We start from the raw sequence: 72089 nt of genomic DNA, 5'->3' as shown, positions 1-72089 counted from the left end.
CCAGGGGATTTCAAGGAGCCCAAGAATAGGAAGCCCAAGGTGGTTGGGATTCAGGAACCACTAAAAATAGCCCTTAAAAACTTTCTGGACAGTCTCTGAGTCTGCCTCTACGTTTCAGATTCATTCTTTCCCATTCTTTTCTCTCCATCTCTGTCTCTTTCTCTTCCTCCCTCCTTTCTTTTATGTCTGTCTCTGCCTATACCAGTTTTTTGATCTCCGGACAGGTTTCTTCCACTTCTCTGGTCGTGCAATGGGAACTAAAAATTTGAGCCTGAGAGTTCTGGAACTTTACATTAGTGATTCCCAAAGTGTGGTTCCTGGACTAACAGCATTAACCTCACCTGGGAACTCATTAAACCAAACAATTTGCCATAGAGTTGATTTCGACTCATGATAACACCATGTATGTCAGAGTAGAACTATGCCCCATAGGGGTTTCAGTGACTGATTTTTCAGAAATAGAATGCCAGGCCTTTCTTCTGAGGCACATCTGAGCTGATTCAAACCTCTAACCTTTCAGTTAGCAGCTGAGTGCATTAACCTGTTAACTGTTTACACCACCTAGGGACTCCAGGAAGTCAATAGAAATGCAAACATCTCAGTTCCCACTGTAAACCTACTGAATTAGAAACTCTGGTCTAGGTTCCAGCAATCTGAGTTTCAAGATGCCCTCCAGATGATTCTAATGCACACTACGTTTGAGTAGTCAGGGAGGTTAATGAGGCCCAGGGCCTAGCTGTTCAGGAGCAGCCTGTGCAACCGAGTCTCCCTACTTTCCCAGTGACTGGCCTGACCTGGCATCATAGTTTAGGGTATCAACAGTCACACTGCCGCATCTTCTGTCACTCTGTGTCCTTTTTCCTGGAGTAGCTCACATCCAATTTGTCATCCTGCTTTAGGTGCTGGGGGTTGAGTTAGTGGTTCTCAAAGTGGGGTTCATGGGCCCTTATAAATCACTGAGACCATTTCAGGGTTCCACAGGTCAAAACTATGTTCATTATAATTCTAATGTTTTGTCCTTTTTACTGTATTGATATTTGCACTGGTGGTGCAAAACCAATGACAGGTAAAACCGCTGCCTTGGCACAAATCAGGGCAATGGTACCAGAAGTAGTAGTAGTGACTATTATACACTGCCATGTACTCACAGTTAAAAAAAAAAAAAAACCCAGTTTCATTTAAGAGTGTCTTTGATAAAGTAGTAGAAATTATTAATTTTATAACCTTTCAACCTTTGAGTACATGTCTTTTTAATGTTCTGGGTGACAAAATGGGCAGCGTATGTAAAGTACTTCTGCTCTATATCAGAGTACCTCAGCTCTCTTGAAGAAAAGTACTCGTGCAATTATTTGAGTTGTGAGATGAATTAGCCACTTTTTTCATGGAAAACCTTTTTCACTGGAAAGAATGACTGATAGACAGGCTATGGTGTTTGGCAGACAGTTCCTCAAAAATGAAGTAAGTAAGCCTGTCACCTCAAGGAAAACAACTGACGGTATTTGTTGCCAATGATGATATTTGATCTTTCAAGTGAAAATTATAATTTTAGAAAACTTGTATCTAACACCATGAGTTTGACAGCTTCCCAGTACTCACAGATTTTTTTTTTTGATGAGAACAATGGTAAAGTTAACCAGTGTGATTTTTTGATATTATATAATAAATTGTGTCAACATGTGGAATATATGCATAACTCAATAAAGCAATATTTTCAAAATGATCAATTCATGATTTTATGAAATCATGCATGGTAAGTGATCCATTCAAAGTACAAGACAGACCAATAAATTTTAGTACAAAAGCAAAATGAAATTTTCGTTGATATAGTTTCAAGCTCCAATTACAACTGACCTTTAAGAAACTACCACTTGTTGAGTTTTAGTGTAATATAAAAAATATTCATAATTACTTGGAAAGGCTATTAAAATACTCTTGCCTTTCCAAAAAAGTATCTTTGTGATGCTACATTTTCTTCATATACTTCAACCAAAACAACATAGCAAACAAATTGAGTGGCAAAGCAGACATGAGATTCCATGTGTCTTCTATTAAGCCAGACACTAAAGAGATTTTCACCAATGTAAGACAATGCCTATCCTTTTCGCTATTTTTTTTTAAATACAGCTATCTTTCATCAAAATTTTATTATTCTTTTTTTTAAAGAATTAAAGGATAAATATCTAAAATGTTCTCAATTTTAATTTCTAATGTAATAAATATTGAGAGATATAACTAACCACATAAAAGTTTCTTGGTGTCCTCAATAATTTTCAAGATTATAAAGGAGTCCCAAGACCAAAAATTTTGAGAACCACTGAGTTAGGGTATAGCTCAGCTATTGTAGCTAAGAGACATGTACAGAAAAAGGGACACATAAAGTAGCTCAAACAACATAGACATTTCTCTCTCTCTCAAGTAACAGATCAGGGATCAATGCTGGGGGCAAGAGGTGGGGATCCAAGGCAGGTGGGTGGTTCTGCTCCAGGGGTCATCCAGGGACCCATGTTCTTTCTGTGTGGTTGCTCCGACATTTCCTAGGACGGGGTTCTTAATGTGGAACCTGTGGGTAGAATCAGGAGACCTATGAACTTGGACAGGAAAACTTCTAACAGAAATGTAGTATTTCCTTCAACTACAGGCAACGAACCATAGTAGTGTTAGTAGGACTAGTTATTTTCTCACCAATAGAAGTTACAAGTTTTTTATATCACATTATACTTATTATAGATGTTTTAGAACAGAGAAAAGGACATTAATGGGAAAATTGGCAAAAATATAAAAAGATCTTTAGCTTAATAGGTAGTATTGTAAAGTTAATTTCTTGATTTTGGTAATTCTGTGATTACGAAAGATATTAACATTAGGGAAAACTGGATAAAGCGTATATGGAAAATATCTGTACTATTTCTGCAATTTTTCTGTAAGTCTAAAATTATTCCAAAATAAAAAGTAAAAAAAAAAAAAAAAGACTGTTATTTGCAGATATAGGGCTGCCCTAGGTGGGGGCACCTTGCTAAGGTTTTTACTACCCAGTGAGGAGCCATGGTGGCACAACAGTTAAGCACTCAGTTCAAATCCACCCAGTGGCTGCTAGGGAGAAAGACCCAGTAATCTGCTCCCATAAAGATTACAACCTTAAAACCCAAAGGTACAGCTCTACTCTGTCACATGGGGTCGCTATGAGTCAAAATCAACTAGACGGCACCTAACAACAACAACAAGGGTTAAAAATTAATGTATCTCAATAGCAAAAAGATGGAAACATCCTAGGTGCCCATCAGTGGATGAATGGATAAACAAATTATGATATATTCACACAATGGAATACAATGCAATGATGAACCTGCGAAACAACATGAATGAATCTGGAAGGCATTATGCTGAGTGAAATTAGTCAGTTGCAAAAGGGCAACTATTGTATGAGACCACTATTAGAAGAAATAAAAAAAAAAAAGGTTTAAACACAGAAGAAAACATTCTCTGATGGTTACAAGGGTGGGAAGGGAGGGAGAGATAGTAGACAAGAATTATCTTAGGTGAAGGGAAGGACGACACACAATACAGGGGAAGTCAGCACAGCTGGACTAAACCAAAAGCTAAGAAGTTCCCTGAATACAACCAAATGATTTCAGTAACAGAGTAGCAGGGATGGGGGTCTGGGGACCATGGTTTCAGAGGATAACAAGGTCTATTGGCATATCAAAATTTGTTAAGAAAATGTTCTGCAACCCAGTTTGGTGAGTGGTGTCTGGGGTCTTAAAATCTAGTGAATGGCCACCTACGATGCATCAATTGCTTCCAGTCCACCTGGAGCAAAGGAGAATGAAGAACACTAAAGCCACAAGGAAAATACCAGCCCAAGAGACAGAAAGGGCCAAATAAACCAGAGACTCCATCCACCTGAAAGCAGAAGAACTAGATGATGCCCGGCTACCACCAATGACTGCCCTGACAGGGAACACAACAGAGTCTCTGATGGAGCAGGAGAAAAGTGGGGTCCAGAACTCAAATTCTAGTAAAAACACTAGACTTAATGATCTGGCTGAGACTGGAGGAACCCCAGGAGGCATGGCCCCCGGACTCTCTGTTAACCCAGAACTAAAGCCATTCCCGAAGCCAACTCTTCAGACAAAGGTTATATAAGACATCAAACCAAACCAAACCCAGTGTCGTCGAGTCGATTCCAACTCATATAAGACATAAAAGGATACTAGTGAATAGTGTGCTTCTTAGTTCAAGTAGATATATGATACTAAATAGGCAGCTCTTGTCCAGAGGTGAGATGAGACAGCAGAGAGGGGCAGAAGCTGGTTGGATAGACAAGGGATATCAGGGATGGAAAGGAGGAGTGTGCTGTCACATTATAGGGAGAGTGACTAGGGTCACATAACAATGTGTGTATAAATTTTTGTATGAGAAACTAACTTGAGCTGTAAACTTTCACTTAAAGCACACACACACACACACACACTCACAAAATTAGTGTATCTCTTCCCCACCCAAAGCTGGAAAAAAAAAAAAAAAAACTCCAGCCAGGGAGTCTCCAGCTTCTGGGCCAAAACTTGACTGAAGTTTATGACTCAGCAAGGGCTCAGTGGAGCATAATGGTTAGAAGGACAGGCCTTGGCATCACAGGGATCTGGGTTTCAACTTGGCCACTCCTCTTAAAATTGTGTGCCTTTCATAAGGGATTTAAGCTCTCTGAAATTCGATTTTCTCATTTTTAAAATGGGAGAATATAAATAGTCCTCTTACAGAATTGTTGGGAATATTTAAAATATGTATCTGAAGCATGGAACCCTGGTGGTGCAGTGGTAAAGAACTTGGCTGTTAACCAAAAGGTCAGCAGTTCGAATTCACCAGCGACTCCTTGGAAACCGTATGGGGCAGTTCTACTCTGTCCTATAGGGTCACTATGAGTAGGAACTGACTTGATGGCAACGGGTTTGGTTCTGGTTTAACTGAAGCATAACAAATACTCGATAAAAACTATGATTATTACACTATAAAGAGAAGCATGAGGAGAATCTTGTTACCATTTAAGCTTAAGTAAAGCATCCACATAAGTATTTATAAAGTGCTGCAAAAACACCACATACGCTCCAAGTCAAGTTACCATTAATGATGGCAAGGTCATTGTAGTGCTACCGGCTTTAACTAAACTTACAGCACTGTTGGGGAATCTAATTTAATTCAGACACACACTAATTTGGATTACATTTTTTTTTTCTAATTTAATTCCTCATGCCTTATTTTTTCACATAGCTGTTAGTGTATAAATTATTAATTTAGTCACTTTGATTATATTTTTTTCTGGCATTGCTCATCAGTGCTAACATATTTAAATATTGGTCTCAGTGGTTGCTGAAAGCAAAGTGATACAGGAGGGAAACACCCCAATGACCAAATCTAATAAAAATGTTGCTTTGTTTCAATTGTTTCATGATATGAAGTTGGACTTTTTTAGTCTGGTCTCTTCTGCCTGATGGTTTTATTACTATTATTTTTTCAGATGGCAGAATTTCAGAGGGCTTCTAATTTCAGATGGCAACCCTTGCCAGAGGTTGGCAATTTCCTTGTTCTTCCAAAGCTCTTGCTATGTTCATCTAGACCACTGTACTCAATGGGTGTTCCTTGGTTTGGTGCCAGTCTACAAACCGTTACTGGCCTGTGGTGAAAATTGAGAGTAAGCATTCAGAAACTTTGATAGCAATTAGGAATAGTTTTACGTTTATTTAAAAAAATTAGAAAAAAACTTGTATTTTGTATTCTTTGCTTTTCATTTTATTTTTCTAGTCATTTATCATCATTTTATTTCACAAAAGTGTCAGTCTGTGACAAATTGGGAAAAGAAACCAACAAAAAAATAAATCCGCAAAACTGGTCCTTCCTACAGATACAGAAGCACGGATCTAAATCATAAGGCGTATTTGGCAAAAGATTACCTCAGGAATCTTAGGCTGGGTTCTCTAGAGAAGCAAAAACCAGTAAGGTGTATATGTATATACGTATATACATATACAGAGAGATTTATCTCAAAGAAATGGCTCACATGGTTGTAGAGGCTGGCAAGTCCCAAGTCCAGGGATCAGATGTCAGGACACAGGTTTCGCCTGACTCACATAGTTGGAGGGGCTGTTGAACTCAAGATTGGCAGGTAAGGTGGCAGGCAGCTGACTCAAAGGCTGCAGAGGCTGATGAATTCCAAGATTGGCAGGCAAGCTACTAGCTCAAGTCCCAAGAACAGGAGGTCAGATGATGACAAGCTGGATGTGGGATCCAGAGTGAGAGCCTTCCTTGCTGGAACATCCATTTATATACTGGAGGCAGGCCACACCACCAAGGAAACTCCCTTTCAACTCATTGACTGCTCATTGCAGATCTCATCATGGAGTTGATTACATCATTACATAACTGCCAAATTATATCATTATATAACTGCCAAACCACCTCATAACTGCAAAACAACTAAGAATCATGGCCCAGTCAAGTTGACACACAACTTTATCACATCAGGTAATGTGTAATTGAAAGTAATCAATAAAAAAGGTAAATACAATTTGAGCTGTTACTCTCTGGAAACATCTTTTACAGATTAGGAGCATTTGCCTGTATGAAATTTTCTGTTGCTTGTAAACTCTCCTAAGGGTGGGGTGAGGGGTGGTTCTCTGTCCAAGGTCTTTGTCATAGCATGTTTGTTAAGGTGGTATTATGGTAACTACCACAGTTGTCTCCTTACTGGTTTCCTGTTAACATTCTTGCCCAAGATTTATCCTCCATACTGTTGCCAGAATGTCAATCTTAGTAAAATGCAATATTTTAGCATGTTACTCTGATGCTTAACTGCCTTCAGGGATTCCCACCACCCACAGGATAATGTTCAAACTCTCCAGCCTCCTACCTCTGTTCTCCATGACATGGCCCTGGTTCATTTCTCTAGCCCATGCAGTTTAGAAAAATTTCCCTCCTTGTCCACCTATCTTTGAAGAGTCTGCTTAAGTGTCACCTTATCTATGAAGTCTTTTTTGACATCCTCCCACCCCACCAGGTAGAATTGAACCCTCCTTCTTTCATGCTGCCTCCGCCATGTTTCTGAAGCTACGTGAAGCTTTTTTCGTGACATTTGGAAATGAAATTAAGCAAAAGCCAAATTTTGCTATTCAGTCCTCAAATTGAAAGAATTAATTGTTGGGTAATTTTTTTTTTGACTACTTGCTCAAAATGGACCCTTGCAAAATGGACACTGAATTCCGATGAAATTCTGGAGGAAACTGGAGTGGTGGCTGGGACAGTTCTCCAACCACAAGCTCTACTAAGCAATTCCAGGGGTGGGTGGAGTTGGCATGTTTTCCTGTTGCAACTGCTTCCTGACCCAGGACTCTTGTTGAGGAAGGCAGAGTTAACCATTTGGGTAACTAGATTACAATTTAGATTTGGCTGCTTACTGAATAGTATCCTAACGGTCCAGATAAACACCTAGTAGGTGAGGACTAGTATTTACTTTTATAACGCAGCATTTTGATTAATTAATCTTAGTACACTCTCCTTTCAGCTAACTGGTTTAAGAAGCTGTGCGTGAAGTTTCATGTGATTCAATTAAACGCAATGTCATGGCTCTGAAGAGGTAAAGGCCTATCTAACCTCTTTATTCTGTGGCAGTAATTAAGCATTTTGTTAAATGTGGTCTGATGTATGTAAAGAATAGCCCCCACTGTAGGCAACATTACAATTTTAGCAAACCATTATCTGTTCAAAATTCAATCAATGGATATGTTCATTACAATAACTTGCTTTTCTGTTATTGTGTATGTCAGGATATAATTTATTAAGTTTAAAATACGTTTGGGTTGAATTAGCTTTATATTGCCACTCAGATCACAGAGTTTTACACTTGTATCTTAGATGGATATTAGCAACCATCCAGACCAGTGCCTTGCTTTTTTTTTTTTTAAATGAAGGATCTGAGCCCCAGAGAGGCAAAAGAGGTTGTCTAAAGTCCGAAAGCTATTTAATGGCTGAGACTAGCTGAAAACCGTATTTTATGAATGTCTGAATTCTTATCAGAATAAACATCAGGATACATGGCTTGACGAAGACAATTTTCTGGTTTGTGAATTTATTAATAAGAAAAGTCAGAGGTGTTGTATTTTGTAACACATTGAGCAAAAGGCCTTCACTGATCAAAAGAAAATGAGATGGAGTCTTTCCTGGTTCAATTTAGTTTATCTGATTTCCATAAAAGGAGAACGTGATCTTCTGGTGATGTCAGGACTGGTCCACTTGTCTCTTCGGCCTTTGTTGTAACTTCCCTGGGTCTGTTCGACTGCCTTTTACCAGTGACAGCTCTTTTCTGCCAGCACCTTAGTCTGACATGGTCCAAGTTATGTTGCCAAAATACCACCCTGTTTGAGTGTTCACCCTTGTATCAAGGAGGAAGAGGTGGGAGGCAAGAATCTATGGTAGAAAAATCAAGCTCCTCTTCAAAACTTTTGTGCCCCCTTTCCAGTATATGGGATCATTACTGGAAAATGGCCATGTAGCCATGAACTGTACTTCCCAGGCCCTCTGCCTCCTATGCTCATTGCTTTGCATCTAGGTGTGGCCATATGGCTTCTTCTCACCAATGAAACGTGAGTGGGGGTGATACATTTATTTTCAGGCCAAGGCTTTTTGCTCCCTTTTCCTTTCTGCTGGAAACCCTGCTAACAGTGGTTAAGAGTTACATCTGCTAACCAAAATGTTGGCAGTTTGAATCCACCAGGTGCTCCTTGGAAACTGTACGGGGCAGTTCTACTCAGTCCTGTAGAGTCACTATGAGTCGGAATCGACTTGATGACAATGCGTTTGGTTTGGTTTTGGATTCCTTTCTGCTGGAGTCCCTGGGTGGTACAAATAATGAGCGTATTTGGCTACTAATGGACAGACTGGAGGTTTTAGTCCACCCAGAGGTACCTCAGAAGAAAGGCTTGGTGATCTACTTAAAAAAAAAATTAGCCACTGAAACCTTTATGGAGCGCAGTTCTACTCTGACCCACGGGGGTCGCCATGAGTCAGAATCAACTCTATGGCAACTGGATTGGTTCCTTTCTGCTAGCTGGGTGCCCTGGGGAATAGCAGAGCTAAAGATGGAAGGAATCCGAGTCCCTGAAGTGCCACATGGAAAAGATGTACTTGCTGACCAGGAATGACTTCCGCAGACTCTTAGATTACCAAAAGATGACTTCGATTATGTTTGAGTCTTTACACATTTTGGGTTCGTTACAGCAACCAGTGTTCCCTTAAGTGATAGAGAGTATCTGGCTCTCAAGAACTTTGTTTCTACTTCGAAGGTAGGCTTTCACCTAAAAGTTAGTAACATGTACTTTTACAAAATATTTAATTTAATTTAGTACTCTTAATGTTCAAAGAGGTTCCCAAGAGACTAATAAGGCAAAATGGATTGAGACACTTGATGAAGTATCTAATAAACAAATTACTTACTTGTCTAAATTTTGCTGATATCATGCTGCTCACTTCCAAATAAACTCACTTTTAATTTTAATATCCTTCTTTAGAGGTGAAGGATGGTGTTCTTTGGCTGTAGACTGTAATTTCATACGTTATGTTCATTTTACATTTCAATTCATTTGTTTTGCCTCTTTCCAAAAGAGTTCCCAAAGACTTATTAAAAAAAAAAAATGACTTAGCAACAAGATTAATAAAATAGAAAAACAGGACATAGAAAAGGCACAAGAAAAATAGGCTAACTGTAACTGTTTCCTTTCACACATGATTGCCGTGACTGAGTTTCCACCTTGAGTCCTAGCTTCTTGGCAGGCTGGGTGAGAGGGAAGCATGATAAATCAGCCATCAGAAAGAAGGAAGTGTTCTCATTCCCCAGAGGAAGTACAGCTTTGTCTAGAACCAAAGTCTCAAAGAAACAGCCTCAGTATTTTCATCTCAGGGGAGTAGGCGCTACTGGGAGTGAAATCACAATGGGTTTTTTTTTTTTAATTTCCAACTTAGTTTTGTGATGGTATCTAACAGGCATAACAACAGTTTTGTAAAATGTATTCTTGATCTTGAAAAGGGAGGGAGCTGTGAGGTTAAGTCACTAGGGAAAGTCTTTTGTTTATTTTAATTTTCCACATATCTTAAACTTTTGGAGCTGGGAACTTAGGTATGGCTTGCAGATGAGGATCTTTAATACGCCCACTTATAAAAAATAAATGCCTTTGGCTCAGGAATGGATAAACTCTGGACTGAATCACTGGTTTGCTTCTAAAAGCACTTTGAACAAGATATGTCATTAGTCAAGGTGAGTTGATATTTAAAGATGATCATTTAATCTTCTTTGGGAGAGAATTTGGTTTTTTCAATGTGTGGACTTAAGAATTCTCATAGATTGGGGATCTTTAGTTTGGGATTTCTAAGGAGGCAGCGCTATATTGTAGCGTAAACCTGTTGCCGTCAAGTTGATTCCGACTTACAGCGACCCTATAGGACAGGGTAGAACTGCCCCATAGGGTTTCCAAAGAGCGACGGGTGGATTCAAACTGTCAACCTTTTGGTTAGCAGCTGAGTTCTTTACCACTGCGCCTCGAGGGCTCCTATATTGCAGCATAAGCCACCATAATTAGACATTTTCAGGTACAGGTCTTTCTTAATGTGGATTTCATGGACTCAAGAATATTGTAGACTATAATAGTCTCATTAGCCATTACTTTTTGGATGAGAAGACTAAACGTGCACATTGGGTGTATGACAGACCAATGGCCCCACAGATGGTGAAAAGAGAGCTGAAACAAGAACCCTGGTCTCCTGATGCTTAGCTTGTTTCTACTACTTAATAAATGCCTCTTTTAAGTACTAGTTCAGTGGCATTAGATTTGATGCAATAAACATGTATTAAACGTTGGTAATAGAAAGGACCACCCCATGATATTTCTGATTAAAAAAATTATTAAAAAAATATTTTTCTATTTTTTTAATAGAAAGGACCACCCCCATGATATTTCTGATTGTCTTAGAAATTTTGCTTATTTCTTTTTTTTTTAATTTTTGCTTTTTTCTGTACTACCTTAAACCCTGGTTGCTTTCATCAAAAACAGGTAGGCAATTCAAGAGAGATCAAAGTGAAAATATTGAAATAAAATCAAGAATTGAAATATTAATCTGTAGTAGAATGATGGTATGGTCCAGATGGGTGATACTCTCTACTCTCCAAAGATTTCAAAGCACTTAACATTCCCTTCACTCATTAAGCCACATGCTGAATCAGACATTGGATGTTATAACTTTATTTGTATTATTTATTTAGTACCATCAGTGTTGGTTCTCAGTGGAAATGACTGCTCCAAAAGGATGAAATCTTCCTTCAATGTTCTAAAAGGTCAAGTGCCATTCAACCAATACTTTTCTCCCAAAGATAATCAATGATAGCATAGAAAAATATTAGCAAGTCATCCACAAAAATCTTCCAGAATGAACAAACTATATACATAATTTCCACAAAGTCTTTGTAAGTTTATATTATTTTGATCTGGTATGTCCTGCCTTATGCAATTATAGGACTTAATGAAGAAGAGAAATGAAGATGACTTACTCTTTCATATCACTTAAAATTTAGAATTTCTTCCTCTGGAAAGTTACCCCTTGTATTGTGAATTCTTTCTTGCTTTCTAAATACTGGCATGCTCTACTTTTAGAAAAGTGAATGGTGACTTACTTTGGCCATTGACTTTCAAAATATGTTTATGATGTGATGATGCAATTTACATAGCTTTTTTTTTTTTGCCTTTTAAGAATATTGATGTAAGCAAGAGTCTCTCTTTTGATATCAAAGTGGTTACTTGTTTTCTTGAACTTTATTTCTCTTGATAGAAAGTTCACCAGACGAGGTTAATTAAAACAATTAATCCATTAGAACACAGAGTAGTAAGTGGGTTGTCTTTTGGCCCTGCCTAGCTTTCAGTAGGAGCCCTGGTGGCACAGTGGTTAAGAGCTATGGAGGGCTATGGCTGCTAACCAAAAGTTCGACAGTTTCGAATCTACCAGCAGCTCCTTGGAAACTCTGGGGGGCAGCTCTGCCCTGTCCTGTAGGGTTGCTATGAGTCAGAATCGATTCGACAGCAACAGGTTTTTAATTTTCAATATGAGTGATTAACTGTTGATTATAGCCCTGTCTATACAGTGCAGGAAGCCCTGGTGGTGTAGTGGTTAAGTGCTATGGCTGCTAACCAAAAGGTTGGCAGTTCGAATCCACCAGGCACTCCTTGGAAACTTTATGGGGCAGTTCTACTCTGTTCTATAGGGCTGCTATGAGTCTGAATCGACTCAGCAGCAATGATTATACAATGCAAGGAATTTTTAATATTCAAAATTAAACTTTTAACCATTTCTAAAATGACAGAGGCAAATGACATGTATACCATTTTGATAACAAGACTACACTGGCAAAAACCATAGCGAACTCTTTAGGTGCGTAAGGCAGGCAGGGAAACCCTGGTGGCATAGTGGTTAAGAGCTATGCTAACCAAAAGGGTGGCATTTCAAATCCACCAGGCACTCCTTGGAAACCATATGGGGCAGTTCTACCTGTCAGAATTGACTCGACGGCAACCGGTTTGGTTTTTGGTTTTTAAGGCAGGCAGGCTCATGCCAAGTTCTTGATCTCTTGCTTTAAATTCGCAAGTCTCTTCACTTTGGGTGCGCTACCTTATGTTCTTCCAGCTTAAAAGCAGAACACTTGTATGTTCATGAAAGCAGACTGTAGATGCCTGGGCAAAGGATTTCAGACTCATTTCTTTATTATGCAAATTACAGAGGCTCGTGCTAGGGGTGAGGCGGTTAATGACTATTAACTGGTGATGATAACAGGTTCCAGCCTCTTCTATCATTTATTCACTTAGTGAGGGAGAAAAGAGAAAGACAGGGGTCATTGAAAAGATAACAGGATTTATGATTTGGGCTTATTTCACAGGTAGTATTTATAAAACAGAAAAAAGCAGATAAAAATAAAGAAGATAATAAAAAATCACCCAAGAAGTGTTTCGTCTAAAGAAAACACTATTAACGTTTTGCTCTATAGCCTTTTAACACTATTAACGTATGCTTTATGCGTATATGACTTAATTTTCTTTCAAAAATTGTATCACACTATATACACCATTTTAAATGTGTTTTTTATTCATTTAGCCTCATGACTTTCTCCACGTCAGGAAATATACTTCTAAAATAATACTGGCATTGTGCTCCATCACTCACCAGTGTACCGTCATTTATTTAACAAAACCTTCATTTTTTTGTCATTTAGGTTGTTTCAAATTTTTTTGACTACAGTAAAAAATGCTGTGATGAGTGTCTTTGTATGTGTATCCTTGTCCAATTAATTCTTAAGATAAATTGCTGGAAGTTGCTCCCTCAAAGGGTAGACAACTCTTTAATGTTTTGGGTATATACTGAAAACTTCTGTGTAGAATTTGTACCAATTCATACACCCATAAAAACCATAGGACGTGTGAATTCCCTTTCCCTCCAAATCTTGAAAGTAGTGTTATTTCTTCTAATCTTTGCCAACTTGATAGAAAATACAGATTTCCTTTTTAATTGTTGTTCTTTGGTTACTAAAGATTGAATAAGCTAAACATTGTCTTCACACTCTTACTTATCTTTTACATTTCTTCTTGTTTTTAGTTGCTCATTTATATCAATTTCTTATTCTATGGATGTGTTTGTCTTTTTCTTGGTGATTTTAAAACAAAGTACCCTTTGGTAATGAGAAGAGGAGCCAGATTTCATGGGTGTGGTGGTTTTAAAATAAGTCCGCAAATTCTTTGTTACTCCTTCCTTCAAACAAACAAACAAACAAAAACATTATTGTCCAGTTGATTCCGAAGCATAGCGACCCTACAGGACAGAGTAGAACTGCCCCATAGAGTTTCCAAGGAGCGCCTGGTGCATTCAAACTGCCAACTTTTTGGTTAGCAGACATAACTCTTAACCACTACGCCATCAGGGTTTTCTTCCTTCAAAAGGTGGAGTCTAATTTCCTTCCTCTTGACTGTGGAGTAAACTTAGTGATCTGCTTCAGATAAGTAGGATATTGTGGAAGGGATGGCTTTTGTTGTCCTACAGCAGGCCATAAAAAACTTTGAAGCTTCTCTTTTTCTCTGATCTCTTGCTTTGGAGAAGCTAGATGCCATGCCAAGAGGACACTAAAGTAGCTCTATGAAGAAGTCCATGTAACGAGGAAATGAGGCCTCCTGCCACCAGCAGTTATGAACTGAACGTTCTAGTCAACAGCTACATGAGTCAGCTTGGAAGTGAATCCTTCTGCCCCTTAAGCCTTCAGATGACTTGTAGCCACTGCTGACATCTTGGTTGTAACATCATGAGAGACCCTGAGGAAGAACCGTCTAGCTAAGCTGACCCTCAAACTCGATTCCTGACTCAGAAACTAGCATATGTGTAATATTTATAACAGTGCCTGATGTGTGGTAGTCCAAATGTTTTGCTATTATGTAACAAACACCCAAATACCTTACCCAATTTATGAAATAAAATGTTACTAATAGAATTGAAGGTCCATTTATATCCCTTCCCAAATGCACATACCAAATACACGTATTTAACCATTCAAGCACTTGGAACTTATTTTAGTCATAGAGTGAGATAAGGATCTAATATATATATTTTTCCAAATGGATAACTAATTTTTCTCAACACAATTTGATTATCTATCCTTTTCCCATTGATTGAAGACAACTATTTTAACGTACTAAATGTTCATATGAAGTTTGTTTTGTTTTGATGGTTTCTATTCAGCTTCTTTTACATGCTGCTTTAATTATTTTAGCTTCATGATACTTACAGCACAAATTCCCTGTCCTTATTGTGGTAGACAGCCTCTAAAATGGCATCCTATGAAACCTGCTTCCTAAACCTTGTGTAATCTCCTCCCCTTGAATATGGGCTGGATTCAATGATCTTCTCTGAATAAATAAAATATGGTAAAGATGATGGCATGTCACTTCTGAGGTTAGGTTACAAGAAGACCGTGGCTTCTGTCTTGGGCTCTCTTTCTCATTCTCTTGCTTGCTATGGAGAAAGCCAGCTGCCATGTTGTGATCGTCCCTATGGAGAGGTCCATGTAGCAAGGCACTGAGAGAGGACCTCCAGACAACAGTCACTGAGGAACCGAGGTCCTCAGTCCAAAAGCTAAAGCAGAATTGAATCCGATGAACATGTATGTGAGACTGGAAATGAATTCCCCACAGTTGAGTCTTTAGATGAGATCAGAGGCTCAGCTAATACTTAGATGACAGCCTTATGAGAAAACTTGAGCCAGAGGCACCCAGCTACACCACTCTTGGATTCTCGACCCACCAAAAAACCCCAAACCCATTGCTGTCGAGTTGATTCCAACTTATAGGGGCCTAATCGAACAAAATAGAACTGGCCCATAGGGTTTCCAAGGAGTGACTGGTAGATTCAAACAGCCGACCTTTTGGTTAGCAACCAAACGCTTACCCTCTGCTCCGCCAGGGATCCTCTTGACCCACAGAAACTGTGAAACAATAGAAGTTTCTTGGGGTAAACTGCTAAATTTTGAGATAATTTGTTATGCAGTAATAGATAACTAATAAAAATATTATTTTTTAAATGTTTTGGATTGTCTTCCCCCGTTTACCCTTTGCAAGAACACGTTGTTGTTGTTAGGTGCCATCAAGTCAATTCCAATCCATAGCGACCCTATGTACCACAGAACAAAACACTGCCTGGTCCTGCAACAACCTTACAATCATTGTTATGCTTGAGCCCATCATTGTAGCCACTGTGTCAATCCATCCCATTGAGGGTCTTCCTCTTTTCCACTGATGCTGTACTTTACCAAGCATGATGTTCTTCTCCAGAGACTGATCCCTCCTGACAACAAGTCCAAAGTTGCAAGAACATGACGTTGTATTATTCCAAAATATTTTTTAGAGAATTGTAGTTGGCATTGCATGTATTTCTAAATCATTTTGGGGGCAATTGGTACCTCCATGAGTTTTCTGATATAAGAACATTATATTCTATTCAAATTGGGTAAGATTTCTTTCATGTGCCTCAAAATTTTAGAGTTTTTGTTATGCATATTTCTTACTAGGTTTCTCCTTAGCTATTTATACTTTTCGTTGGTATTGTAAATAGTAATAATTTCTACTTGATTATTGTTTGTATGTAGGGAATTATTTGATTTTTGTACATTTAGTCAGTAATCTATCACTTGATTGAATTCTGTTATTTGTTCTAATTGTTTTTCAGTTGTATCTCTTGGGTTTTCTACATAGGCAATGATCCACTATTCTTCTTAAAACAAACTTAAAGATACTGAGCAGAGAGGCAAAGGTTTGCATGTGTGTGTGCATGGGTAAACAACATGTGCATTGAGATGATATGTGATGTGGAGTCAAGGGTTAGAAAGAAAGAAAAAGTCATCTAGTGCTGCTGTGACAGAAATACCACAAGTGGGTGGCTTTAACAAAGAGAATTTGTTTTCTCACAGTCTAGTAGGCTACAAGTCCAAATTCAGGGCATCAGCTCCAGGGGATGGCTTTCTTTCTCTGTTGGCTCTGGAGGAAGATTCCTTGTTATTAATCTTTCCCGAGTAGAGGACCTTCTCAGGTGCAGGGACCCCAGGTCCAAAGGATGTGCCCTGCTCCCGGTGCTCTTTTCTTGGTGGTATGAGGTCCCCAACCCTCTGCTTGCTTCCCTTTCCTTTTTATCTCTTCAGAGAGAAAAGGTGGTGGAGGCCACACCCGGGGGAAACTCCCTTTACATTGGATCAGGAATGTGACCAACGTGTTCTTGCAAAGGATAAATGGAGGAAGATAATCCAAAACATTTTAAAAATAATATTTTTATTAGTTTTCTATTACTGCATAACAAATTATCTCAAAATTTAGCGGTTTACCACAAGAAACTTCTATTATTTCACAGTTTCTGTGGGTCAAACCTACCCTAATCCTCTTTAACATAAAATTACAATCACAAAATGGAGGACAACCACACAATACTGGAAATTATGGCCTAGCCAAATTGATACACATATTTTTTGGGGGGACATAATTCAATCCATGACACTATGTTTTATTTATTTATTTATTTCTCTCTTTGTATCATTTAGGATAGCCTTCAGGATGTAGAACTAGTTCTGTGGGCAGTAACTGAATTTATGAACGGCTTGCTGCCTCTAGTGTGGTTCTCTCAAAAAGAAAAGAAAAGAAAAGAAATAGCCCTCTGCCCTTATTCCATTCCAACTCATAGGACAGAGAAGAAGTACCCCGTAGGATCTCCAAGATCTTTACAAGAGCAGACTGCCACATCTTTCTCCTGTGGAGTGGCTTGTGAGTTCAGTTAGCATCCAAGCGCTTTAACCACTGTGCCATGAGGGCTCAGTCTTGTCTTAATGTCCATCTCTAAGCAAGCTCATTGTGAGGTCTCGCTATGTCCTGAACTGAGCCCATGTTGGATATGACATCTGCTAAGTCCTCAGCACTCCACTAATATGACCTAAATCAGTATGTTACTTACCACCAAAGATCTGATGATCTATTGGAGGAGACAATATGAGTTCATATACAACCATTACAGAATAGAATAATGCTAAGTTGTATGTTACTTTCCTGGGCCCACATGAGGCTGGGATAAACTAGACAAATGTACCTCGTATTTAAACAGTGCTTGTGTAGAGGTTCTGGGCCTACAGTGAACCTGGCAGGGTATGTACCAAGGTGGTGCTGGAGAGGAAATCAGGATCCTGCATGGAGGTGATTATTGGATGCCCAGCCCAGAAGACAAAGAGAGGCATGAAACCAAACAACAAATCTCAAAACAAGATTACAGTAAGTCACAGCAGGAACTTGTTGGGACAAATGTCTTAGAACCAAAGTGGCGGTCACATAGGAATTTAGATCTACCTGATGCCTGGTGGGAGCCCTGGTGGTACAGTGGTTAAGAGCTCAGGCTGCTAACCAATAGTCGGCAGTTTGAATTCACCAGCCACTCCTTGGAAACCCTGCGGGGCAGGTCTACTCTGTCCTGTAGGGTCACTATGAGTTGGAATTGACTTGATGGCAATGGGTGGTTTTGGTGCCTGGTATATGCCTGGGAGGTGAGAGTGGCTGTAGAATGCTTGAGCTGGCTGAACTGACTGCAAGGGAGAGTGTTACTCAGAGGAGACAAGCAGAGGTCATGGATCCTATAAGCCAAGGTAGGGAGCTAGATTTTTTTTTTCCCAGATTCCACAGAAGGCGATGGAGGGTTTTCATCTTGAGTGATGCAGATTAACTTACATTTTTAAGAAGGCCTTTCCTTTATCATGTGGTAATAGAGTTGGGATGGGGGACAAGAGTGAAATTTAAGAGTAGGAACTTGGTTGTACAACAGTTAAGAGCTTGTCTGCTAACCAACAGGTTGGTGTTTCGAACTCATCCAGCAGCTCCTTGGAAGAAACACCTAATAATCTGTTCCTGGAAAGATCACAGCCTAGAAAATCCTGTGGGGCAAGTCTACTCTGTCACTTGGGGTCGCTATTAGTCAAAATTGACTTGTTGGCATCCAACAACGAAAACAAGTAAGAGAATAGAGTCCTTGGTGGTACATATGGTTAATGTGCTCAGCTCATAACAGGAAGGTTGGTGGTTAGAGTTCACTCAGAGTGCCTCGGAAGAAAGGCCTGGTGATCTATTTATGAAATTTCAGCTATTGGAAACTCTAGGGAGCAGTCCTACTCTGACCCACATGCACACGCAGGGTCATTATGAGTCAGAATTGACTTGACAGCAAATTGGTTCGTAGGAGAAGATTGCAGTGAGCAGGAGAGAGGTGGTTCTGGGCTGGAGTAGGGTGGTGGTGGTTGAGGTGGAGAGTGGATTCATTGGAAACGCAGCTGGAAACAGCGCAGACAAGAAAAACTCTGCTTCCAGGACTTTGAGTTTCCTTATCCTGACTCAACTAGACTTCTTTGTCATTCAGGTGAGGATGAAAGACCCCAGGATGGAGATCAGGACATTAGGGCTATTTGGATGAATGGGCCACCTGGGTGGAATTTTGTGGATGTGTTAACGGAAGTCCTAGCATTAAGAAGAGGAGGGTAGTTTATGACTCTGTGAATAAAGTTCTCAGTGTGAATAAGTTTTTTTTTTAACCTTGAAAGTTTAGTTATTTATTGTAATCTAAAATAAACTTATCATAATGAAAATAGCTATTTCTGATATTTCCAAGATAACCTCATGCCAAAACTTAAGGTGGACTTTGTATTACTCATTTTATATGCTTAGGAAACATGACAGGAAAATGTCTTTTAGTTAAACGCATAGCCATATTTAGAAATTTAGAAGTTTTGTGACCTTTTTTAAAAATTATTTTTCATCTTAATTTTTCCTTTTAATTCTAATATATTCTGTAGAAAAACTATTACTGCTTTCCTGCCTGTAGTTTAGCCTCTTATAAATCTGGTTAAATTAATATGAAGTTAATGGCTATATTTTAGAGTAACCTCTTGGAATGTAATAGTTTTATTGGAACAAAAGTATGTTTTGCCAAAATCATGTAGAACTAATGAAAAATTAATTGCTTTATAAAACGTGGGCCTCTACCTAAAACTATGTAATAATTTCTGTACATCTTTTAATCCTCTTGCAAACAGTCCGCAGGAAATAAAATCTAAGTTTACCAGTTCAAATTCCCTAAGACCCTCAGAGTCATTTTTTTTTCCCGTGATCCAACTTTTAACTTTTTCACAACTTTAATCTTAAAACAACAGATTTCTAATTAAATTCAGCAATGTTATTCCCCTTAAGGGAAGTTAGAAACACCAAATATAACTTAGACTTGGGGTCTCTGAGCGAGCACTTTTCCTTTCTTTACAGTTCATGTTGGCATTTTTACATGTCTTCCTCTAATAAAATATAACGATTTTCATCTTTTAAGTTGATGCCCAGGTCTGTGCCTTTTACTTATTGCTTACTGTGTTTCAGTAAGCAAAATAAATTACTTAATCCTGTGTCTTATTTGGCTCATATTAAGGAATAGACACAGAAAGAAAAATCACTTTATACCTCTGAATTGCTCACACTTTCATAATTTTTTTTATATATAATTTTGCCTCGCCTTTGAACACTTTTTTTTTTTTTTTTTGAACACTACTGTGATGCCGTATCAATGCCAATCACACACTAGAGCCACATTTGGAGATTTTTAAAGGCTTTGCTGCTTTTTGATAGGGATATGATCAAAAAAAAAAACCCAAACTGTCCTTCATCGTCAGCGTCCTCCATGATTCTACTATTTTAATCCTAATTCATCGTCGTGTATAACTATTTAGCAGAACGATTATTAACCTCCAGCTCCTTTTCAAAATGAGATCCCATAGGGTTATTTTTATCCCTCATTTCATGCTCAGCAGCCCTTCCTGTCTTCATTGAGTCGGAGACGCTTTCTTAACACCCTGAAAGAGAAAAGGGAAAGTTACCCAACTTGATTTGTTTATTAAGCTCTTTTACGTCAAAGGGAAAGAGTCCAAATTTCAAAACAGGTTTGGAGAATGTGATATGTGTGTTATCGAGAAGCACGTTCCTCCACAGACTTCTCCCCTCGAAAATGTTTTTTTTTTCATAGAGAATGGACCTTGTTTCTTAGGTTAATTGCTGGAATATGATGAGGTTTGGTTGCATTTTTAGTCATTTCCGGATTCTATTCCAGGACATTTGGGATAGAGCCCAAGAGCTTAGCATGTTTTCCCTTTTTCATGGTAAAATTGTGCAAATATGCATTAGAGTGTGAAAACAAACAGTCTAATACATTTTTGCAAAGCTCTTTATGTTTACTGTTTATTGCAGATACCAGATCCTAATTAAAATGCGCTAACAAAAGCCAAGATACAAAGAACAAAGATATAACGAAACTTTATCTTTATAAAATATTTGTGATTAATCCTGGGGGATGTATGGCCTCACAGCACTGCAGTGGAATTCTAAGAGGCTTCCTCAACCACACTAGGAAGACAATGCCGTTCAGTATTTTCAGGTAGTGAAAGACAGACAAACCATGTTGTGGTTATTTTGGAGTGCCGTACAATTTTTTAGAGAGGTTCTAATAATTCTTTGATTCAAGATCTTGAGTTTTTTTTCACTATATGTTTGATATAAATAGCAACCAATTTCAAAGAAGTAAACAAAAAAAGACAATTAGAAGCCCATTTTAGGGGAGAGAGGGACTTAGCTTCTGTGTTTTTCAGTTGGCATTTTTTATATGAGCGTGAGAGAAATGATTTTTTGTTATTTGTGCGTTTAGGAGAATTAGAATGAGAAATGAAAAGATGAAGGGCAATGTAGATTTATGGAAAGGATAGGGGATTTGGAGTCACACCAAACAGAATTTGAACTCTGGCACAGTTACTTACTAGCTCTGTCATCTGAGGCCGGTAATTTAACTTCTCAGAGTCTCAGTTTCTTCATCTCTAAAATAGGAATAATAACAGTGATATTACAGAATTGCTATGAATTAGCAATTGTCTTAGTCAACTAGTGCTACTGTAACAGAAATACCACAAGTGGATGGCTTTAACAAAGAGAAATTTATTTTCTCACAGTCTAGTAGAAGTCCAAATTCAGGGTGTCAGCTCCAGGGGAAGGCTTTCTCTCTCTGTTGACTCTAGAGGAAGGTCCTTGTCATCAGCCTTCCCCTGGACTAGTAGCTTCTCTGCGCAGGAACCCCAGGTCCAAAGGATGCGCTCTGCTCCTGGCACTGCATTTTTGGTGGTATAAGGTTCCCCATTCTCTGCTTGCTTCTCTTTCCTTTTATCTCTTATAGATAAAAGGTGGTGCAGACCACATCCCAGGGAAACTCCTTTAACTTTGGATCAGGGATGTGACCTGAGCAAGGGTGTTACATCCCACTCTAATTCTCTTTAGCCACAGGCAGAGATTATGATGTATAAGACATATGAAAATCACAAAATGGGGGACAACCACACAGTACTGGGAATAATGGCCTAACCAAGTTGACACATATTTTTGGGGAGCACAATTCAATCCATGAAAGCAATTAAACAAGATAAGCTAGGTAACACACCCATCTCATTATTGGCAAATACTTTCATTTCTTCAAAAGGAGGTGCCTGCCACAGCCTGTGCAGAAGTTGAAAGAAAGAGGAAGAGAACCTTAGCATATGAGGAACCGGAAATGTCACTTTAACTCTGTCCCATTTAGTTTGCATTAAAAATTTTCTCTTGAACAGCCTTTTTTCTATCCACATATTGTAGAAGGGAAGATTACAGAGGAAGGATGTGAATAAATGGGTAATATGTGTTTTTAAAGATTACAAAAACTTGTGAAAATCCTTAATGTACAGCAAAACCAAAAACAACAACAAAAACCCAAACCCATTGCCGTCAAGTTGATTCTGACTCATAGCGGCCCTATAGGACAGAGTAGAACTGTCCCGTAGTGTTTCCAAGGAGCAGCTGGTGGATTTGAACTGCCAACCTTTTTTGGTTAGCAGCTAAACTCTTTACCACTACACCACCAGGTCCTTAAAGTGTGGTCCCGGACCAGAGGCATCAGCATCACCTGGGAACCTGTTAGAAACGCAAAACCTTGAGCCTTACCTCTCAGACTACTGAATCAGTAGCTCTGGGAATGGCAGCCAGTAATCCATGTTTAGAAAATCTCTAGGTGATTGTGATGCAGATTAAATTTGAGAATCAGTGATGGATTGATTTTTTTGCCTTCCTTTCTCTGTAATAAAAACAAAAAACCAAAACACACCAGTTGCTTTTGAGTTGATACTGACTCATGGCAACCCCAAGTGTGTCAGAGTAGAACTGTGCTCCATAGAATTTTCAATGGCTGGTTTTTCAGAAGTAGATTACTGGGCCTTTCTTCTGAAGTGTTTCCAGGCGGACTCAAACCTCCAACTTATCAGTTAGCAGCTGAGCGCTTAACTGTTTGTACCACCTGGAGACTCTTCATTTACAATAGAAACCTAAAAATGCACAAGTCCCAACACCTACAAAAGTTGTCCTTGTAAGAAGAATGAAGAAAACTAAAGATACAAGGGAAAGATTAGTCCAAAGGACTAATGGACCACAACTACCACGGCCTCCACCAGACTGAGTCCAGTACAACTAGATGGTGCCCGGCTACCATCACTGACTGCTCTGACAGGGATAACAATAGAGGGTCCCAGACACAACTGGAGAAAAATGTAGAACAAAATTCTAACTCAAAAAGAAAGGCCAGACTTGGTGGCCTGACAGAGACCGGAGAAACCCAGAGAGTACGGCCCCCAGACATTCTTATAGCTCAGTAATGAAGTCATTCCTAAGGTTCACCCTTCAGCCAAAGATTAGACAGGCCCATAAAACAAAATGAGACTGAAGGGGCACAACAACCCAAGGGCAAAGACTAGAAAGCAGGGAGGGACAGGAAAGCTGGTAATAGGGAACCTAAGTTTGAGAAGGGAGAGTGTTGACATGTCGTGGGGTGGTTAACCAATGCCATAAAATAATGTGTGTACTAACACAGTGGCTACAACAATGAGCTCAAGCATAACAACAATTGTAAGGATGGTGTAGGACCAGGCAGTGTTTCATTCTGTTGTGCATAGGGTCGCTATGAGTTGGAACTGACTCGATGGCACCTAACAACAACAACAAGGACACTAACTGTTTAATGAGAAGCTAGTTTGTTCTGTAAACTATCATCTAAAGTACATACCAAAGAGATCTGGGGAGATAGTATATCTTTCTGTGTAAGAACACGGGGTAAAGGCTCAGATTATTATTATTTTTTAAATTTCAGTGCATTACTTATTAGCTGTGTATTCTTGGCAAGATTCTTACCCTCTCTGGGCCTCAGTTTCCTCTACTGCAGAATGGGGATGTTGGTAATAGTATTCACCTCATAGGATTTTGTTAGAATGTAACACACTTAGGACAGCACCTGGCAAATAGAAAGCTCTGAGGAAATATGAGTTATAATGTTATTATCTGGTGAATATAAAGGACATGACAAAGTGTAGGAAATCAACAAACCAGTCAGCACAGGAAGTGTAGAATCTCAAACTGTGGTCATACTTATTTCTTTATTCATTATTTTTTCAGCAAAGATTGGTTGTCAGCTTAGTATCAGCCACACATTGTGCAAGGTAGTGGAGATATAATGGAGAACAAGAACAACCTGATCCTTGCCTATATGACCTAAGAGGGAGCAAGAGAGACATTAAAACAGTAATTTTACCGAAAACTAATTAACCACAATTGTGATGAGTGCTGTGTAGGAATAGTATAGCATGCTATGAGAGTGTTTAACTGGCAAACTTGACTCAGCATGTAGTGGGAGGTGGTGGAAGGTCAATGAGGCTTCCCTTAGAAAATCTGAAACTGAGACCTGAAGGATGAGTGGGAATCTACCAGGTAAAGAAAAAGTGAGGAGAAGCATTTCAGGGACAGGGAGGAGAATGTGTAAGGACCCTGAGGCAGGAAAGCCTCAGTACTTTGGAGAAGCTAAAAGAAATCAAATGTGGTAATTGTTTGGGAGCAAGTCAAGACTGAACTTTAGTTCACTGGTAATGCATAGCCATTGAAAATTTAAGCAAGGAAGTGACTTTTTTTTTTCTTTCTTTCTAGAGGCAAAGGTTGAGAAATGGAGTGAAGGCACCAGAGGGGCTCAGAGGAGACCAGATAGCTGTAGCTGTAGACCAGGATGGTGACAAAGTGTAGACAGGATGGTGGCTTGGATTATGGTAGTAGAGGAGTTGGAGAAAGGCTGGTGGAACTGAGGAATCATGGACTTCGTTAGAGATGGGGTAGAAGACAGGACCCCTGGGGCCATTTCTTTCAGTAAGGAGCCCCTAGAAGGAACAGGTTTGGGGGAATACTATAAGTTCCATTGAGTAGGAGTGACCTGTGGAGCCTTAAATGAATACATCAAGTGGGCAGTTGGTTCTATGAATCTGGACATCATAGGGCCGGAGACTTCTCCAATAAAGGGAATGGTTGGTATGTATATACAGTCGCATTGATGGGAATGGATAAAATCATCTAGGCAGAGTTTAGACAAAAGGGCCTATGCCAAGCCCTGAAAACTTCAGCATTTACAAGTCAGGTAGGGTAAGAAAGCAGGCTTTAAAGAAGGAATGACCAGAGAGGTGGAAGACCAGGGAGGAAAAGAGAGAGAGAGCTTCAAGATGGAGGAGGGGTCAACTTGATTAAGTATAATAGGAACTGAAAAGTACCCAATAGATTGAGCTACAGAAAGATCTTTTGTAACTTTAGTGAGATCAGTTTTTTTTCTAAAAGTGGTTTGTGGAGTGAATGGAAGATGAGGAAATGGAAATCATGAGATTAGACAATTTTTGTGCAGGAACAAACAGAAATAAGAGAATAGTTTCAGGGTGATGTGGAGTCTAAGGAGGATGGTTATTTATAGAAGAAAAAGTTGAACATGTTTTGAAAATGACAGGCAGAAAATCAGGGGAGAGGAAGAAGTTGAAGCTACACATAGGGGGACGTGTGGATAGTGGAAGTTCTTGATGAGGTAGCAGGGGTGCTCCTCTATCAGTACAGGTAGCTCCTCCATCGTAACAGGAGGTCAGGGTGATGGGGTGGGTGCAGACGCTGGGGGGTTTGTAGATTTGGTGGTGGGAAGTTGAGATGGTTTCTGTCTGGTGGCTTCTATTTTCTCTGCGAAGGAGTAGGCAAGACCATCTGTTGAGTGTGATAGAGGACGAGAGAAGGTTAGAGATTTGAGGAAAGCGAAGACTATTTGAAACAGTCGTTGAGAGTGGAAGAGGGAGGCAATCAGAGAAATGAACCATAATTGTGCAGAGTTGAGATCTCAGATGAAATTGGTGACCATGAGTTTATAATGGTATATACATTTGTGAACCTCTGTTCTCACAAAGCTGATAAACTAGTTGGGACACAGACCCATAAAGGGTTATTTATAACAGTGTGGTCAGTGAAGTATAGGGTACTCTGGAAGTTGTAGGAGGAAGGCTTATAACTAGGGGCCTAAAGATTAGCAGGTGTTAGCCAGGTGAAGAGGTGGGGGAAGAGTGTATCAGCAGACAGAACAAATGTGCATAGGCTAAGGGGTGTGGGAAACATAGCTGCTTTGGGAAGCTGAAGGACATTCACAGCTGGAGCTGAGCGTGTGAAGGTTTGGAGGATACAGGTGGGAGGGAGTGGTTAGAAAAGAAGCAGGAGAGGAGAGGGTGAGCAGCTCAAGTATGTCCCAAGCCAGATGTTCTTCAGGTATGGTCCTCAGATCAACAGGGATCACAGCATAAGCATTACCTGGGAACTTGTCAGAAATACAGATTTCTGGAGATGGGGCCCAGTGACTTGTGTTTTAACGAGCCCTGCCAGTGATGCTGATGCATGCTAAAGCTTGAGAACAGTATTTTAAGCAGTGAGAAGCCATTGCTTAAAGTGCTTTTTTAGCAGAGGACGACATGATCAGAGGCAAATTTATAAAGATCTCTGTCCATGATGTGGAGAATGGAGGGTCCTGTTTGTGGCTCTCAACCAAGGATCTCTGTAGGGTTAATTCTTCATCTGGGTTCTGGACTTCAAGGCCAGGTCTTCCTGCCAATGTCTCCATGGTGACCAGAACCACCTGTCCCCTCAGAAGCTCCCTGATGAGGGCACCTCTCCAGCAGCTCTCTGCTGCCCCCATCTGTCCACAGGCCATACTCACGGATCCACGGCACATGCTTCCCAGACCTTGAAGGTCTGGTTTCAGCATCCTCCTGACTCCTGAGCACTCGGCTTTGTCAGAGTGAGCTAGTATAATGTTAACATGTTATATGGATTAGATATAATCATTTAATACTCTTGGAACAAATGATTCTAGAGCCCAGGAAGAATACCAATCAAGTAGTTACCTTGAGATATTTTTCGGACAAGGCTTGCTGATTTTGCAATGAGCCTGTACTTTATATTAACCCCTTGCATCTCTAGGAAGTATGTTTTTAAATATAGCATGCTATATCCCTCTTGAGAAAGTTCTTTCAGGGCCAAACTGCACCGTGTGTCTGAAACAGAGAACCTACTTGAAGGCATTTTCAAAGACTAGTGTTGTTGTGTGCCACTGAGTCAATTCTGACTCATAGTGACCTTATAGGACATAGTAGAACTGCAGCATAGGGTTTCCTAGGCTGTAATCTTTATGGAAGCAGATTGCCCGGTCTTTTCTCCTGCAGGATAGCTGATGGGTTCAAACCACTGACCTTCAGTTAGTAGCTGAGCACTTATCCATTGCCCCACCAGGGCTTCTTAAAGACAGCGTGTGTGTGCAGGTGTTAGGTGCCATCGAGTCACTTTTTAACTCAAAGTGATCTAATGTAAGGATGCAATATTTGAAGACTCTGGTGTGCAATAAGATGATCCCATCAGATGACACCATTCATCCCTCTCTTTACAATTAAACACTTCTGGTGGATTAGTCTGCACATCGTTTCATTTGGAGACGTAGAGAAGGATGACTTGCCCATAGGCACATACTGTATTGGCACGGCTGTTGAAAAGCAATGGAATCATCTTGGGGAGGATAATGTAGGTTACCTGCCATCTAACAACAACCATGCAAAATCGTGTGATGTCTCCTAAGCACATGTGAGCCCATCTCTCCTAATTGTAATGTCCAAAAGATGGGATTCCATGAGCTTTGGAATCAGCCAGGTGGGGCTGGAATATCGGTCCCACCATTTACTGGTTATATGACTTTTGGAAAGGATTCCTGATGGCACTGTGGCTAAAAGTGTTCTTCTGTTAACCAGAAGGTCAGTGGTTCAAACCTACCAGCCTCTCTGGAGAAGAAAGATGTGGCAATTTACTTCCATAAAGATTACAGCCTTGAAAACTCTATGGGGCAGTTCTACTCTGTCCTATAGGGTTGCTATGAGTTGGAATGTACTTGACGGCAATCATGGGATGAATTTTGGCAAATTACTTACGCTTTTGGATCCTCCATTTTCTCTTCTATAAAATGCATTGTTGTGAAGATTAAATAGGATAACAATGTAAACCATCTAGAGTACTTAGTACTGTATGTGATCAGTGATTGTTAGCTGTTGTTCTCTGTTAGAATATGAATGAAACATTTGCATTCCTGTATTTCCCTGATTACTTACCACTTCAATCTATCAGAAATGTTCCCACTTTACTCAAGCTTTTATTTCATTCTTAGATTATCACCTTGTATAACATTTATATCACAGAGTATTTAGGCCATCATCACATTTATTATGTGCATAACCCTACCCACACACATGCGTATATTCATGGCCATTCTTAAATCCTTCTCTTGAGTGTCAAAGATTCATGATGGTATTAGAATCTTCCCCCACCCCATCTTTTTTTAAACTTCAAGAGGACTCTTTCACTACATCATAAATCAAGGCAAGAAATAGTGTCTGAGAAATCTTAAGAATTTCATGCTTATGAATGTAAATTTCAATTTTTTTTTTTTTTAATAATGATGAGTCACTGAAGGCAAGACAGTAAGAGATAGAATCCTGGGAGGGCTGATAGGACAGTTCTAGAACCTACAATGAGTGTGATAAAAATGAAAGGTAGATCGATTCTACTCTCCCAATTTAAACTAGACATCTCAGTTTGGACCTTTAATCTTTACTTGTTTTACACCTTCAATTAATAAAAATGCCTTGATAACATATTATGTATTTTTTAGGACTGCAAACTCCAGAGCTCTATGATAAGTGTCATAGCAGAGGTTCAGTGAACAAGGAGTGGTTCAAGAGCTGGGAGGAGCGAGAGACTATTTGAGCCTAGAGTGTTCAAACTAGGTTAACACAAAGATTACTTAACCAGTAATGTCCAGGGCACCATGTCATAATTTTTAAGGCTTTAGGAGAGAGATAGGACTTGAACTGAGTCATGAAATTTGGAGATAATTCTGACAGGTGGAGAGAAGGAGGAGGAGTCTCTAGGTAGGGCGAACAGCATAAACAAAGAACATGGAGAGGGGGTAAACTGGCTGTGCTCTAGGGACAATTGCATTGTTGGAAAGGTACACTGGATTAAACTAGGTATGGCCTTGAATGACAGAAGAGGAATTGGGAGCCAGTGAGCCCTTTTGAATAGGAAAATGGTAAGGTGAAATATGATATCTTAGAAATATCAGTTCATTTTCTAGGCATCAGCTGCCAGAGCAGAAACAGAGAGGGTAGGAAAGTTCATTAGGGACCTTTTCCAGAGTTCAGGCATGAGTGGCAAAGACTGTGTACAAATTAACATAGTGGTGGGAGAATAGAGAGGAGATGGGCAGAAAGAATCTCCAAGGCCTGGTGAAGGCCTGGACAAGGGGTGAGATAAGGGAGTGGTAGAGATGCTGTGGTAGGTTTCTAATCGTGGTAGGTAGCTTCCAAGATGGCATTCAATGATGCTTATCTTCTGGTAATCATGCCTTTGTGTAATTCCCTCCCGAGTGTGGGCTGGATGTACAGACTTGCTCCTAACCAATATAATATGGCAAAAATGATAGGTTGTTACTTCTGAAATTAAATTACAAAAAGACGGACTCTAGCTTGCCCTCCTTTCCTCTATCACTTGCTCATTCTGGGAAGGATTCTCTAGTAGCTTACTCATGTGGTTGTTGGCAGAGTTCAGTTCCTCGTGAATTGTTGAGCTGAGGTCTCAGTTTCTCACAAGCAGTTGGCTGAAGGCCTCCCTTGGTTCTTTGCCATGTGGGCTTCTCCACAGAGTATCCCAAAATATGGCAGCTTGCTACATCAGAGCGAGCAAGTGAGAGGGCAAGAGAGAGTATCAGCAGGAGAAAGAGAGAGTGCCAGCAAGACATAAGTCACAGTCTTTTGCAGCCTTATTATTGAAGTGAGATCCCATCACTTTTGCCGTATTCAATTTATTAGAATATGCTGGAGTTCATTAGTCGCTAAATTCAAACTATATTCAAGGGGAGATTGTACAAAAGCATTAATACCAGGAGATGAGGATTATTGGGAGCTGTGTCAGAAGCTGCCTACCACAGCTACAGTCATCCATTGTAATTTTTGTTGCCTTCCCAAAGGGTTTTAGGCTTCTAGGGGGTTGGTGCTTTGTACACAGTAAGTCCTTAGTACAAATTTATTGAACACATGAGATGATATTTATAAAGACAGTTAAAGGTCTCCAAACTCTAATTTTAGACTTAGATGTTAAGGCGTTGATGGTCTCTTAATTGGTGAACAGTGTATTGGGGGAAATAGTCAATCCTGCTGACAAAATTCTGATCCCAAGTACAAAATCTAGTTCATTTCATTGGATGTAAGAGTTCACGGGTGACCTCTACAGTTGTGCCATGTAAAAAGTGTCTGGCTGAGGGGAGGAGTGGGTGCTTAAATCCAGCCCATATCCCACTCACCAAGCTGTGTTCCCTGGCATGGGGCTGCATCAGTACAGAGGGGAGGGTGCCTCCTTGAAATTTATTGACCCAGATGAGACATAAAAAACCCTGTTCTGTTGTACATAGGGTTGCTATGAGTTGGAACCAACTTGAAGGCACCTAACAACAACAACAACAACAAAGGGGACAGTTCTTTTATAAGTAGCACAAAGGCCCATCTGTGGTCCCCTAAGGTAGTGTCAGCCCTCACCTCCTGCGTCCCATTTGCTTTCACCTGTTCTTGAACTATATCCTCTCAGATGGGCTTGACGGAGTAAAGGGGGCCCTGTCCCAGGTTGTACCTGCCTTCCTCTGCAGCTCCTGGGAGGATTAAATTCTTTGTCAGGAGGCCTTTGAGAGCCCAAGAGGGAAGGTGCTATACAAATGCAGACAAATTCCATCATCCCTATTAAACTGCCAAGAAAATTCTACGCACACGCACACAGCGATACCACCCTCTCCCTGAGTGCTGGGTCTGACCTGACAATAGCAAACAAACAGTAAGCTGTGATCTATTTTTAATTCCAAATGAAAATCCACCCCAAATAGAGGCGAGAAGGAGAAAAAGCAGCTCCGCAACAACGTGTGCTTTGGCTGAGGACCCAAGGAAGCCTTGCTTCTGTTACCCTCAGCCCATCTCCCTCCCCAACTCGACTCGTGGTTATTCCTGAAAGCTCAGCTCACACCACTGGAATGGTTGTGTATCCAGGATAAGGATGTTGACAATAGGGTTTAAGCTGCATAAATAACTGCAAATTGCTGTTCAGCCTCAGCAACTGTCAGCGAAAAAATGAGGAAGGAGATGATATATGGAGCATAAGTTGTGGGGAGAGGGGCCGAGATGTAAGTAACGTGGAATCTGGCAACCAGCTCTGGGTGTAAAAGACACTGACAAGGTGATCACAGGCCACCCACAATTGTTAAGCAGCTATAAGAAGTTATTTTGACAGGACATGTGGCACACTTCAAATAGAGGAATCAAACCCCCAAATGATTAGTAATGTGTTACAGAAAAGTTCTGGCTTAAAGAATGAGCTATTATAATAAATGAGGGATAGTGCATATGTAGGCTCCAAATACAGTGTTCACTTTGTAATTTTTATTCAGTTCTGTTGGTGGTGATGTGGGCTGGGCTTAGCGACTGGCTTCTAAAGAATAGAATGTGACAAGTGATAGTATGTGACTTTCAAGATTAAGTGATTAAAGGCATTGAGCTTGTTTTTGGACTCCTTACTCTGGGGGAAAACAGCTGTCATATCCCAGGGACACTCAACCAGCCCTAAGGGGAGGTCCATGTGGTGAGATACTGAGGCCTCCTACCGACAACCACAACCTGTCAGGCAGGTGACTGACCCACCTTGTAAGCAGATCCTCTAGCCCCAGTTAAGCCTTCAGATGACTCCAGGCCTAGATAACAGCAACCTCTTGAGAGGCCACGATCCAGAACCACCCACCTAAGCTACTCCTGGATTTCTGACCCAAAGACACTGTGAGATAATAAAAGTTTGTTGTGTTAAGCTGCTAAGTCTAGGGGTAATTTGTTTGCAACAATAGGTAACTAAAACAATATGCCTATTGTTTGTGGTTTATCACAAGGTAAAAAGTGTTGTGATGGTTGTTGTTATTTCTGATTGCATTAGGTGAATTCCTTAGACATCTTGAAGCAGGACAAAATGTCGGGATCTGGCCTAATATGAACATTGCAACCCACATTTACAAGGCTCTGCATTTGAGTATAAGGCACCCTTACTGTTAATAAAAAAGTGATACTTGTGTAGCTGCGGCAGAGTACCTGGAAGGACAGGATTCAGAATATTAGACTATGAGGTCCTTGAGGGCAGGGACTATTTGTTTTGTTCACCCCTGTATACTCCAGAACCGAGCACATTGTCTAGTACATTAACAACAACAACAAAAAAATGCTATTGAGTTGATGCTGACTCATAGTGACCCTACAGGACAGAGTAGAAATGCCCCATGGGTTTCCAAGGAAAAGGTCGTGGATTCGAACTGCTGACCTTTTGGTTAGCAGCCGAGCTCTTAACCACTGCTCCACCAGGGCTCTTAACATACTAGGAGCTTAAATAAATGTTTATTGAATGAATAAATTCCTGGGTCCTAGGTAATAAAACGGAAACCCTGGTGGCGTAGTGGTTAAGTGCTACGGCTGCTAACCAAAGGGTCAGCAGTTCAAATCTACCAGGCACTCCTTGGGAACTCTATGGGGCAGTTCTACTCTGTCCTATAGGGTCAAAACCCCACCTAGGTACTTACAGAGGTATTTAGGTATGATTTCTACAAACTGTGCTGTAGGAATATCATTCTTCAGGGCAGGAACAGACTCTTCCTGATTAGAGTGTAAACTAAACACAAATTCTTTCCATTTGGGAAGCATAACGACAATTCTCTTGTAACACCATCAAACATCCCCAGGCAGGTGTAGATTGGGACAGTCCATTGAATCACCTTCTGCCCGATATCAGTTGGATTTATACAAGAGCCCACAAGCTAGTAAGTCATTAGAGCCTTAGCTTCCGATAATCACTACTGTCATATCTTCCAAGTGTTATGATAATGGCATTGGATCTCTTAGTAACTGAACTTGAAGCCAAATGTAATTAATTACATAATTTTGAATTGTTCTGATTGAATTGCACTCACATTGTGCCATCGAACTCATGAAAGGACTAAAGGTTTGAATTAGACCTCGTTTCTGCCCATCTTATGCCCAATACTTATACACTGAACCTGGATTTTTGACTCACTGTTTATCATTTGTTATTAATGAGGAATCCCTGTGGTCTGTGTATGAGGCGCTCTGGTGGCTCAGTGGTCAAGTGCTCAGCTGCTAACTGTAAGGTCTGCGATTGGAACCCACCAGCTGCCCCGTGGCAGAAAGATGTAGCAGTCTTCTTTTGTAAATGTTACAGCCTTAGAAACCCTATAGGGCAGCTCTACTCTGTCCTATAGGGTCACTATGACTTGGAATCGACTCGACGGCAATGGGTTTGGTTTTTTGGTTTTGGTGGTCTGTATGCATATTCATGTTGAATTCCTGACCTTGAAAAGCCTATTAGAGGGCTTGGCACAGAGTAGTTGCTGTAAATATTTAGTGGAGAGCAAATGAATGAATTGAATGGATAAATGAAAACAATGCAGATATTTGTTTACTAGCCATCGATTTACTTTCATTGGCCCCTATAGGCAGCATTCAGGTCCAAAGACTATGAGCATTTCAAACATCTATAAAAATGTTTGAGAACTGAAATAAATAATTTATGTAATCAATCCCTTATTAATGGGCATTTATTTAGTTTCCAACCTATTGTTAGAAATGAGGTTGACACATGCCATTATGTATTGCTTTTGTTGTTACCGGGTACCTTCAAGTTTGCTCAGAATGGAATGGCCCCATAGAGTTTTCTAAGCTGTAATCTTTATGGAAGTGGATCGCTAGGTCTTTCTCCAGTCGAGCTGCTGAGTGGGTTCTACCTGCCAAATTTTTGGTTAGGATGTGAGCACTTAACTGTTGTGCCACCAGGGTAGGCACCAGCATATCTATAGGATAACTACCTACACATGAAAAGGCAGGGCCGGTGAATATATGCATTTTCAATTTTGATAAATATCACCAAATCACCTACTATAAAAATCTATTAACTTGTATTCCTACCAGCACTATGTAAGATTGCCTCTTTCCCCTCAGTTTTGCCAATAGAGATTTTTATCAAACTTAGATTTTTGCTGGTCTGATAGCTGGATTCTTTTTTTAAAAAATTGTACTTGAAGTGAAAGTTTATAGCTCAAGTCAGTTTTTCATACCAAAATTTATACACACATTGTTATGTGACCCTAGTTGCTCTACCTATAACGTGACAGCACACTCCTTCTTTCCCCCCCCGGATTTCCTGTGTCCATTCAACCAGCTCCTGTCCATGTTTCCCTTCTCATCTTGCTTCTGGACAGGAGCTGTCCATTTAACCTCATATATCTGTTTGAGCTAAGAAGCATTGTCTTCATGAGTATCATTTTATGTCTAATAGCCCGGTCTAATCTCTGTCTGAAGAGTTGGCTTTGGGAATGGTTTTAGTTCTAGGCTAACAGACAGTCTGGGGGCCATGTCTTCCGGAATCCCTCCAGTCTCAGTCAGACCATTAAGTCTAGTCTTTTTATTAGAATTTGAGTTCTGTACCCTACTTTTCTCCTGCTCAGTAAGGGACTCTCTGTTGTGTTCCCTATCAGGGTAGTCATTTGTGGTAGCCAGGCACCATCTAGTTCTTCTGGTCTCAGGCTAATAGAGTTTCTGGTTCATGTGACCTTTTCTGTCTCTTGGCTCATATTTACCTTGCATCCTTGGTGTTCTTCACTCTCCTTTGCTCCAGGTGGGTTGGTACCAATTGATATATCTTACATGGCAGCTCGCTAGCTTTTAAGACCCCAGACACCACTCACCGAAGTGGGATGCGGAACATTTTCTTAATAAACTTTATTATGCCAATTGACCTAGATGTTCCCTGAAACCATGGTCTCCAGACCCCTGCCCCTGCTACTCAGTCCCTTGAAATGTTTGGCTGTATTCAGGAAACTTCTTAGCTTTTGGTTTAGTCCAGTTGTGCTGACTTCCTCTGTATTGTGTGTTGTCCTTCCCTTCACCTAAGATCTTTCTTATCTACTAAGTGAATACCCCCTCCCCACTCTTGTAACCATCAAAGAATATTTTCTTCTGTGTTTAAACCATTTTTTCAGTTCTTATAATTGTGGTCTCATACAATATTTGTCCTTTTGAGACTGACTAATTTTATGATAGATGGGTTCTTTAGGCTTGAGGAATTCATAGCCTTAACAGGGGGAAAACACTACCAAATATTTATTTACGTATCTGTTTTTTAGGAAACCCTGGTGGCTTAGTGGTTAAGTGCTACGGCTGCTAGCCCAAAGGTCGGCAGTTCAAATCCTCCAGGTGCTCCTTGGAAACTCTATGAGGCAGTTCTACCATCCTGTAGGTTCGTTATGAGTTGGAATTGACTCGACGGCAACGGGTTTTTTTTTTTTTTTATATTTTTTAAATTTATTGTTCCAAAAAGAATCTAAAGAAGACTTCAGAAAAATTAAAATATTTATTTTTGCTTGTTAAGTAATTAATTTGTGTGTATTACTCATTATTCCAAAAGCAATCTGAGGACATCTATAACAATATTTATAAAAATTCAAGATAAAAACATTGAGATTGGGTAATTGGATAAAGAGGAAAAGTGGGAGTGAAATTCTGATAAAGGTTTGGTTACTACACAAATGCTTGTATCATTAAGTTCTATATAGTTACAGAGGAGGAGTCGTGTAAATTTAATACTGAGTTCCAAGGCAGCCAACGTAAAGATGGCAACACGATTATGAGTCACAGTGAATATAATATTAATAGTGAATCAGATGTTCAGTAGAAGCACAGCTTTTCCTTTCACTTGAATGTTCTTCCGCCATTTTCTATATGGCCAACTCCTATCAACTCAGGACCCAACTCTTATTGCAATGTACTTTTCTGTTTCTTTGCTCCCACAGCACCTTGTAATGTCTCATTTCTAGCACTTATTGTATTTAACTGGAGGTACAGTTTATTGGCTCAACAAATGGGTTTTGGTGTCATATGCCTGAGTTCAAATTCCAATTACGTCTTTTACGTACCACTGACCTTAGGCATATTATGTAGTTTTTCTAAGCTCCTGTTTCCTCATTTGTAAGATGAGAATATTAATCGTACCTACCTCAAAGGGGCTGCTGTGAGGATTAAATGAGGTGATTGGGTAAAACACTTATTACAGTGCTTATTAATATGGTGAGTGATCATAAAGGATAATTACGACTGCTTATGTCTATCACCCAAACAAGCAACCCATACTATCTGCTCTCCAGATTCTTGCAGGAGAGTACAACCTTTAATAACTAGATTATGCTCTCTGAATTGCCAATATTGGATGTACTAGAAAAGAATCCTGAAATCCAAAATTGAGGAAATGCAAAAAGTTCACAGGGTCTACATTTCTATTCAAGAACTATCCCTTGATGTTGGTATTTTCACAGCTGTGGCCAGATGCCAAACTCCCCTATTTTAGAGGAGATGAATCAGAAGATTCTAAATGTCAGTTTACTTTCAGATGCAGACTTGGAGAAGAGGCCTTAGAAATCAATATTTCTACAGTATAAAACCAAGCCCACATAAATTGGTTTGTCTTGTATGCACAGCCATTAATATCTATGGTATCTCAGTATAGTCAGCTATGATCCCACAGCAGCTGAGGGATGCACAAGCTTACCAGCTGATTTTCCAAGTTTATTTTTAGTGATATTGATTGGTATTCCAGAACTCTGAGGTATAAAAAAAAAGGTATAGGATCCTCCTAAAATTCCTTCTTTGGCAAATGTTCTAGAGTTTTCACGTATCAATCAGGATGAGCTAGGTTGTCCTGCAGTAGCGAACAATCCCCAAATCTCGGTGGCTTAACACAACAGACATTTATTTCTGGCTCATGTTACATGCCCATGGGTTGTCAGGGTGCCTCTGCTCATTGTGTTTACTCAGGGATCCAGGCTGATGTGTGCTTCCATGGTCATCATGTCAGGAGGAAGAAAACAATATGAATGGCATACTGGCTCTTAATCCCTCCTCCCAGAAATGACATTCATCATTGCCCTGCACATTTCATTGTCCAGAGAAAGTCAAATGGCTGACATCAAAAAGATCAGAAAATTGCAATCGTACCATGTGCCTAGAGAAGGAGAAGTGGAATATTTGTGAGGAGCCTGGCAATAATAACAATAGTTAACCATTACAGAACACTCATTAAGTACCAGACATTCTTCTAAGAATATTGTCTCATTTATTTCTCAGCCATCCTACGAGGTAGTGTGACAGACTCCTTTTGCCCCCTAAACTCCATTTTCCTTTATTCTCCCCTCAAAAAACAAAACAAAAAAACAGCTATAGCTGGACATAATAGCCTTCCAGCTAGACACTACATTTCCCAGCTTCCTTTGAAGTATGACTATATTTTTGCCAATATGTGAGTGGAAATGATGAGAGCAACTTAGAGGTCATCTCCTTAAAAGACAATTCCTTTGCCCTGGCCCAGGGTTCTATTTCCATTCATGTGAGCTGGTTTATAGCATGTTCTTGACCCAACTTCAAGAAGAGCAATGACCTAGAGAAAGGTAAGAATAATGAGATGGAGAGAAACTGAGTCTGTGAATGAAGGAGTAGAGAAGAGCTACTCCACTCACTGGGGCTGCTACATGAGAGAAATAAATATCTATAATCTTTAAGGCACTGTATCTTTTTGATACTTCGTTTACCTCAATTAACTTGTGTGGTGCAAATGATTAACACATTTAGCTGCTAACCAAAAGATAGGAGGTGGCTTGGAAAAAAAGTTCTGGCGAACTGTTTCTGAGAAACCAGCCACTGAAGACCCTGTGGAGCATAGTTCTGACACACACGGGACCTCCATGAGTTGGAATTGACTCAACTGGTAACTGGTATATTATTAGCCTCATCTTGCAATTGAGAAACTGAGGCACAGCAGGTTAACTAACTTGCCCAAGGCCAGATGGCAAGTTAGTAAGAGGCACCTGGTTTTGCATTTAGGCAGCGTGGTTTCAGAACCCATGCTCTTAATTATTGCATTATCTTTAGTGACTTCTCAGCTGAGCGTGAGCCATGTAGGCAACGGGTGTAACAAAAGTATTTTAAATTTTCAAGTATTTACTATACCTTTTCATTCTGGAAACTATCCACAGGTAGGAAATGGAATGAACATGATGACTTTTGCTGAGTGACTAAGTTACATTTGTCACATGTACTATCCCTTCTTTTGGGAAGGGATTTATATGAACCCTTGTTGTTGTGTGCCATTGAGTCAATGCTGACTCATAGCAACCCTATCGGACAGAGTAGAGCTGCCCCACATGGTTTCCAAGGAGGGGCTGGTGGATTTGAACCACCAACCTTTGGTTAGCAGCCTGAGCGCTTAACCACTATGCTACCAGGGCTCCAATAGGTCTAGAAATAATATGGCATTTTTTCTTTTTGGAAACCCTGGTGGTAATGGGTTTGGTTTTTTGGTTTTGTTTCTTCTTTTTGTCTAAGTTTTACAACACTTTCATGCTTTTGAAAGCCCAAGATGATTGTCATCCTCTCTCTTTGCTCTGCCCTATTCCCATTAATCCTGGAGAAGATTTTTCAGATCAAACTGTGTTTAAACTATATGTACCCTTTAGCTCTGATTTAGGAACACTGGACTTTAAAGAACTGGTCTAAGGCTCCCCTTCCAATCTGGCAATTCAAGAAAGTATCTGAAGACGTTTGTGGTTGACCACTGCATTTAACTGTCCCAGGAAAGACATCAGAAAGATGTTTACCTCTACTAGGGCTGTCAAAAATTGGTATAAGAATATAGATTTTTCTGTCTTGTTGTAGATATCCAAACTCAGCCAACAAAGACATGGGCAATATAATGAATAGACATTTTATGCAAATGAAAAACTGCCAAATATGTGGGCACTTTAATCATTGCCTCTTGGAAAATTCTATCATTACCACAATATGCCTTTTTATTAGCTCTACATGCACTGGGTGACTTTCAGCATATTGTTTAATCAATATTTTCTCCTTCAGCACCCTGAGAAAATAGAGATGGCTCCATAAATGTCTGTGGAGAGTAATCACAATGCCTAAGATGTTTCCGGGGGAAAAAAAAACAAAAACAGCATCTTTATGATTTCAGTAGGAACAGAAATACTATGATGTTTCTAGCAGGTAAGAAATAGATCATTTACAAACATGGTTGCTGAAGTGTCAACAAGTCAGCTTTTAATTGACAGCCCAAGCTGATAGGGATTCCCTATTCAAATCTGTCTTACGGAGGAAATGATGACCATAGAATCTTTCCTTAAATGTTACCTCACAGTTTTCAAAATACTGCGGTGGTGATGTTGGAAGCATGGGAAGTGCCTTCTAAAACTTGGGTTATTTTTATCCTCTCAGAGAGTCAGACTATGGGTTCCTCCTCCATACAGTAAAAATGTACTGCCCTGTGCTAGTTATTATCTCTAAGTTCCGAATTCATCCTTTGTCATGCTGGGACTGGGACTCTGCAAACCATATTTCTGCTTTGCAAGCTGATCCCAGTTAGGCTCTTCCAGTAGGGGTACTAGAAGGAGAATGAGAGGTTGAAGGATGAAAACGGCCTTGCTGCTCCTTACAGTTCTGGTTTTATTTCCTGTTCCTGTGAGCATCACCCCAGCAACATTTCTTCACCAGGGCAGCGGCAGAGCCTTCCCATAGCAGCAGCTGAATCCAGTTTGGAGTTTCTCCAGCACTTGTAGAACCTTGATTGTTTCTCCTTCGGTGACGCCAGCACCAGTTTAATGGTATCCCAGTTCCTAAAATCCCCCTCTGAGCTCAGGAACACCAGCACCAGCTGAGCAGTGCCCCTTCCTCAGAGGTCTGAATATTAGCTCTGTGGAGCCCCTCTTCTAAGTATTTAAGTTTTAATAAATCATATATTTTCCCTTTATTCCCACAGCCCTAGGGATAGTTGCTGCTTCCTCACATTACTACCTCTAAAATACCATAGTCTTCTTTTTACCCTTTCATACTTTTAACCATTTTCTTCTTTCCTCCCTCCCTCCCTCCCTCCCTCCCTCCCTCCCTCCCTCCCTCCCTCCCTCCCTCCCTCCCTCCCTCCCTCCCTCCCTCCCTCCCTTCCTTCCTTCCTTCCTTCCTTCCTTCCTTCCTTCCTTCCTTCCTTCCTTCCTTCCTTCCTTCCTTCCTTCCTTCCTTCCTTCCTTCCTTCCTTCCTTCCTTCTTTCCTCCCTCCCTCCCTCCTTTCCTCCCTTCCTTCCTCTCAGTTAGCAAACCTTTATATTAAACTTTCTCTGTTTACATAACTGCTGTCATTCTGTCTTCTGAATGGACTCTGACTGATCCATGCTCCATATTCTTGTGTCAGTGGGGTGGCTTGACAGCACTGATATGACTTCAAATTTAGACGTAAAAATCAAATGTGGGGGCTGAAAAAAAAATTCTTTTGACCTTGCAAAATCCAATCATGTGCTGGAAAGGAAAAGCTTGGATTAGCAGCAAGAATTACAAAATCCTCTGAGAGGCTTGTAGGGCTACAATACTTAGGGTTGGGCAAATTGGGAAGGGGTGAAGAAGCCAAGACAGGATAACCTAAGTGTTGTCCCTCCTTTAGGAGTCTGCCCCCGTGTTCAAACGTCAGTGCTATGAGAATGGTCAATTACATTGCAAGCTCATGCCATGGCAAAGTCTAACATGTAAAGTACTATAGAAATGTAAGGAACAACCATGTTTAATAGTTGAAGAATTTTAGGCATCACCAAGAAAATAAAGTTTATTGGGAAGATGACGTGGCCTTTTCCAGTACCCGTGGAAATTGTCTAATGGATGGTAACTTACCCTACTCATATGCAAGAATGCCCCTGGTTTTTATAGATTATTAAAATTTGTGAGGTTTTCATAGTTTATTTTTATTTCTTTCTTTTAATTAAGATTTATATTTAAAGAAAAAACTTTAAACCACTCAATGAATATATGAATATATGTTATTAAGAATTATCAGTACAGAAGTATTTAGAATAAAAAAGTAAGATGGTCTTTCCTCACAAGACCAATGCTCCTAACACTGAGCTCCTATTATGTGTCTTGCTGTTATTCATTATCTCCTTGAATCCTCCAACAACCATGTGAGACAAATACTGTTAGTTCCATTTTACGGATGAGTAAACTGACACTCAGAGACTTGCCCAAAGTAATCCAGCTACAGATCGACCTTACGTGCCTATTTTCCTGGCACCATTTCAGTTTATGCTTGTTGTCTCAGAGGCATTATTTATAGCACTCCCTTTTACTCATAAATATCCAGATTTGGACAATAAATTGTATGGTCATTTTATCCAGCTAGTAAGTGACACAACTAGGAGCTGAGCTCAGGCAAATCCTATGTGCTTCCTACTACTTTGCACTGCCTCAAGACCTCCCAAATCAGTTGGAACTTGGATTTCACAGCGCAAGAAGCCTGCGTGACTGGAATAGGGCGGGTATTTCTGGTGTCAGCCTATATGTTTTAGGAGACTTCATAAAAAACAAGGCTTTCCCAGGTTATTACTCCCTAATTTATATGTATTTTCCCAGGCTATTATTATTCATGTGTATATGTATAGATATGTATATATAAAATCTTGGAAGACAAATCAATTAAAAGAAAGTACAACTCAAACTGGCTTAAATAGAAATGGAGAAATATTGGCTCATATAGTGGGAAGTCCAGAGGCTGGGTGAGTTTCACTACTGGTTGCTTTAGTCCAGTGACATAATTAAGGACCTAGTATTAGTATTTTTTTTCTTCCTCCTCTCACTCTACTATCTACATTTCCAACTTTATTCTTTGTTATTATAGGGTGGCTGCCAGCAGTCATCAAGGTGATATATTTCCACTTTCACAACCAGATAGCAGAGATGGTGCCTCTTCTCCCTACCAGTGAACAGAAGCATTGAACTTTGCATTGGTTGGACTAAACTGAATCAATCGTGGTGAATAGGTACTATACACTGATTGGTTTAGAGTCAGATTACTGACAATTCCTAAACCAATTTTTGTGTCACAGTTGAAATGGGGGTTGGGTGGGATTATTCTGATTGGCTTACTAATCAGGACTCACTTTTGGACTGGGAGTAAGAATCATGGTTCCCAAAGCCAATGAACCATAGGAGGAAGAGGTAGATAGTTTTTTGGAAAGGGGAAGCGGAAGCTGGATAAGTTACCAGGAATGTCACTGGGTTGTCCAGCACCCATACATAGCCTTCTTCCCATCCATACTCTCAGAAACATCTATATCTTCCCCACTGGAGATAACTAAAAGTAGTAGATTTAGTATATTAGCTCCAGGTCTTGATTCTCTGAGTGATGTAGGAGTCCTTTTCATCATGTTTGGATGAAGCTCCTCATAGTCTAGGGGCTTTTGGTAATAATATATTATCCATCTACAATACAACCAGTATAAAATGATGAAGAAGGAATAGGATAATATCAATAAAAATTAAAATTTGGAAAAGAGAAGAATGGATGCAACGCACAATTATCATTATTCCATAGCAATATCAGTCCTGCTGATATACTAAATTCTATGGTAGTGAAATTCTTTGAATGATTGTGCTGGCTGCCCAAAGTCTTCTCTTTGGTAGACTATTCCTTGTCCATTATCTTCCTTGGCTCTATCTCAGAGCTATTATGCTATTGGGACTGAGTATAGACTTTGGATGGGGGCATTGGTGATTCAGTGGTAGAATTCTCACTTTCCATGTGGGAAATCGGGGTTTGATTCCTGGCTGATGCACTCATGCACAGCAACCATCTATCTGTCAGTGGAGGTTTGCATGTTGCTATGAGGCTGAAGAACACGCTTGGCGTTTCTCAAGCTGAAAGAACTGAAGAAAAAATTCAAGCCTCGAGTTGCAATACTGAAGGATTCCATGGGGAAAATATTAAATGATGCAGGAATCATCAAAAGGAGGTGGAAGGAATACACAGAGTCATTATACCAAAAAGAATTAGTTGATATTCAACCATTTCAAGAGACGGCATATGATCAAGAACTGATGGTACTGAAGGAAGAAGTCCAAGCTGCTCTGAAGGCATTGGGGAAAAACAAGGCTCCAGGAATTGATGGAATATCAGTTGAGATGTTTCAACAAACAGATGCATTGCTGGAGGTGCTCACTCGTTTATGCCAAGAAATATGGAAGACAGCTTCCTGGCCAACTTATTGGAAGAGATCCATATTTATGCCTATTCCCAAGAAAGTGATCCAACCGAATGTGGAAATTATAGAACAATATCATTAATGTCACACACAAGCAAAATTCTGCTGAAGATCATTCAAAAACGGCTGCAACAGTATGTCGACAGGGAACTGCCAGAAATTCAGGCCAGTTTCAGATGAGGATGTGGAACCAGCGATATCATTGCTGATGTCAGATGGATCCTGGCTGAAAGCAGAGAATACCAGAAAGATGTTTACCTGCGTTTTATTGACTATGCAAAGGTATTTGACTGTGTGGATCATAACAAATTATGGATAACACTGCAAGGAATGGGAATTCCAGAACACTTAATTGTGCTCATGAGGAACCTTTACATAGAACAAGAGGCAGTTGTTCAGACAGAACAAGGGATACTCATTGGTTTAAAGTCAGGAAAGGTGTGCGTCAGGGTTGTATTCTTTCACCATACCTATTTAATCTGTATGCTGAACAAATAATACCAGAAGCTGGACTATATGAAGAAGAACGGGGCATCAGGATTGGAGGAAGACTCATTAACAACCTGTGTTATGCAGATGACACAACCTTGCTTGCTGAAAGTGAAGAGGACTTGAAGCACTTACTAATGAAGATCAAAGACCACAGCCTTCAGTATGGATTGCACCTCAACGTAAAGAAAACAAAAATCCTCACAACTGAACCAATGAGCAACATCATGCTAAATGGAGAAAAGATTGAAGTTGTAAGGGATTTCATTTTACTTAGATCCACAATCAACAGCCATGGAAGCAGCAGTCAAGAAATCAAAAGACGCATTGCATTGGGCAAATCTGCTGCAAAGGACCTCTTCAAAGCGTTGAAGAGCAAAGATGTCACCCTGAAGACTAAGGTGTGCCTGACCCAAGCCATGATATTTTCAATTGCATCATATGCATGTGAAAGCTGGACAATGAATAAGGAAGACCGAAGAAGAGTTGACGCCTTTGAATTGCAGTGTTGGCGAAGAATATTGAATATACCACGGACTGCCAAAAGAAGGAACAAATCTGTCTTGGAAGAAGTGCGGCCAGAATGCTCCTTAGAGGCAAGGATGGCGAGACTGCGTCTTACATACTTTGGACATGTTGTTAGGAGGGATGAGTCCCTGAAGAAGGACACCATGCTTGGCAGAGTACAGGGTCAGCGGAGAAGAGGAAGACCCTCAACCAGGTGGATTGACACAGTGGCTGCAACAATAACAACGATTGTAGGGATGGCGCAGGACCAGGCAGTGTTTCGTTCTGTTGTGCATAGGGTTGCTATGAGTCAGAACCGACTCGACGGCACCTAACAACAACAACACGAGGCTGAATAGATTTCAGCTGAGCTTCCAAACTAAGACAGACTAGGAAGAAAGACCTAGCAATCTACTTCTGAAAATCAGCCATTGAAAACCCTATGGATCACAATGGTCCAATCTGCCACTGATCGTGGGGATGGTGTAGGACTAGGCATTGTTTCATTTCATTGTGCATGAGGTTGCCATAAGTCGGGGGCCAACTGGATGGCAGCTCACAACAGACTTTGGAGTCAAATTGCCTGTGTTCAAATACTGACTTTGTTGCTTTCTAATTTGATGAGTTTGGCCTTTGTGTTTCAGTCTCTGCAGATGAAAAATCGGGGAAATAATAGTACTTACATTTTAGGATTAGTAAAGAGAAAAGGAACCTATCCAAAATGTTTAGAACAACACATGACGTATGTTATACTCAAGAAATGTTAGTTATGACTATTTCAGGTGGATATTGGGGAGGATGATATTTTTGGGGGCTTCTTTGAAAAAAATTTTTTTTTCTTTGTCAATAGATATTTCCTTAATACTTAACAAATTTCTCGCCTAATTGTTCCTGGTCAGATATCTGGCCATAGTCAGAGGTCGGATTCACAGTCCTTGAGTTTGGAAAGTAGATTTTTTTTGAGCTTAGTTATCAGCTCACGGGGAACTGGGCATAATTTTGTACTCTGTGCGAAAACAAAAATGTCTCAAGTCGTCTCACTAATGTGTATGACTAGCTGATTTTGTTTCTTTGCCATTTCTTGAGCCAAACCTTCCACTAGAAATACCCACTGTGAGCCATGTCCATGGTGGGTATTTGCCAAACAGTGTATCAGCCATTAGGCAAAGTTGGAAGGGTAAATGCCCAGCCACCAGTGCTCAACCACTCTGTCTTACTGAGATGAGTGTTGTCTTGGCTGACTGTATGATTGTGGGCCTTGTATCACCTTTACTTTTTCTTACTTCAGTTGATGGAAGTAGTTCATAGGCAGAACGTCTCACAATAACATACTAACCACCAGCAAAATGAGTACCTGTACTGTATAAGGTGTTATACCAGGCATCACACCCTTTGTTGCTATTTTTCCTCCACCAGCTGAAGTTTGAGCTGCTCCATAAAACTTTCTTTTATAAAGATTTACTGGAGAGAGTATAAAGACAGGATCAGGCATTTACAGAAAGACTGTAGTTTCTCTCCATATTCACACATCACCCAGACGAACCATAAATTCTACTTTTTTCACATTTTCATATAAAACTATATACACCGCACTGTACATGTAAAACAAATTTGGAAAGGAGCCTCAAGCTGGCCTCTGAAATTGTGTAAGCAATTATCACATTTTTGTGCGCAAATGCAGTAATTATATGTGTAATTTGGCAGCTGGGTTTGAAAATTTGGCCTTAAATGGAACATAGACAGGAAAAATAAATGTTGGAAAATGCCAATATTTTATAAAGATTTTGAATCAAATAATGGTGGAATTATTGCAAGCCATCTTAATTTTTAATTATAATGATCATTATACAATATACAATAATTTTTTGAGGAAGAAAAGAACTGTAGATCAATTGCCCATCAATTTTGTTGGAAAAAAAAGTGCCTTATATCTTGGGAAGGATGATTGTATTTTTCAGAGGCTATGGTACATATTTCAAAAGCTTTTTTTTTTTGCTTCTTATAAAGAAAAGATAGTGATTGCCTACTAGTTCAAGTTCCATGACATATTTCAGTATGGGAAGAAAAGGACTCTTTGTACTGATTACTCTAGAGGAAAAGTAGTATTAACTCTATGCTTATATATATATATATATATATTTTTTGTATTTGAACTAGTGATGTTAAATTAGATAAAGGCTTTAGTATAAGCATTTAAGTTTTGGAATATAAGATTACAGCCTAAATGAAGAGTAATTTAGATTTGTTTGATCTAGATTTAAATTGAACTTACATAGTAAAATCATACTTTTTATATTGTCATCAAGACGACTCTAATGCATATGTTTTTTTTCATGTGGTTATGAGGGCTAGTGACTTGAACTTAATAGAAGGATGACCCTGGAGTAGTGTAATCTTCTCTTATTAGTAGGGTAACGTAGAGGTTGCTATGAGTCTGAATCCACTCGATGACAACCTTTTTTTTAATGTAGAGGTTAAGTGTACAGGCTCTGGAGCCAGCCAGCCAGGATTCCAATCTTGGCTCTACCACTGTGTTAGCCCTGTGATCTTGAGCATGTTATTTAACCTTTCTGGACCTCGCTTTCCTCATCTGGTAAAATGGAAATAATGATATGCTCAGTTCGTACAGTTGTAAAGACTGAGTGAGATAATTCAGTAAAACACTTGGTACTGTGCCTGGTACTTGGTAAGCCCTCAAACATGGTAATCATTTTTTTTTTTAATCATTTGCTCCCTAGCGTTGAATCCCAGTCGTTGATGTGACTGGGGGGGTGATGACTTCACTGGGTGGGTTAGAGGGGGTGACACCAAAATGACTATGAAATTTTCATGCAGTGTTTCAGCAAAATTTTGTTATTTTTTTACAAATATATCCCTGTAGTTAGTTATAACAATAAAAACATATTTTGTAAGCCCAGTTTACGTGTATCAATATACCTACAAGGCTAAAATTCTGTGCTAATTTGGAGAGCCTTGAATGATGTGATGAGAAGTTTGAACTTAATTTAGTAGGTAACCAAAACCAAATCAGTTGATTTCAACTGTGTGGCAGACTAGAACTGTGCTCCAGAGGGTTTTCAGTGGTTTAAAGGAGAGTGCCTGGATCGGATCAGTGCTTCAGGGTAATACACTTCAAACTTTATTTTGCATCAGAATCACTTCAAGGTCTTGTTAAAACACGTGTTCTTGACCTTCTCTTCCCAGGGATTTTGGTTCAGTAGCTCTGGGGAGCTGTTGTTTTTGTTATTTGGTACCGTGGAGTCAGTTCTGACTCATAACGACCCTATGTATAACAGAGGGAAACACTGCCCGTCCTGTACCATTCTCACAATAGTTGCTGTTTTAAGCCCATTGTTGCAGCCACTGTGTCAATCTATTTCATCGAGGGTCTTCCTCTTTTTCGCTGACCCTCTACTTTCCACGGAAAGCCTTTATTTGAAAGAGTTTTTAACTGCTTAAAAAATATCCTCTTTTTGAGGTTTTAGAGTATACTTATAAAAAAAAAAATATGAGATTAAAAAAAAAATGATAGATGCACTGACCTTGTTTTTGTCAACCAAATCATGTAACAATGGAAACCTTTCTACATATCCTTTGTCAAAATGCTCTGTCCATAGCAAGAGTTTCCTTACAAAGACAGTTCCTTTGTACTTGCCATTGAAACATTACGTTCACCTCAAAGGGACAGATTCTGTTTATTAGTATTGTTATTTTTAAAAATTCTTGATGCGTAGCATGCTATGGACCGCCTGCCACCTGTCATCACAGAGAAGGTTAGCATATCTGGAATACTTTTTTTTTTGTAAGTGTTTTTAGCTGTTTTGGGTACTTTGCCATGAGAAAATTAGCAAATCCTTACGTTGTAAAAAAAGTCCACAGTTACTCCCCATCTCAATTTGTTGTAAAAAGTCAACTATATTTTGAAGATTTTTTTAAAACACAAAACTAACCACATGGATGACTTCCTATAATATTTTAGGTATTTGCAACTCCAACTCCTTAGGTGCAAGCACTTACTTGTGTATGGCCTGGTAAACAAACATTACATGTGATCTGTCTCTGTAACCTCGCAAGAATCTCAAGAAGATTTTGGTCTAAGGAGCTACTTCATTACTTATACAGCTTTCCATTACATAGGCTATTTACTCTTGGGAATATTTCTTATTTATACATCATCATTTGCTCATGTGAAAGTTCAAGTTGAAGCTGAAGAAAATTAAAACAAGTCCACAAGAGCCAAAGTACGACCTTGAGTATATCCCACCTGAATTTACAGACCATCTCAAGAATAGATTTGATGTATTAAACACTAATGACCAAAGGCAAGACAAGTTGTGGGATGACATCAAGGACATCATACATGGACAAAGCAAAACTCATTAAAAAGAAAGACAAGACCAAATTGGATGTCAGAAGAGATTCTGAAACTTGCTCTTGAACACAGAGTAGCTAAAGCGAATGGAAGAAATGATGAAGTAAAAGAGCTGAACAGAAGATTTCCAAGGGCGGCTTGAGAAGATGAAGTAAAGTATTACGGTGAAATATAAAGACCTGGAGTTAGGAAACCAAAAAGGAAGAACATGCTCTGCATTTCTCAAGCTGAAAGAATTGAAGAAAATTTCAAGCCTTGAGTTGCAATATTGAAGGATTCTGTGGGCGAAAAATTGGGAATGACGCAGGAAGCATCAAAATAAGATGGAAGGAATACACAGAGTCATTGTACCAGAAAGAATTGGTAGACATTTAACATTTCAGGATATAGCTTATGATGAAGAACTGATGGTATTGAAGGAAGAAGTCCAAGCTGCACTGAAGGCATCGGTGAAGAACAAGCCTCCAGGAGTTGATGGAATACTAGTTGAGATGTTTGAACAAATGGATGCAATGCTGGAAGCACTCACTTATCTATGCCAAGAAATGTGGAAGACGGCTACCTGGCCAACTGACTGGAAGAGATTCGTGTTTGCACCCATTCCAATGAAAGGCGATTGAACAGAATGTGCAAATTATGGAACAGTATTATTAATATCACACACAAGTAAGATTTTACTGAAGAGAATTGAAAGACGGTTGCAGCAATACATCAACAAGGAGATGCCAGAAATTCAAGCCGGATTCAGAAGAGAATGGAAATGAGAGGTATAATTGCTGATGTCAGATGGATCTTGGCTGAAAGTAAAGAATACCAGAAAGATGTTTACCTGTGTTCTATTGACAGTACAGAAGCATTCGATTGTGTGGATCATAACAAATTATGGATAACATTGTGAAGAATGGAAATTCCAGAACACTTAATTGTTCTCATGAGGAACCTATACATAGATCAACAGGCTGTCGTTCAAACAGAACAAAGAGATAAGCCATGGTTTAAAATCAGGAAAGGTGTGCGTCAGGGTATCCTTTCATCATACTTAATCTGTATGCTGAGCAAACAATCTGAGAAGCTGGACTACACGAAGAAGAATGAAGCATCAGTATTGGAGGAAAACTCATTAACAACCTGTGTTATGCAGTTGACACAACCTTGCTTGCTAAAAACAGAGAGGACTTGAAGTACTTACAAAGGAAGATCAAAGACTACAGCCTTCAGTATGGATTACACCTCAACATAGAGAAAACAAAAATCCTCACAACTGAACCAATGAGCAACATCGTGATAAACGGAGAAAAGGTTGATGTTGTCAAGGATTTCATTTTATCTGAATCCACAATCAACACCCATGGGAGCAGCAATCAAGAAATCAAAGGACATATTGCATTGGGCAAATCTGCAAAAGACCTTTTGAACGTGTTAAAAAGCAAAGATGTCACTTTGAGGACTAAGATGCACCTGACTCAAACCATGCTATTTTCAGTTGCCTCATATGCATGTGTAATCTGGACAGTGAATAAGGAAGATCGAAGAAGAAGAATTGATGCCTTTGAGTTATGGTGCTGGTATATTGAATATACCATGGACTGCCAGAAAAACCAGCAAGCCCTTCTGGAGGTAGAGTCAGATTGTTCCTTAGAAGCGAGGATAGCCAGACTTTGTCTCATGTAATTAGGACATGTTATCAGGAGGGACCAGTCCCTGGAGGACAGCATGCTTAGTGAAGTAGAAGGTCATTGCAAAAGAGGAAGGCCCTCAATGAGATGGATTGACACAGTGGCTGCAACAATGGGATCAAACATAGCAACCATTGCGAGGATGACACAGGACTGACCACTGTTTCATTCTGTTTTACATGGGGTCGCTATGAGTTGGAACCAACTCAAAGACACCTAACAACAACAACAGTACTGTCCTCCCTCCGTATCTGTGGGAGATTGGTTCTAATACCCCCTCATGTATAATAAAATCTACGGATGCTCAAGGCCCTTATATAAAATGGCATAGTATTTGCATATCCTATACACATCCTCCCGTATACTTTAAATTATCTCCAGATTACTTACAATACCTAATACAATGTAAATGCTATGTAAATTGTCGTTGTACTGTATTGTTTAGGAAATAACGACAAGACAGGAGACAAACAATGCTCAAACTAGGAGTGCTGGCAGGAGACTGAAGATCTATGAAATGGCGAGAGGCTACAGCAGGGTTGCCTACACATCGTTTCATTCCTGTGAATTCAGCATAGAGCTCGGCGCAGCAAATTCAAGTTTTTGCTTTTTGGAACTTTCTTTTTTCCAATATTTTCAACCCATGGTTAGTTGAATATGCGGATGTGAAACCCGTGGGTATGGAGGGCCAACTGTATATCTCATATTTGGAAAAAAGTGTAGTTCTTCATGTATGTTATTATTGAAACACAACCTAGCAAAAACCATGTATTGAGACCTGGGAGAAAAGAAACACTGGTATTTTCATTTGAATTATATACCATACTGTAATTTCTCTGAATTTTTAAATTTTCTTTTCAGAATTTTAGTAATGTTTTTTATGCATCTTCCAATAGTGCTCTCTGACAAAGGTGGTCAGTGTGTTTTGTATCATATTGTTTTTCATGTATTATTTTAGCATTCACCAAACAGGAAGAATGAGGGTTTCTGTGATAACATATTGCTTTTTGTTTTTCACTATTAAAAAGGAATCTTACACATTCAGTGGTGTTTTGAAAAGTAATGGATTGAGTATTTCCTAATTTGAAACATCTTCAAAAAAATTGCAGAGGCTTGTCTATGTTTAGATGCTTATTTTAAAATGTCTTGTTAATTATTATTGCTTCATGTTATCATTAGCTATTATTTCAAAGCATACATCTATATAAGCATATCATAGCTATTAAGTACTATGCCAAGACGCAATATATACTTAGTATGAAGTCCATTGTTTATGAAAATGTATATAAATCTGTCTTTTACATGGTCTTCTGGATATTTTGAAAATTTTTGTCAACTTCTTGTCACTGATTTTATCTTATAAGGTGGTGGGTGAAGAGCTTGTAATAGGGGTAGAAATGTTAGCTCTGCCATATTTTGTTCACTTAAGCTTGCAAAATTGATATTCTTTTCCATCCGGTTTCTTTGCAGGAATCTTTAAGCCAGGCCTCCATTTTGCCACAGTTAGTTTAATTGAAACTCAGTTATATAGCTTTTTAGAAAATTTTTATTATAGTAAAATACACATAACAAAAAATTTGCCATCTTAACCACTTTCAAATGTCCAATTTAGTGAAATTAATTATAGTCACCATGTATGCAACCATCACCACCACCCATTTCTAAAAATTTTTTGTCACCCCCAACTGAAACTCAGGACCCCTCAAGCAGTAACTCTCCAATTCCTCCACTCTCTGGTCCCCTTATAACCACTAATAAACTTGTGTCTTTATGTATTTGCCTATTCATGTAAGTAGGATCATACAATATTTGTCCTTTTGTGACTGACATTTCACTCAACGCAATGTTTTCGAGGTTCACTCATGTGATAGCATGTATCACAAATTCATTTCTCTTATGGCTGAGTAATATTTCATTATCTGTATATACCACATTTGTTTATTCACTCACATTCATCTGTCAATGGACACTTGGTTTGTTTCCACTTTTGGCTATGTGAATAATGCTGCAATGAACATTGGTGTGCAAGTATCAGTTTGAACCACTGCTCTCAAGTCTTTGGGGCATATACCAAGGAGTAGAATTACTGGGTCATATGGTAATTCTATTTTTAACTTTTTGAGGAGCCACTGAGCTGTTGTCCACAGCAACTGCATCATTTTACTTTCCCTTCTGCAATGCGTGAGGGTTTCAATCTCTCCACATCCTTTTCAACACTTGTTCTTTTCCATTTTTCTGATAATAACCATCCTAGTGGGCATGCAGTGATATCTTATTGTGGTTTTGATTTGCAGTTCTCTAGTGACTAATGGGAAACCTTGGTGGTATAGTGGTTAAGTGCTACAGCTGCTAACCAAGAGGTCGGCAGTTCAAATCTGCTAGACGCTCCTTGGAAACTCTATGGGGCAGTTCTATTCTGTCCTATAGGGTTGCTATGAGTAGGAATCGATTCAACAGCAGTGGGCTTTTTTGGTTTTAGAGACTAATGAGGTTCAGCATCTTTTCATGTATGTATCCTTCACATTCTTACATATATGCCAAGTGAAGATACCAATATGAATCCATACATTAAATTTAGTTACACTTACATAATTTCTTATTTTAAAAAAAATAAAAATATACAAATGTTCTAATAGTTTTTCTGTACTCCCAACAAATCATTTTGCACATTTCCTTGTAACTTATGCCCCCACTTTGGAGACCACTGCTCTGAGAGAATAAATCCGGAGGCAGCAGAACAGGCGGGTTAGCGGAGTGTGGTGGTTAATGTTGGCTAGGCTATTATTCTACTTGGTTTGGCATGTGCTCTTCCATAATGCAATCATTTTTCATTTTGTGATCTGATGTGAGTGGCCAATCAGTCAAAAGGAGAGTTTCCTTGAGGGTGTGACCTGCTTCTAGTGTACAAATGAATGTTCTGGAAAAGCTCTCTCTCTTTCTTAACTCTGCATTCTTCTCGTGGCCTGACCTCTGGTTCTTGCAACATAAGCTTGCAGAAGTCTCTGGCCTGCTGCCTGACCTGTAGATTTTGGGTTCATCAACCCCTACAACCATATGAGTCAGCAGAGGTCTTCTGCCTACTGCCTGACACACAAGTTTGGTACTTACTAGCTCCCACAATTATGTGGGCAATTTTCTTTAAGTAAACCTCTCTTTCTTTATATATACCCTTCATTTGTTTTGCTCCTCTAGAGTACCCAGACTAAGAAAATGGGAAGAGAGACTGGAAACTGGAATCAAGTAAAGAGAAAATTTTCCAGAAGCTCCCAAAAAGTAAAGAACATGTTTATCTCAAGGATTTTTCACATTGTATAAAGATACAGAACATAGGTTCATGTAGCAATTCTAGGAGAGTTACAAAGCTGTGAATTAGTGATTTGGGCAGGACTGTAAATTGAGAAGTCTTGCTTTCCTCACTGAATCTCTTCTTCCTTGATGCATGTTATTGTACTAGAGTGCTTAATTTCTGGGATTAAGTCAGCTTCTTCCAGGCAAATAATTTTGAGGATATAGTAAGTCCCAATAACTTTAGTATGAATAAGTTTCCACACATTTTGGAGTTGTCGGGAAGACTAAATTCCCCCATAGTGCATGGCACATAGTATGTCCTCAGCAGTCAGCAGTTATTATTACTAATGATAAAATCAGCATGAGAGTTTTGAGTGTGAGAAGCGAACAAGTGTGTAGTCACGAGGAGGCGTATAGTAGAGGAAGGGCTAAAGCATGATGAATCTATTTTAGGATTTATGCAGTTCTGTGAGAATGGGTAAAATAGATAAAGTATATTCTAAGTATGTATGTACTCTGACTAAAAAAAAAACCGAAAAACCCGCTGCTGTCGAGTAGACTCTGAGTCATAGTGACCCTATAGGACAGAGTAAAACTGCCCCATAGGGTTTCCAAGGAGCGGCTGGTGGATTCAAACTGCTGACCTTTTGGTTAGCAGTTAAATGCTTAACCACCGAGTCACTAGCGCCCCATACTTTCTCTAGAGGGATTGAAAAAAAATGATTGGCGTGGGAGGAAATGGTTATTCTGGTACTGAGGCTAATTGAAGGAGGGAGAAGTTGAACTTTGAGCTGAGAGGTGACCAATAAAGTTTGATGAATTCAAAGAGAGTAAGAAGAACAGAAAAATTTCCTGGTGGGCACATTGACATCAAAAGGCAGGGCAAGCATAAAAACCTGAACTTCTACAGCGTTTGGAATATAAGAGGGCTTATGCTCATGTTTTCAAACTCATTTTCTATTTGTTCATTGCCTAAACACACCTTTAGTAAATGCCTACTGTGTCCCAGGAACTTTTCTGAACATTGAGAATACAGCACTGAACAAAAGAAACGAAATCACTGCTGTCATGCAGTTCACATTCTACAGGTGGGAAATAGACATAAAGATAAGTGGTAATAAGCAATAAAGCAGGGTCAGGGCTCGAAGTACAGCTCCAAGCATGTGTGCATGTGTGTGTGAATGTGGATGGTTATCTTAGTCAGATTTCCTAGAACAAAGAGCATGAGACAACACTTACATCCTAATAAGTTTTTTGGGGAGGTGTAATCCAGAGGCAGCAAGAGTGAGCGAAAGGCAGAAACAAAGCAGGGAAATCAGGAAAGCAATAAAAGGTAGTGCATTTCTGAACTGACCATAGTCTCATAAGAAACATAGCTGGTTGCTTGTTCATGAGCAACATCTCCAGAGAGGCGGTATTGAACTGCTAATGCTTTAAAACCTTTTCTTGGAGGGAGGGAGCATACTATATCTTATTTGCTGGTTTCTTTCCATCTTTTGTCTCTCATTGATCCAAGTTCACCCAACGTGGTGTACCATTTTTGGCTTGTCTTGTCTGGCCTCTCGGAGCAGCTGCTTGGGAGGCCAGAGCCTTCACGGGTCCAGTGGATTGGACTTGCATTTAGGAGCTGCAGAGGGCTGGCACTTTCAGCCAAGGAAGAGCTGAGTGAGGTAGCAGAGTTAAGAGATGAAGAAATGGTAGTGACCAAAAGGGCTTTGATTGCAGGAATTGCAGGACTTTACTTTCATTTATTGATACTATTTCATCTGGGAGCAGGTCAAATGGCCAATGTCTGGGGCAGGTGGGACAGAGTGAATCTGAGGAAGCACACAAATTGGAGCCGGTACATGAGCTCTTTTATATATGGTGGCCAGCCTTCTCTGACAAGGTGCTATTTGAGCAGAGTTCTGGAGCAAGTGAGAGAGCCAGTCACATGGCTATCTTGCAGAGATTTATTCTAGGCAGAGCATAAATCAAGTACAAAGCCCTTTAGGCAAGAACAGGAGGTGGGAACATAGAGCTGGTAGTGTTTGAGGAGCAACGAGGTAGCCAGTGTGATAGGATTGGACTAATCGAGAAGGCAGGGTGGTAGGAGATGAGGTCAGAAAGGTAGTGGGGTGGGGGATGACCATTAAGGGCAATTTTGGCCATATTTTTAAGATCTTTGGTTTTACTCTGCTTGAGATGGAAGCCACTGAAGACTTTGAAGTGGAGGAGTGACATGGTATGATACATTTTCAAGGGATCCTTCTGGTCTCTGGTGGATAATAGCTTGTACAAGCTTAGGGGAGGAAGCTGGGAGACCAGCTAGGAGACTCCTGGATCAGGCAAAGGCTGTAGAGGTGGTGAGGAGCTGGATTCTGGTTACATTAAGGTAGGGTTGTCAGAGTTTGCTAACGTTTGCATGCAGGGGGTGCAAAAGAGAGAAATCAAGGATGATTCCAAGAATTTTGGCCTGAACACCTGGAAGAACAGAAATAAGTCTTATTAAGGTTAAGGTCATTTCTTTTGACAGGAACTTATCTATTTTGCCACTAAGAAGCTGTCACTGAGCTGGCTTCTCCACTGTAAAATATTCCGAATGGAGTTGGCCTATACACGTAATACGACCAACTAAATTGTATCTTTTAGATCCATTGTGTATAGGTAAATTAAAATTGTCAATATGCATTAAGTCTGATTATAGTATCTTTATTAAAGAAAAAGGAAGAAATTAGCCCTAAAAGTAGTAAGTTACCTAAGTGGTGTGTGTGTGTGTGTTGGGGAGGGGTGATGAAATGTATTTATTTTTAGTAGTTATCCAGTGAAAAGCAGGCTGGAATTTCCCGTATAATATTTTAGATTGCTTAAGATGTTGCCGTGCAAGTTTTCATTGTTATTGATGCTGAACACTCTAAGAATATCTCTGGCTCATGTAAAAGATCCTGAAATATTTCAAAGATTTATGAAACAGAGAGATCTCGTAGAGTCCGTGAAACAACCCTGATGGCTTGAAGGAATGCAGTGGTAAGCCTTTATTACAGCACCTGGAACACGGTTACCTGGCTGCTTTCTCTTCCATTAACAAGTTGTGAAAAAGTCTTGATGGAGCATTTAGCTGTGAAACATCTTAGAGTGTAATCTGTTTTTAGAAGATTAATTCCATCTGAAATAGTGAAGCAAATGATAAATAGCTTAAAGGGGACCAGAGAAATAGGCCATGTTACTGTCGAGGGCAACGATACTGTTCCACCCTAAGAAAACCTAGCAGGGGAATAAAATCTGATAAGAAAAACAGGCTGAACCAGGTTCATTGGAGGAAATCAGTTAAGATATTCCTGCTAAGGTATATGGAAAGGGAAGGAATAAATAGAACCTTTCCCAGTTAAACAAACAAACAACAACAACAAAAAGGAGAAAATTTTATTTCAAAGACATGTTTGGTTCATGCAATTATTTAAAAACAAAGAGAAAGTCCTCTAAACATTTGGTTTATTTATTATTTTATTATTTTTGACTTGAGCTTTCTGAATAGAGTGGAATCACACCCAAAGGAATTCTCGGTCTATCTGGGAAAGGTACAGAGGAGATCTAGTTAGCAGATGTTCTATTTTGGACAGACAAAGATTTTTAATTACCGAGGGGAAAATCATTTGACATGTTCTCTGATTCCAGACAGACTATGGTTAGAGTGTAAGATTTTGCTTGTTGTGTTTTAAATCCTTGATAATCAAGCTCAAAGCACATATTACCAGCAACATCAGTAAGAAGGAATGATTGCACCTGTAACTCTCCTCAGCTGAGCAGGAGAAACTGATTCAGGTTTGGTGCAGACGAAGGCACACTCTGAATGATTAACAAATGTTGAACACTCAGTTCGTGCCCTGTGGAAAGACACACTTGATGACAAATAACACCACTTGGAGTTTTAGACAGATAGGCACAGAGAGGATATGCTACTTACCCAGGGGATAGTAGCATATGACATTTACCACCCCAAGGAGGTGTTGCAGATGGAAAATATTCTCAATTCCAGAGGAGTTTTAGATACGTTTACAAATGATACCCTCATGGAAGGGTGAGTGTTTCTGGAACATCCCAGAATCTTTGCGCTTTCGTGTTATTCACTTGTCATCCATTGACGATGAACCTGATGTGCCATTGGCTAGACCTTATCATAACCTATTTTACGTTCTAATTTCAGGGAAACCTGATATAATGAAGTAGTCATACATTTATTTAGTCATCATTTATTCAGCACCGATTTGCTGGACAATGATAAATGAGAAGTGAAAGAATTTTCCGTTATAAAAATCACTATTATCTGATAAATGATCATAATAATTATTATGCTTCCCCAGGCTGCAGAAGTCCTGGCTGAAAGGGGATGACATTCATTGTAGTAACACATCTTTCTCTGACTCTCTTCTAGAATTGTAGGACTTCTATTTCTGGAAGTGTCCTGCCATTATTGCTGGAGTCCCACGTGGTTTCTGATAGGTACCACATACGGCTCCCATTTTCTTACTCTGCTACTCTGGCTTCCTTCTGCTTAGGCGCCCACTTCTCTGGCATGTCACTGCTTCAGGGCCCATGGCTGAGCTGTCCTTCGTGGGTCCCACCTCCTCTGCTGAGTATCACTGCTGTTGATGTGCAGGATCCCTCAGGTGGCCACTGTGCACCTCGCTTTCTGGAGTCCTTAGGGTGCCGGAGCCATATCGTGCTTCCCGCAGAAGTTGATAGAATCTAGCTCTCTTCCAATTTTGGTGTCACATAATCAGGAATGGATTAACTAATAAGCAAGATAGGCACAGGCTTATATGTGCTTACTTACTAATCTGTAGTGCACTATTTCACCTGTTTTTTTTTTCTTTAACCACATCAAAGATATGAAATCCATGTGAAATTGTGTACTACAGATTTAGTAAAAACAAAACAAAACCTGTTGTTATTGAGTCAATTCCGACCCATAGTGACCCTATAGGACAGAGTAGAACTGCCCCATAGGGTTTCCAAGGCTGTAATCTTTACGGAAGCAGATTGCCACATCTTTCTCTTGTGGGGTAGCTGGTGGGTTTGAACTGCCAACCTTTTGGTTAGCAGCCGAGTGCTTAACCACCACACCACCAGGGCTCCTTACAGATTAGTAAGTAAACACAATTGAGCTTGTGTGCACTTTGCTTGCTAGTTAATCCACCCCTGCACATGATGACCTATGAGCAGCAAAGCAGGGGTATTTGTACCTACTGCAATAGCTCTTGTTTTCATTCATAGCCTTTCCTCTTTGATTCTTCTCCCATTACTTCCCTTTCTTCCTTCTCTCTGTCACTGTAAACTCAGACCAAGGTCACTGGGGCTGAGGGTGGAGGACAGTGAGAGTAAAAAAAAAAAAAAAAAAGTGGACAAATGCAAGTGACAGCTCTTAACTCAGAGTCACTCCCTCTTCCAATAGCCACTGTTATTAGACCGGCTTGTATACTGGTTCTCTTTTCCTGTAGGTTGGGGTTCTCTTAGTTCTCAGTGAAAACAGATTCGTAGTAGGCCTACTCTACCAGGCCTATGGGCATGCTCAAATATCATAGGCCAGAGTCTACTAATAATTTACGTTTGAATCTCATCACAAAGTATTTTCATAGACAGTATCTCATTTAATTCTCATAAGGGCTCAGGTGTTTTGCCCCTTGTACAGATGAGGACACTGAGGTTTAGAGAGGTTAACTGACCAGGGTTATACAGCTTAGGCTTTCCCTTTAAACTCCATAGTGTGGCATTCAGGTTGCTTCACTCTCGTTTCTCTACATATCTTTCTTAACTTGTCCTTTCTCCGTCTCTCCTCATGAATCCTACACCCCAGCAGTAGAGAAATAACTGCATGCAATTTTACGAATGCTCCATGAGATCTTTCACCTTGACTTTACATATGTGTCATAGTGTGGTTCCCTAGGAACAAACTCTGAAATAGAGAATTGCATGGGGAGTACCTTTGGGAGACTCACTTGTAAAGAAGTGAGGAAGAAACGATTGAAAGGATGTGAGGAAGGAGAAATTTTAAAGAAGTGAGGAATGTAGGATTGGGCTGAGGGAGAAGCTGCCCCTCAGTATGTTGCAACTAAGGTCTCAGAAAATCCTAAGGGAACTCTGAAGCTGGGACAACTCTGAAGCACTGCCCCAAATTGAGGCAAGGGACTGGGCCCTTATATCCTGCATCAGCCAGCCACTGACTGCTTAATTTTCTTTTGTATTTCTCACTGTCACTTTTGGGAAAGAGGGGCTAAAAAGTGTTCTTAGACAAATATTTTGAGCCATAAGCTGAAGAATATGTCATTCCTCTCTGGATTCCCAATGTCTAGTACAGTGCCTGATAGGAGATAGGTACTTGATGAAATTTTGTACAATGGATGAATAAATAATGAATAAAAGAAATGGCCAAATGGAAAATGAAAACTTTGAATTCAGATTCCATAGCCTTTTTACTCCACCAAGTATGTACCCCTGGTGGCACAATTGTTAAGCACCAGCTGCTAACCGAGAGGTTCAAACCCACCCAGCAGCTCCACGGGAGAAAGGCCTGGCTATCTGCACCTATATAGATCACATCCTAGAAAAACTTATAGGGCAGTTCTACTCTGTCACATGGTGTTGCTATGGATTGAAATCACCTAATTACAACATGTAGTAAATAAAATATATTACTTGTATGAATATAAATAATACACTTATATAAATGATAAGTAATGCTAAATATAATCTATGATATAGTAAATAAAATTATTATATATATGATTCAGCAATCCCAGTCCTTGGAATATATCATAGAGAAATAAGAGCCTTCACATGAACAGATACATGCACACACATGTTCATTGCAGCACTGTACGCAATAGCAAAAAGATGGAAGCAACCAAGGTGCCCACCAACAAACGAATGGATAAATAAATTATGATACATTCACATAATGAAATACAACGCAATGATTAAGAACAACGATGAATCTGTGAAACATAACGTGGAAGAATCTGGAAGGCATTATGCTGAGTGAAATTAGTCAGCTGCAAAAGGACAAATATTGTATGTGACCACTATTATAAAAAATCTAGATAAAGTTTAAACACAGAAGAAAATATTCTTTGATGGTTACCAGGGTGGGGAGGGAGCGAGAGGGATATTAACTAACTAGATAGTAGACAAGAATTATTTTAGGTGAAGAGAAGGGCAACACACCACACAGGGGAAGTTAGCACAACTGGACTAAACCAAAAGCGAAGTTCCCTGATTCCAACCAAATGCTTCGGAAGCCAAGGTAGCAGGGATGGGGGTCTGGAGACTATAGTTTCAGGGGACATCTAGATCAATTGGCATAACAAAATGTATTAAGAAAATGTTCTGCATCCTACTTTGGTGAGAGGGCCCTGGGGTCTTAAATGCTAGAAGTGGCCGTCTAAGATGCATCAATTGGTCTCAACCTACCTGGAGCAAAGGAGAATGGAAAACACCAAAGACATATGGTGAAGATGAGCCCAAGAGACAGAAAGGGCCATGTAAACCAAAGACTCTGTCAGCCTGAGACCGAAAGAACTAGATGGTGCCCAGCTACCACGAATCACTGCCCTGACAGGGAACACAACAGAGAATCCCTGATGCAGCAGGAGAACAGTGGGTTGCAGATCTCAGATCCTCATAAAAAGACCAGACTTAATGGCCTGACTGAGACTGGAGGGACCCTGATGGTCATGGTCCTTGGACCCTATGTTAGCCCAAGATTGGAACCATTCCCGAAGCCAACTCTCTAGACAGGGATTGGACTGGACTATAAGATAGACAATGATACTGGTGAGGAGCGAGCTTCTTGGCTCAAGTAGACACATGAGACTATGTGAGCACCTCCTATTGGTGGTGCGATGAGAAGGAAGAGAGGGACAGGAGCTTATTGAATGGACACGGGGTATGCAGGGTAGAGAGGAGGAAAGTGCTGTTTCATTAGGAGAGCAGGTAGGAGTAAATAGCAAGATGTGTATAACTTTTTGTACAAGAGACTGACTTGATTTGCAAACTTTCACCCAAAGCAAAATAAATAAACTTAAAAAAATCTAAAAAAAAATTATATATAAAATTATACTCTTAACTATATAAATTATTCTATATACGTGTATATGTGTGTGTGTGTATAATTTAGGAATATTTGTATATACAGAGTCCCTGGGTGGTGCAAATGGCTAATGTGCTTGGCTGCTAACTGAAATGTTGGATGTTTGAGTCCCCCCAGATGTGCCTCAGAAGAAAGGCCTGGTGAGCTACTTCTGAAATACTGGCCATTGAAAACTCTATGGAGCACAGTTCTACTCTGAAGCACATGGGGTGGCCATGAGTGGGAATTGACTTGACGGCAACTGGTTCATCTGCATATATATTATAATGGATTATGATCAAGTCAATTTATGTCACAGACTCTTCTGAAAGTCAATGTATAATAAAAAATACAGTAAATGTTTTTTTTATGTTAAGATCTTTTTTAAAATTGTGATTAAGGTGAAATTTACAGAGCAAATTAGTTTCTCTGTAAAGAGGCAATACACAAATTGTTTTGTGAAATCGCTTGCCAGCCCTTAGATGTGTCAACACTCTCCCCTTCTCCATCCCAGTTTCCCTGTTTCCACTCGTCCAGTTTTTCTGTCCCTTCTTGCCTTCTTGTCCTTGCTTTTGGGCTGATGTGTCCATTTAGTCTCGTATACATGATTGAACTAGGAAGCACATACCTCACGTGTTTATTGTTGGCAGTATAGACTTGTCTAATCTTAGACTGAAGGGTGAACCTCGGTAGTAACTTGAGTACTGAGTCAAAAGGGCATCTGGGGGCCATAACTTGGGGTTTCTTCAGTCTCTGTCAGACCAGCAACCCTGGTCTTTTTTTCTCCCACTCTGTTTGGGACCCTGTATTGTGATCCCTGCCAGAGCAGTTAGTGGTGGTAGCTGGGCACCATCTAGTTGTTCTGGGTTCAGTCTGGTGGAGGTTGTGGTAGTTGTGGTCCATTAGTCTTTTAGACTAATCTTTCCCTTGTGTCTTTGGTCTTCTTCATTCTCCTTTTGGACCAGTAGATGTATCTTAGGTGGCCGCTTGCAGGCTTTTTAAAACCCCACTCACTACTCACCACAGTTGGATGTAGAGCATTTTCTTTATAGACTGTATTATGCCAATTGAGCTAGATGTCCCCCGAGACCATGGTCCCCAGCCCTCAGCACAAGAGCTCGATCTCTCAAGGCATTTGTAAAAAAAAAAAGGACCATACCTCACACCATACACAAAAACTAATTCAAAATGGATCAAAAACCTAAATATGAAACCAAAAACAATAAAGATCATGTAATAAAAAATAGGGCCAACACTAGGGGCCCTGATATACAGCATAAACAACATATCGTTGTTGTCATTGTTGTTAGGTGTCCTTAAGTTTGTTCTGACTCATAGTGACCCTATGTACAACAGAATGAAACATTGCATGGTCCTGCACCATCTTCACAATTGTTTTTATGCTTGAGCCCATGGTTGCAGCCACTTTATCAATCCTTCTCATTGAGGGTCTTCTTCTTTTTCACTGACCCTCTACTTTACCGAGCATGATGTCCTTTTCCAGAAACTGATCCCCCCGATAACATGTCTAAAAGTATGTGAGATGAAGTCTTGCCATCCTTGCTTCTAAGGAGCATTTTGGCTACACTTCTTCCAAGACAGATTTGTTCCTGTTTTGGCAGTCCATGGTATATTCAATATTCTTCGCTAACACCATAATTCAAAGGTGTCAGTTCTTCTTCGGTCTTTCTTATTCATTGTCCAGCTTTTGCATGCATATGTGCAGACTAAACACCATGGCTTAGGTCAGGTGCACCTTAGTCCTTAAAGTGACATCTTTGCTTTTATAACACTTTAAAGAGGTTTTTTGCAGAAGACTTGCCTAATGCAATGTGTCATTTTATTTCTTGACTGCTGCTTCCAAGGCTGTTGATTGTCGATCCAAGTAAAATGTAATCCTTGACAACTTCAATCTTTTCCTCATTTATCATGATGTTGCTTATTGGTCCAGTAGTGAGGATTTTTGTTTTCTTTACGTTGAGGTGTAATCCATACTGAGGGCTGTAGTCTTTGATCTTCATCAGTAAGTGCTTCAAGTCCTCTTCACTGTCAGCAAGCAAGGTTGTGTCATCTGCATAATGCAGGTTGTTAATGAGTCTTCCTCCAATCCTGGTGCCCCATTCTTCTTCATATAGTCCAGCTTCTAGGATTATTTGCTCAGCATACACATTGAATAAATATGGTGAAAGGATACAACCCCGATGCACACCTTTCCTGACTTTAAACCATGCAGTATCCCCTTGTTCTATTTGAATGACTGCCTGCTGGTGTATGTACAGGTTCCTCATGAGCACAATTAAGTGTTCTGGAATTCCCATTCTCTGCAATGTTATCCATAATTTGCTATGATCCACACAGTCGAATGCCTTTGGATAGTAAATAAAACACAGGTAAACATCTTTCTGGTATTCTCTGCTTTCAGCCAGGATCTGAAACAGATACGAACAGCATATAAACCATAATTAGCAATACACAATCACTAGAAGATAAGCTTAGATAAACGGGACCTCCTGAAAATTAAACACTTATGCTCATCAAAAGACTCACTGAAAGAATAAAAAGAGAACTTACAGACTGGGAAAAAATTTTGGCTCTAATATATCAGACAAAGTTCTAATCTCTAAAATCTATAGGAAAATCCAGCATCTCTATAATAAAAAGACAAATAATCCAATTAAAAATGGGCAAAGGATAGGAACAGATACTTCACCAAAGAAGACACTGAGACGGCTAACAGATACAGGAGGAAATGCTCTCCATCAGTAGCCATTAAACCTAAAAAACCAAACTCGTTGCCATGGAGTCGCTTCGGACCAGGCATTACAACCAAACCTGTTGCTGTCAAGTTGATTCTGACTTATAGCAACTCTAAACGACGGAGTAGAATTGCCCCGTAGGGTTTCCAAGGAGTGCCTGGTGGATTTGAACTGCTGACCTTTTGGCTAGCAGCCATTAGAGAAATGCAAATCAGAACTACAATGAGATACCATCTTACCCTGACTTTAAAACCAAAAAAACCAAACCCAGTGCTATCGAGTCAATTCCAACTCATAGCGACCCTATAGGACAGGGTAGAACCACCCCACAGAGTTTCCAAGGAGCGCCTGGTGGATTTGAACTGCTGACCCTTTGATTAGCAGCTGTAGCACATGAAACAAAAGAACAGAAAATAACAAACGTTGGAGGGGTTTCTGGGAGATTGGAACTCTTATGCACTGCTGGTGGGAATGCAAAATGGTAAAACCATTTTGGAAAACAGTTTGGTGCTTCCTTAAAAAGCTAGAAATAGAAATACCAAATGATCCAGCTATCCCACTCCCAGGACTATATCCTAGAGAAATAAGAACCGTTACATGAATAAACATATGCACACTCATTGTCCGTTGCAGCATTATTCATATTCACAATAGTAAAAAAATGGAAAAAATCTAAGTGTCCATCAACTGATGAATAGATAAAGTATGGTACGCATACACAGTGAAATACTGCGCGACATAAAGAACAATGATGAACCTGCGAAACATCTCACAACATGGATAAATCTTTGGGGCATTGTACTGAGTGAAGTAAGTCAATCACAAAAGGACAAATGCTGTATGAGGCCACTATTATAAAAACACACAAAAATATTTCCACACAAACAATCTTCAATGGTTACAAGGGATGGGAGGGTGGGCAGAGAAAAATACTAACTAGATAGTAGTTAGGTGGTAACTTTGGTGAAGGGTAAGACAACACAAAGTACTGGGAAAGTTAGCACAACTTGACTAGGGTGAAGTCATAGAAACTTCACAGACACATAAAATGTTGTTGTCTGATATATTTAGGTATCGAGATGTTCTGGTTTTTCAAACTTTCTGGTTACTTGTACATACATGTATTCTTGGCAGTCACTTTTTTCTCTTTTGCTTTGTTTCACAAAGGATTCAAGACAGGTGGCATCATCAGCATGGTATATTCTTAGGTGGGTACTGTGAATGTCACAGGCACCAGCCCTGTAAAATGTGCAGAAGGAATTGTTAGTTAGTCCCTGCAGGTCCTGTAGATGGGAAGCCAGTATAAAAATTTGCTGTGAAATCCCTCAGAAAGTGCTAAAGCAAGCCAAAAGATAACGTTGAAATCATCTTACTATTTTCCCTAGTCTGACCAATCTTCTGAGATGGAAGTTTCCAGAAAGAAAGAAGTTATTTTTTGGTTCTAAAGAGTATGTGTCTTAGGCTGGGCTTCCTGAGAAGCAGACTCTGAGACAGGGTTTCATGTGTAAGAGAATCAACAAGGAGGTGCTCCCAGGAGAACCAGTAAGGGCATGAGGGAAGCAGGACAGGGAAGGGAAGGAAGCCCAGTAAAGGTGTGATCTCGGGCAAAGTCCTGCAGAGGATGACTTCTGCCTGGTCTGATAGAGAGTTCTGGAGTATGTATACTTCTGAGTTGTCCCAACCAGCTACAAGGAGGCTGGGCTTTCATATTCCTGCAATTGTCAGTCATTGGAATGTGCAATAGTGTGTTCCGGTCGCTTGAGGCAGTCCTTTCAAATAGAACTCAAGAGATCTGTGGGAATCTGAGTGGAGCACTAAAGCTATACCCTACAGATACAATTTTGACTTTGGCACCCTGGTAACACAATGGTTAAGTGCTCAGCTTCTAACTGAGAGGCTGACAGTTCAAACCCACCAAGTAGTTCTGTGGGAGAAAAGACCTGGTGATCTGTTCCCATAAAGATTACAGCTTAAGAGACCCTATGGGGCAGTTCTTCTCTGTCATATAGGATGACTATGAGTAGAAATCAACTTGATGGCACACAACAACAACATATGTGCCATTCTTTTATTGAGTCCCATGGTGCAAATGGTTAAGTGCTGGACTAGCAGTTAAAAGGTTGGCAGTTTCAACCCTCCCAGATGTGCCTCGGAAGACAGGCCTGGTGATCTACTTCTGATAGGTCACAGCCTTGAAAACTCTATGGTACAGTTCTACTCTGCACACATGCGCTCACCATGAGTTGGAAATGAGTTGATGGCAACAAACAACAAGAATATCTCATTTTTAATTTGTTAAAATCCTACTTGGGCATTTCTTGGGTTTTATTATGACTTGTACAAGCATTCTCTCTGCCTCCTTTATTGGTAAGGTGGGGTTAAACCAGATGGGACATCAAAAAAGATCAAAGCTAATTGGACTTATTCAACGTGAAAAAGTAATAAAGCACTAACATTACATACAGACCAGGGGATGCACAGAGAGAAGGATAGCTATGATGGGAGGGGTAGGTTTTATGAGAAGTCCATAGAGTGTGGTCAGTTGTCAGAGGCTTTTGGCAAAGAACAATGAGGAACTACAATTTAAGGTAAGTATTCTCCCTTATCCAGGAATTCTATTCCTGGATAAGGGAGAATACATACCTTTTTGTTCTCCCTTATCCAAGATCTCCACTGCAGATGTGATTGCAAGCAAATAAATAATTGCTGTAAATAAAGAATGAAAGACTGAGAAACCATTTCCAATGCCATGAGATAACAGTGCTGATGAATCACTTTCCTTGTAAGAACTTTAGATACTTGAGATTTCAGAAGAACGCAGTTTCATGTAATATGTTATAGTTATTTTTAAGTGGTAAAATCTGATATTTGTGCATTTCCCAGGTTAGGATTGAGGTTGCGTTCCTTATCAGGACTTTTTGGCATAATCTGTAGTTGTAATTTTGTGTGTGTTGGGGGGAAAGGAGAAAGAGTAACTGCTTGCCCCTGACAAAACTTCCAAATTTCTCCTTACCCTGTCCAATGAAATCACTTTATTTAATATTTTTGAAATGCACCAGACTGAGAATTTTATACCCTTGGGCAAAATTTGCAAAAGGGTCCTATTGATGGGTTACAAAATATTTATCATTACTATTAGAAGATGGTATCTTAGGCTGAGTTCTCTAGAGAAGCAAAACCAGGGAAATGTCTATACATATATATATATAGAGAGAGCTTTATATCAAGGAAATGACTCACATGGTTGTAGAGACTGGAAAGTTCCAAGTCTGTGGGTCAGGCTGGAGGCTTCTCCCTGACTCATGCATCCTCAGGGGCTAAAGAACCCAAGATCCAGACCGTGGAGGCTGATGAATCCCAAGCTGCTATCTCAAGTCCCAAGAACCAGAGGTCAGCTGAATAGGAGCCAGCTGCAGGATCCAGAGTGAGCAAAAGCCAGTGAGCCTTGTCAGAAAGTCCACCTATATTTCTTGCAGGCCACACCTCCAAGGAAACTCCTGTTCAACTGATTGGCTACTCGTAGTAGATCCCATCATGGAGGTGACCACATTATATCAGATCTCATCATGGAAGTGATTACATCATTATGCAATAGCCAAACTACATAACTGCCAAACCACCAAGAATCATGGCCTGGTTAAGTTGACACACAACCTTAATGATCACAGTCCACCCCTTGTCAGCTTGGCACCTGTGCACATCTCCTTAAACCATACATAATCTCTGAATAAGGGCAACCATAAAGTCATACTTGCACTAACATGATACAACTAACACGTGTACAACTGAAAATGCACTAGCCCTGTTTATATCTTATATTTTATAAGTGAAGAAAACAAAAATATTTGATGCACACATATAAGGAAGAAATACAGTCCTAATTTCTGCAACTGGTCATATGGCCATAACTGGTATTTAGAAACTATCTTCCTCCACCATGCATTCTGTATGCCCTTTAACCTCAGTTAGCACCTGAGCTGGTTGTGGTTCTTCGCCTGGTGGGATGACCCAAACCTTCATTCCTGAAGGGCCTGGGCCATCAGTAGTCACGTCAGAGTTGGGTTGCTGTAGTTCCACTGGGCATGGTAGTAATGAGAGATGCCTTCAGGGATCTCCTACATTCCAGACATAATTTACCTTCATTGTTTAATATCAATCCAATTTCCTCTTGTTAATCAAGATCAGTCACACCAGCCAATATGGTAACTCCCTTTTTGCCTGTTGATCCTGAGGCTTAAGTAGCCCAAAGTGGCCGGGTGGCATCCTTAACTTCCAGTTCGATGGAATCAGGGATGCGTCTCTAGGCACGAGCATTCTTCCCTTTGAAAAGAAAACCTCTAGACCTGCAGAGCATAGGGTCATGAGGACAGGCAGCAAAAATTTTGTGAGTGGGTCACTAGGGGTTATAGTGAGTGGTGCCACTCCCATTCTACTCCTTGATTCCTGGACCCATGAATCCTGGGTATGGAAGAAATAGCACCGTATATCTTATGCAGGTTTAGAGTATATAAAGGCTCCTGGAGAACACTGCTCCAATTCTGCAAGGTATTGCCACCTAGCTGCCATTGTAATTGTGTCTTTAGGAGGTCATTCCATTGTTCTATCAAGTCAGATGCTTCAGGATGATGGGGAACATGGTAAGACTAGTGAATTTCATGACCATGGGCCCATTGCCGCACTTTATTTTCTGTGAAGTAAGTCCCTTGATCTGAGGTGATACGGTGTGGCATACCATGATGGTAGATAAGGCATTCTGTAAGTCTACAGAGGAAACCCTGGTTGTGTAGTGATTAAGTTTTATAGCTGCTAACCAAAAGGTTGGCAGTTCAAATCTACCAGGCACTCCTTGGAAACTCTATGGGGCAGTTCTACTCTGTCCTATAGGGTTGCCATGAGTGGGAATCAGCTTGATGGCAACGGGTTTGGATTTTTTTCAGTAAGTCCACAAATGGTAGTTTTGGCAGAAGCATTGTGTGCAAGGAAGGCAAATCTCTATCCACGGTAAGTGTTTACCCCAGTAAGAACAACACGCTGCCAATTCCATGATGGAAGCAGTCCAGAGTAATCAACCTGCCACCAGATTGCTGGCTGATCACCTTGAGGAATGATGCCATATCAGGGACCCAGTGTTGGTCACTGCTCCTGGCAGATTCGGCACTCAGCAGTGGCTGTAGCCAAGTCAGCCTTGATGAGGGGAAGTCCATTTTGCTGACCCCGAGCATAACCTCCATCCCTGCCACCATGGCCACTTTGTTCATGAGCCCATTGGGCAACGATGGGAGTGGCTGGGTAAGCAATACGAATGGTTTCCGCAGAATGTGTCATCCTATCCACTTGATTGTTAAAATCCTCCTCTGCTGAGGTTACCTTTTGGTGGGCATTTATACATGAGACACAAATATCTTCACTTCTTTGGCCCATTCATAGAGGTCTATCCATGTACCTCTTCCCCATACCTCTTTGTCTCCAATTTTCTACTTATGTTCCTTCCAAGTCCCTGACCATCCAGTAAACCACTGACCACAGCCAGTGAATTAGTATACAATCACACATCTGGCCATTTCTCCTTCCAAGCAAAATGAACAACTAGGTGCACTGCTCGAAGTTCTGCCCATTGGCAGGATTTTCCTTCACCACTGTGCTTCAGGGAGGTCCCAGAAGGGGCTTATAGTGTTTCCGCTGTCCACTTTCAAGTGGTGCCTGCATGTCATGCAAAACAAACCAGGTATGTGTTTTCTCTTCCACAGTCAACTGACCATAAGCAATGCCCCATGAGGCCATAGGGGCAGACTGGGAGATGGAAGCTGATGTGACAGGAGTGGAGACTCCTAGGCGTCAGTCAGCTGAAATGGACTGGTATTGGCCATTTTGAATCAGACAATCATATAGTCTGCTATGAAGGAAACGACAAGTTGAAGAGGAATGGAGTCACGTTCATTGTCAAAAAAGAATGTTTCAAGATCTATCCTGAAGTACAACATTGTAAATGATAGGATGATATCCATATGCCTACAAGGCAGACCAGTTAATATAACTATTATTCAGATTTATGCCACAACGATTAAGGCTAGAGATAAAGAAATTGAAGATTTTTACCAACTTTTGCGATCTGAAATTGATCGAACATGCAGTCAAGATACATTGATAATTACTGGTGATTGGAACGTGAAAGTTGGGAACAAGGAAGAAGGATTGGTAGTTGAAAAATGTGGCCTTGGTGATAGAAATGAGCCGTGGCTCTATTCTGGTAATTCGAGTTTAGATTGCTGTTCACTTGACTTAGAATTATTCTGCTTGTAGAGATCAAGTAAATATTTATTAGATTTCCTATCTATTTCACTCCTAGGGACACCATGACTAAGTAGCCAACGCCACAAGTCCACGAGTCAAACTATTCTGATTACTGCTTTTACTCTGCCATCCATTATGGTAACCTAGCCTTTGTTGATTGAGTGCCACCACTTGGCCTCTACCACCACAGTGTCCGATCAGCCCCATTGTAGTTAAGTGTATTAATTCAGTTAGGGCAGTTCCCACTGTCAAATCTGACTTACATAAAATAACAATCACAGCAGTCTTCAAGAATGCTGGGGGTCCCTTCACAAATTTATTTCTTACAGTTGTGGTAAAAGGTGTGTCCTCTAGGTACTCCATATGTGGTCTGTGGGTCAAACCTGATAAATCCACTTTAACATGGCAATTTCCCTAAGCCTTTGGATACCTTCTTCTACAGTGTACCAAGGCAGGTCTGGTAATTCAACTTGATTTATTGTAGGCCACTATATAATCCCAGCTTCAGAGATCAGACCAAATGAGCTATTAGATATTTTCCTAACCTCTGGAGCTGAAATATTGAAGGAAGAATCTGTGCTTAGCGTGCCCATATCAATAAACTCAGACTAATCCATCTTTATGTTCCTTGCACCTTTATCCCACACCCTTAATAGCCATTCCCACACATTTTCCCAGGTTTCTGTTTGTACATATTGGAAAAGTCAAGCAGTTCTTTTGGAGTGTAGTGTACCTCCTCCTGGGTCACACTTTGTAATTCACCTTTTGGGGCTCACTGGGACTTAAGTCTAATTATAGGTCTAGAAGCCTAAATGGGTGGTGGGGATGTGTTTTGAGAATGTTCAGCATTGTCTTGTAAAGAATCTGCCTCAGGCAACTCCCTAGGCAATGACTCAAAGGCTCTTCAGACACAGCTGGGTTAACCTCATCAGAAGGGGTAAAGGGGCTAAATTTTTTTTTTTTAAACCATGCTTTAGGTGAAAGTTTACAGAACAAATTAGTTTGTCATTAAATAATTAATACACAAATTGTTCTGTGATGTTGGTTGCCAACCCCACCATGTGTCAGCCCTCTCCGCTTCTCCACCCTGAGTTCCCTGTTTCTGTTCATCCAGTTTTCCTGTCCGTTCCTGTCTTGCCTTTGCTTTTGGGCTGCTAGCATGCCCATATAGTCTCATATACATGATTGAACTATGAAGCATGTTCCTCATGTGTGTTACTGTTTGCCCTATAGACTTGTCTAGCCTTTGGCTGAGGGGTGAACCTCGGGAGTGACTTCAGAACTGATTTAAAAGGGTGCCTGGGAGCCATAGTCTTGGGATTTCTTTAGCCTCTGTC

The sequence above is a fragment of the Elephas maximus genome, chromosome 27 (assembly GCF_024166365.1).
Source record: "Elephas maximus indicus isolate mEleMax1 chromosome 27, mEleMax1 primary haplotype, whole genome shotgun sequence".
NCBI lineage: Eukaryota > Metazoa > Chordata > Mammalia > Proboscidea > Elephantidae > Elephas > Elephas maximus.
This window is presented reverse-complemented; position numbering follows the sequence as displayed.